The sequence below is a fragment of the Globicephala melas genome, chromosome 8 (assembly GCF_963455315.2).
Source record: "Globicephala melas chromosome 8, mGloMel1.2, whole genome shotgun sequence".
NCBI lineage: Eukaryota > Metazoa > Chordata > Mammalia > Artiodactyla > Delphinidae > Globicephala > Globicephala melas.
The window spans coordinates 107,781,107-107,853,195 of record NC_083321.1 but is presented as its reverse complement, the minus strand read 5'-3'; the positions used below and the strand labels follow the sequence as shown (position 1 = coordinate 107,853,195).

Here is a 72,089-nt window from a genome sequence, read left to right as displayed (position 1 = left end):
ACCTCTGACCAACTTCAGAATTGTTTACCACTGGAGCAAGTGTCCTGATAGGGTTTTCATCTGTCTAACTAGTGGGTTCTTAATTAGCAACATGAACGGTGACATCAGAGGTCCTGAATCAGGATGGAAATACTAATCCCCAACAAGTACAGGCGTAAAAACCTGGGGAGGCCGTGTGCAGCTGGCACCCTTAGGGATGGGCTTCCAACTGACCCCTCAACATTCTGGTGTCCAACCACTTCTTTAGGATTTCTGGAGCCCAATGCTGACTCTACGGGTTCTGCAATCCAGCCTCTGTCGGCCTTTAGTGAGACCCACACTTCCAGGATCCTATAGAGCAGGGTCTGTGTGACCATTCTTTGGCTTCTGTAACAAATGACCACAAGCTGTATGGTTTAAAACAACAGGAATTCATCCTCCTCCAGTCCTGGAGACCAGACATCTGAGATCAAGCTGTTGCAGGACTTAAGTCTCTCCAGAGGCTCCAGGATAGGGTTCTTCTTGCCTTTTCCAGTTTCTGGGGACTCCAGGCGTCCCCAGGTTTGCGGCTGCATGGCTCTCATCTCTGCTTTCATCTTCACGTGGCTTCTCCTCTATGTCTGTGTTTCTCCTCTTGTGTCTCTCATAAGGACTCTCTCAATTGGATTGACAGCCACCCTAACCCAAGATGACCTCACCTTGAGATCCTTAACTACATATACAAAGATGGTTTTCCCAGATATGGTCCTGTTCATGTGTTCTGGGGGGACACATCTTTTGGGGCCAGGATTCAACCCATTACCTGTGTATAAAATAACCCTCATTTGGGGCTTCCCTTGTGGCGCAGTGGTTGAGAGTCCACCTGCTGATGCAGGGGGCGTGGGTTCGTGCCCCGGTCCGGGAAGATCCCACGTGTCGTGGAGCGGCTGGGCCCGTGAGCCATGGCCACTGAGCCTGTGCGTCTGGAGCCTGTGCTCGGCAATGGGAGAGACCACAGCAGTGAGAGGCCCGCGTACCTCAAAAAAACAAACAAACAAACAAAAAAGCCTCATTTTAGGAGATTACCAAGGCCCCGTATAGACTGGCACAGATAGCAGCCATGTGGGTGGGGGTCTGGGCAGAATGAGGACCCTGGAATCACCTGGAAAGGATGAAGCCCTGGCTTCATTAGGTGAGCTCTTCTACCACAGGGCCCGTGGAAACAGCCACTCCACTCTGTCCGCGGAAAGGGACCCAGTGCCGAGTCCAGAAGGGGTTACCTTGCAAAGCTGGCTCTTCGGGGATTTCATCATCAACAGCATGTGGTAGCCAATAACTACAGGCTTGGAGGAATCGCCTTCTGGCACATGATGACAGCACTGTCACTTCAGGCTCATCAAACCTAGCATTGGAATGTTTGAAGGATTAGAGTTTGGGAGACTGTGAAGCTTGGATGTTTAGGAAATTGAGCAGGTTTGTCAAGGTTGTCACGGAAGCTTCTCTCTTAAACTGAAGGCAGGGCTGGGAGAGCTGAACTCCAGGGATCTTTTAAAGGGGCTGCTCTAAAGCACCATCACCTGAGTGGTGGTCCCAGCATGAGCTATGGTTTGAGAAGTGTGATGAGATTAAGCCTTACTTTCCGTGACAGCTGGGAAGGGATTTGTAAAGCACCTTGGCTTTTAAGGCAAAGGTTTGTTGCGGGAAAAAAAGTGTCTCCCAAAAATGGGTTGAAGCTCAAGATGTCTCTCTCCCCTTCTTGTGAGAGTCCAGGGCAGGTGGGTGTCGGGGCCCAGGTTCTGTCCCCCTTGTTTCTCCTCCCTGCTTCCAGGTGAGGGCTCCAACCAGCAGGGTGGGGTGGCCACGTGGGCATAATGCCCTCCGTCCTAGGATGCAGGCTGGCCAAGCCCCTCACCACCTCCACCCTTTACCCTCGGTAACATGAGACACTACGCCCCAGCTGGAAGGGGTGGGAAGGCTGGGAGGTGCAGGGTAGCCGTGAACAGGAAAAAGGGAAATGGGTTCTGATGGGCAGCTGTGCTGCCCTGCTGTGAGGGTCACCTGGACGGCAGCGCAGAGACTCTGGGTCCTATGAAGCTTCGATGTTTTGTGGTTCTGGAAGTCCTATAGGAGATGGTCCACAGCAGGTGAAGCTAATGCTCTCAGTGGAGGTGGTGAAGCCAGAGATCTGCAGTTCAGACTGAAGGTGCCGATGTACATACAGGACAAAACCATCTCGTGTGAATGTAGTTCAGGCACGTTTAACATGTATGTAGTCATGTTAATGCCTAGCATCTTCTATCTTGTGCCTCCCATCAGGGACCACCTCCTCAGTTCCTGGGGTTCCTGTAACTCACGTACAGGGGGATGGAGAGTGGGCTCTGTCCAGTCTGAGCCCTGAGTTACCCTGCACGTGAGTCTGCTCAGGATCGCCGTAACAAATAGCACAGACAGGGCAGCTTGAATAACAGACCTATCTCCCAGTCCTGGATGCTGTCGGAGATCAAGGTGTGTGCACGCTGGCTTCTCCTGAGGCCTCTCTCCTTGGTGCTTAGACAGCCATCTTCTCCCCAGGTCCTCACATGGTCTCCCCCTGTGCCTATCTGTGTCCTAATCTCTTCTTGTAGGACATCAATCCTATTGGATTAGGATCCACCCTACTGACCTCATTTTTACCTTGATCACCTCTTTAAAAACCCCATCTCCAAATACAGCCACATTCTGGGGTCCTGGGGGTTAGGGATTCAGCATGTGAATTTGGGGGGACACGACTGAACCTATACCACCCTCCTTAGGAAACAAGTGTGCCTCTGTCCTTCCTTCCCTCAAGTCACACGAGGTGATGTAATGGCTCAAGGAAAGGCCACTCATGCAGAGTTTGTGTCCCAGCTGGGGATTCCTTCTCTGCTCTCTTTGATGAGGCCGTGGCAGTGCCTGCCCTGTCCTGAGGTGAGCAGTTCTGGGGTTTCCTGCCGTGTCTCCCAGCCTGCTGAGGAGGGGAACCCAGGAGCCAGCAGCCTAGTGGGGATGCCGGGGACTCTCAGGGCCTTGGCAGATGTCTCTCCCAGCAGATACCCTAGTGAAAGTGGGGAAACATTTGGAGGATTACAGGTGGGAGAGAGTCACGGTCTCGTTTATGCTTCAGAAAGACCACATTGGGGTGGGATGCGAAATGCACCATGGGGCAGGGAGCTTTGTCAGGGCCTGATGGAGGAACCAAGCACAAGATCAGGCTTGGGCCAGGGCTGTGGGTGTAGAGGGGAATTAGTGTGGGGACTGGCCACAGACTCTGCAGGAGGACCTGAGAGTCACTGGGGAACAAGGAGAGTGGGAGCCTGGCAGGACCCAGTGTTACCTAACCAAAACGCCAAGACAAGGAGGACAGGTGGCTTGTGCTCTAAAAACCCTGAACTCCCTGAAGGATTTCAGCAAAGCAATTTTAAAGGCCAGGTGAAGGAGAGGGCCACAGGGCCAGTGGTCAGCTGGTGCACAACTCTCTGGTTGATGGTGACATAGCAGGCGGTTAACATTGTAAATTCTTAGACACCAGAAGCTCTGGGGCTATGTGTTCATGATCATCAAGTAGTTAATTTCTTCCACTTGGTGGTGGTTTTAGCATCTGTAAAACAACTCGGGAAGCATGCAGCAGATACTGTTATCCAGGTACTTCAGAGAGGAGCTACAGCAGAGGATATGGGGGAGGGGTCTGTCCTGGGAAGGCCCCGTAGGGTCCTGCTTGGTTACACCCGGTGCCTGGGCTCAGCAACCAGGGAAGGTGGGGCTGGTCCTGGATGTGGGGAGCTGAAGGACCCCAGTCCTCTGAGGGGCCTGTTAGCCCCCAAGGTGAGATGGGGGTGCAGTGGCTGGACAGAGGCATCTGACCTGGGAGAGGGGGTCCAGGCTGGAAATGTCACTGGAATCATCTCAGGGAGACAAAGTCCAGGCGGAAGCAGGTGCCTCACAGCAGACTACGTCCAGGTGACTGCGGTCCTGATAGAAGGAACTCAGAGCCATAAAGGAGTGGCCATCAGGGGCTTCACTCTCCTCTTCCTTTGTAAAACTGCTATGACAGTTTGAAACACCACCAGGAGACTTCTGAGCCCAGTGCTACCATGGCTTCATCAAAGGGGCTCGGGTGGAAGACAGAACCACTGCAGGCCCCACACATGTCCCCACTGGGAATGAATCCCATCAGGTCACCGGGGCTCACAGACTTTAGTGAACCTCTGCCCTCAGGACTGGTCCTCTTCCTTGCTCTCACCTGCTGGTCAAAGGCCCAGGCACCCACATCCCGGCTCCGCCCCCACCCCAGGGACTAAGTAGTATTCCATTGTATATCTGTACAACATCTTCATTTTTCTGTCAATGGACAATTTGATCGTTTCTCTGTCTTGGCTATTGTAAATAGTGATGCCCTGAAAATAGGGGTGCATGTGTCCTTTCTAACTATAATTTTCTCTGGATCTAAGCCCAGGAATGGGATTGCTGTGCACGGGCTTTCTCTAGTTGCGGTGAGCAGGGGCTACTCTTCATTGCGGTGCTCGGGCTTCTTATTGCGGTGGCTTCTCTTGTTGCGGAGCACGGGATGTAGGATCGCGGGCTTCAGTAGTTGTGGCACATGGGCTTAGTTGCTCCATGCCATGTGGGATTTTCCCAGACCAGGGCTCGAATCCGTGTCCCCTGCATTGGCAGGCAGATTCTTAACCACTGCACCACCAGGGAAGTCCTATGTTTTGGTTTTTAAGGAAACTCCATACTGTTCTCCACAGTGGCTGCACAAATTTGCATCCCCAAATTTGGAGGAGGGTTCCCTTTTCCCCACGCCCTATCCAGCATTTATTCTTTGTAGATTTTTGTTGGCGATGGCCATTCTGACCAGTGTGAGGTGATACCTCATTGTAGTTTTGATTTGTACTTCTTTAATAATTAGTGATGTTGGGTATCTTTCCCTGTGCTTATTTTTTTATACACTGTGTGTAAAATTTACCTCTTGCAATTGGCTTCTTGGAAGTCAGCCCTGTTTTGAATTCTTTTCCGATGATTTACCCCAGGGCATTTCTTGAGGACAGGTGATATTTAGAGCCCTGCAGGCCTTGTGAAGATCAAGTGCCCATCAGTGCCGGTTTTAAAGTTGTTGTTATGGGAAATGGCCACAAGGCGGCAGCATGTCTTCAAGCCCAACTCTGGTTACTTGGCAACCAGAGCCTGAGGGAAAGTCCTGTTCCTGAGTTGTCAGTTAGAATGGACTATGCCTGAAGAAACATCCAAAGCTTGTGTCTCATGACTTCTTCCCCCTTCCCCTTTATCCCCGAGACAAATCCCAACTCCTGAAACACCACTCTGCTGAGGATGCCATAATCCATAGATGGAGCGACACTGAGGAAGGAGGCTGGAGGTGGGAACCCCACCACCAGGAGACATGGAGCCCGGGAAACTTTTCAAAGCTCTTCCAGCCCCGAGGCTCCACCATCCTTTGGGTGCACTAGGCTTATTTTCGCTGTGGGAGGGCCCAGCTGGATCTGGAGATTGTGGCTCATGCAGAGGGGAACAGGCACTCCAGGGTCTCACTGGCTGGCACATCCTCCCCAGCTCCCTCAGCCCCATGGCAGTCCAGCTTTGGACACAAGCCTGCTAAGGTTCCAGGGATGTGACACCAGCCTATGTCACCAAGGACTGAGGGGAATAGAGTCAGCATTTCTTTTTTTCTTTCTTTCTTGTTTTTTAATGTTCATTTTGAATTGGAGTATACAGGTAATTTACAATGTTGTGGGGTTTTTTTAAGGTGTACAGTGACTTGATTCACTTATACATAGACATATATGTGTTCTTTTTTGGGTTCTTTTCCCATATTGCTTATTACAGAGCGTTGAGTAGGGCTCCTTGTGTTATACAGTGGGCCCTCATTGATTATTTTATAAATAATAGTGTGCATATGTTAATCTCAACCTGCCAATTTCTCCTTGCCCCCCACCTTTCCCTTTTCGTAACCCTAAATTTCCTACGTCTGTGAGGTTGTCTCTGTTTTGTGAAGTAGTTCATTTCTATCCATTTTTAGATTCTACCTAGAAGTGATATCATATACTTGTCTTTCCCTGTCTCACTTACTTCATTTAGTATGATCATCTCTACTTCCTTCCCTGTGGCTGGAAATGGCAGGATTTCATGCTTTTTATGGCTGAATAATATTCCATTGTGTTTATGTACCACATCTTATTTATCCATTAGGACATCCATCTGTCCTTTTTATTTATCCAGAAGGATATCCATCTGTCCTTCTACCCTTAGGTTGCTTTTGTGTCTTGGCTATTGTACCCAGTGCTGCCATGATTGTGGTGGTGCAGGTGTCTTTTAAAGTTTTGGTTTTCTCCAAATCTATGCTCAGGGGTGGTTTTGATGTGTCAGGTGGTACTTCTATGTTTAGTTTATTAAAGAACCTCCATACTGTTCTCCATATGTAGATGTACCACATATGGAGATGTATATCCATATGTGGATGTACCAATTTACATTCCCACCAACAGTACAAGAGGGTTCCCTTCTCTCCATGCTCTCTCCAGCATCTATCGTAGTTTTGATGATGGCCATTTTGACCAGAGTGAGGTGATACCTCATTGGATTTTGATTTGCCTTTCTCTAATAATTAGTGATGCTGAGCTTTTTTTTTTCATGTAGGCCATCTGTATGTCTTCTTTGGAGTAATGTCCATTTAGATCTTCAGCCCATTTTTCTATTGGGTTGTTTTTTGATATTAAGTTACTTGAGCTGTTTGTATGTTTCAGACATGGAGTCCTTGTGGGTATCTTCATTTGTGAATATTTTTTCCCATTCTGAGGCTTGTCATTTTTCGTTTATGATTTCTTTTGCTGTGCAAACGTTTTCAAGGTTAATTAGGTCCCATTTGTTTATTTTTGGTTTTCTTTCATTATTCTAAAAGGTGTATCATGAAAGAACTTGCTACGATTTATGTCAAAGCATGTTCTACCTATATTTTCCTCAAGAGTTTTTTAAATTTATTTTTTAGAAGATGTTGGGGGTAAGAGTTTATTATTAATTTATTTATTTATTTTTGCTGTGTTGGGTCTTCGTTTCCGTGCGAGGGCTTTCTCCAGTTGCGGCAAGCGGGGGCCACTCTTCATCGTGGTGTGTGGACCTCTCACTATTGTGGCCTCTCCCATTGCGGAGCACAGACTCCAGATGTGCAGGCTCAGTAGTTGTGGCTCACAGGCCTAGTTGCTCCACGGCATGTGGGATCCTCCCGGACCAGGGCTCGAACCCGTGTCCCCTGCATTAGCAGGCAGACTCTCAGCCACTGCACCATCAGGGAAGCCCTCCTCAAGAGTTTTAAAGTATCCGTACTTACATTTAGATCTTTAATCTATTTTGGAGTTTATTTTTGTGTATGGTGTTAAGGAGTATTCTAATTTCATTCTCTTTTTAATTGTTTAAGGAACCTCCACACTGTCCGCCACAGTGGCTTTTACCAATTCACATACATTCCCAGCATCACTGTAGGAGGGTTCCCTTTTCTCCACACCCTTTCCAGCATTTCTTGTTTGTAGGTTTTTTTGACAATGGCCATTCTGACTGGCGTGAGGTGATACCTCATTGTAGTTTTTATTTCCACTTCTCTAATATTTAGCAATGTTGAAAATTTTTCATGTGATTTTTTTTTAAACAGTGTGAGTAAAATTTACCTCTTGCAATTGGCTTCTTGAACATCTGCCCTGTTTTGAACTCTTTTTCAATGACCTATCCCAGGACATTTCCTGAAGGCAGGTGCTTTTTACTTACAGCCCCACAGGCCTTGTGAATATTAAGTGCCCATCAGCACAGGTTTTAAAGTTGGTGTTATGGAATAATGGCCACAAGTGGAAGCATTTCTTCAGGCCCCACATTTCTTTTTTTTTTGGTAATTTAATTTTTATTTTATATTGGAGTAGAGTTGATTTCCAATGTTGTGTTTGTCTTAGATGTACATAACCTTGATTCAGTTATACACAGATGTATATCTATTCTTTTTCAGGTTCTTTTCCCAAATAAGTTATTACAGTGTTTTCAGTAGAGTTCCTTGAGCTATTCGGTAGGTCTTTTTGATTATCTCTTTGATATATATTAGTGTGTGTCTGTTACTCCCAACCTCCTAATTTATCCCTTTCCCTATCTTTCCTTTTTGATAATTAGAAGTTGGTTTTCTAAGTCTGTGAGTCTGTATCTGTTTTGTAAATTAGTTCATTTGTAGGAATGTATAGATTCCACCTGTAAGTGACATCTTAGGATATTTTTCTTTCTCTTTCTGACTTAACTTACTATGATCATGTCTAGGTCCACAGATGACTGCAAATGGCCTTATTTTATTTTTTTTAATGGCTGAGTCATATTCCATGTGTACATGTGTCACTTCTTTATCCATGCATCTGTCGATGAACATGCTGTTTGCTTCCATGTCTTGAATATTGTAAATAGTGCTGCAGTGCACACTTGGGTGCACGTGTCTTTTTGAATTCTGGTTCTCTCCACATATACTTTTAGGGGGTAGCACTGCCGGATCATATGGTAGATCCAATTTTACCTTTTAAAGCCACTTCCATAATGTTCCCTACAGTGTCTGTTACCATTGACATCCCACCAACACCACAAAATGATTTCCTTTCCTCCATGCCCTCTCCACCATTTATTCATTGTCAATATTTGATGATGGCCTTTCAGACTGGTTCAAGGTAATCCCTTGTTGTAGTTTTGATTTGCATGTCTCTGTAAATTGCTACGTTGAACATGTTTTTATGGGCTGTTTTTCTTCATAAACAGTGTGAGTAGAATTTACCTGATGAAATCACCTTCTTGAAAGTCTGCCCTATTTTCAATAACTTTTGAACACTTACCCTGGGACATTTTTTGAGGGCAGGGGTCATTTAGAGTGAAGCAGTCCTTGTGAATATTAAGTGCCCACAAGCAATCGTTTTGAGGTTGCGTTTGTGGGAAAAGGCCACAAGGCAGCAGCATTTCCTTGGGCCCAACTCAAGTTCCCTGGGCAACCAGAGCCTTAGGGGAAATCCTGTTTGGGGTGTGTAAATTAGAGAGGAATGTGCCAGAACAAACACTCAAGTCTTGTGTCTCATTACGGCTTTTTAAATTAGATTCATTTTTATTTTTTATTATTATTTTTTTTGCGGTACGTGGGCCTCTCACTGTTGTGGCCTCTCCCGTTGTGGAGCACAGGCTCCGGACGCGCAGGCTCAGCAGCCATGGCTCACGGGCCCAGTCGCTCCGCGGCATGTGGGATCCTCCCAGACCGGGACACGAACCCACGTCCCCTGCATCGGCAGGCGGACTCTCAACCACTGAGCCACCAAGGAAGCCCCATTTTTATTTTTTATTGGCGTAACATTGATAGACAATGTTGTGTATGTTGTCGGGATACAGATTCATTTTCAGTTACATGGATAAATATATCTACGCATGTTCGGCTTCTTTTCCCGTATAGGTTAGTAGAGAGTGTTGATAGCCCTTCCTTGGTATACATAGCTGGCTTTTGCTAGCTTCTGACACATTCCACACTAATTCACAATCAGGGGACAAAATTCACCTAAGGCTCTGGTTACCGTAGTAACAAGAGTAGGACAGGAAGAAATGCTGCCGCCTTGTGGCCGGTTCACAAAACATCAACCTGAAAACAATTGCTTAGGGGTACTTAATACTCACAAGGACTGTTGGAATGCAAATGATACCTGGTCTCAAAAAATTTCCAGGGGTAAGTAATCGAAAATAAAGAAAAACAGGGCAGACTTCCAAGAACACAATTTCAACACGCAAGTTCTACTCACACTGTTGGGGAAAAAAAAGGCACACAAAAAGATGCTCATTATGGCAAAGTATTGGAGAAAGGCAAATGTAAACTATGAAGAAATACGATGACCCACCAGTCAAAATGGCCATAAGCAAAAAGTCTACAGAAAATAAATGCTAGAGTGGGGCTTAGGAAAAGGGGACCCTCCTTTGGTGCTGGTGGGATGGAAATGGTAATAGCCACTATGGAGAAGATATGGAAGTGCCTTTAAGGTAACAACAGAGGTACCATATTATCTGACAGTCCCACACCTAAGCGTATATGTGTCGAAAATGAGAATTCAAACACACACAGATACCCAAGTGTGCACTGCAGCACTATTTACAATAGCCGACACATGGAAGCAAACATGTACACATTGAAATAGGACTCAGCCAGAAATAAGAATGAAATAATGCCATTTGCATTAACCTATGGCCCCAGAGATAATCATAGTAAGTGAAGTAAGTCATAAAGAGACAAATATTATATGATATCACTTATAGGTCGAATGGAGAAATTGATATAAATTAACAAGTTAAGAAAAGTGAAACAGACACACAGACTTAGAAAACAAATTATGGTTACCAAAAAGGAAAGGTGTGAAAGAGATAAATTAGGAGGTTTGATTAATTTATATACAGGAATACATATAAAATAGTTCATCAACAACAACTTACTCTACAGCAAGGGAGGTGTACTCTATAATAACCTATATGTGAAAAGAGACCAAGCATGAATATACATATGTATGTGTGTAAGTGAACAAGATTCTGTACACCTACGAAAAACACCACATTTTAAGTCAACTTACTCCAATAAAAAATAAATATTAAATTAAAAAAAAAACTACAAGAAATTATGAGACACAGGAACTTCCCAGGGGGTGCAATGGTTAAGAATCCTCCTGCCATTGCAGGGGACACAGGTTTGAGCCCTGGTTCGGGAAGATCCCACATGCCATGGAGCAACTAAGCCCATGTGCCACAACTACTGAGCTTTCATGCCACAACTACTGAAGCCTGTGCACCTAGAGCCTGTGCTCTGCAACAAGAGAAGTCACTGCAATGAGAAGCCCATGCACTGCAATGAAGAGTAGCCCCCACTCGCCGCAACTAGATAAAGCCCGCGCACAGCAATGAAGACCCAATGCAGCCAAATAAATTTATTTAAAAAAGAGAGAGAAACTGGTTATAGAATGAACAAACAAGTCAAATTAAGTCTCATCACACACTTCTTAGGATGGCCAGTAAACAAACCAAAACAAAAGGTAACAGCAGAAAATAACCAGTGAGGCAAGGACGTGGCTAAATGGAAATGCTTGTGCACTCTTGGTCAGAGGTGATATGGTGTGGCTGTTATAAACACTATGATGGGGATTAAGCTGGCAAAGAGAAAGCTAAGAGAAAGTAAGGAAACAATACCATTTACCATCACATCAAAAAGAATAAAATACCTAGGAATGAGCCTATATAAGGAGGCAAAAGACCTGTACTCTGAAAACTATAAGATTTATGAAAGAAATCGAAGATGAGAGAAACAAATGGAAAGATATACCATGTTCTTGGATTGGAAAAATCAATACTGTTAAAATGACTATACTACCCAAGGCAATCTACAGATTCAATGCAATCCCTATCAAATTGCCAATGGCATTTTTCACAGAAGTAAAACAAAAAATTATAAAATTTATATGGAAACACAAAAGACCCTGAAAAGCCAAAGCAACACCAAGAAAGAAAAATGGCACTGGAGGAATCCGGCTCCCTGACTTCAGACTATACTAGAAAGCTACAGTAATCAAAATAGTATAGGGCTTCCCTGGTGACAGAGTGTTTGAGAGTCCCTCTGCCGATGCAGGGGACACAGGTTCGTGCCCCGGTCTGGGAAGATCCCACATGCCACGGAGCGACTGGGCCCGTGAGCCATGGCCACTGAGCCTGCGTGCCTGGAGCCTGTGCTCCGCAACGGGAGAGGCCACAACAGTGAGAGGCCCGTGTACCGCAAAAAAAATAAATAAATAAAATAAAAGTATGGTATTGGCACAAAAACAGAAATATAGATCAACGGTACAGGATAGAAAGCCCAGAAATAAACCCATGCACATATGGTCAATTAAACTACAACAAAGGAGGCAAGAATATACAATGGACAAAAGACAGTCTCCTCAATAAGTGGTGCTGGGAAAACTGGATAGCTATGTGTAAAAGAATGAACACTCTACCACCACACATAAAAATAAACTCAAAATGGATCAAACACCTAAATTTAAGGTTGGACACTATAAACTCTTAGAGGAAATCATAGGCAGAACACTCTTTGACATAAATCATAGCAATGCTTTTTTGGATCCATATCCTAGAGTAATGAAATGAAAACAAAAATAAACAAATGGAACCTAATTAAACTTAAAACCTTCTGCACAGCAAAGAAAACCATAAATAAGACAAAAAGACAACCCACAGAATGGAAGAAAATATTTACAAATGAAGTGACTGACAAGGGATTAATCTGCAAAATATAAAAATAGTGCATGCAGCTCTATGTCAAAGAAAAAAAAACAAAAACAAACCCAATCAAAAAATGGGCAGAAGATCTAAATAGACATTTCTCCAAAGAAGACATACATCTGGCCAAAAAGCACATGAAAAGATGCCTCAACATCAGTAATTGCAAGAGAAATGCAAATCAAAAGCACAATGAGGTATCATCTCACACCAATCAGAATGTCCATCTTCAAAAAGTCTACAAACATGGGCTTCCCTGGTGGCGCAGTGGTTGAGAGTCCGCCTGCCGATGCAGGGGACGCGGGTTCGTGCCCCGGTCCGGGAGGATCCTGCGTGCTGCGGAGCGGCTGGGCCCGTGGGCCATGGCCGCTGAGTCTGCGCGTCCGGAGCCTGTGCTCCGCAATGGGAGAGGCCGCAGCAGTGAGAGGCCCGCGTACAGCTAAAAAAAAAAAAAAAAAAAAAGTCTACAAACAATAAATGCTGAAGAGGGTGTGGAGAAAAGGGAACCCTCTTGCACTGTTGGTGGGAATGTAAATTGGTACAACCACAATGGAGAACAGTATGGAGGTTCCTTAAAAAAACAAAAATAAAACTACCACATGATCCAGCAATCCCACTCCTGGGCATATATCCTAAGAAAAACATAATCCAAAAAGATACATACACCCCAATGTTCACTGAAGAACTATTTACAATAGCTGAGACATGGAAGAAACATAAATATCCATTGACAGAGAAATGGATAAAGAAGATGTGGTATGTATATACAGTGGAATATTACTCAGCTAGAAAAAAGAATGAAATAATGCCATTTGAAACAACATGGGTGGACCTAGAGTTTATCATACTAAGTGAAGTAAGTCAGACAGAGAAAGACAAATATCATGTGATATCACTTATATGTGGACTCTAATTTTAAAATGATACAAATGAACTTATTTACAAAACAGAAACAGACTTACAGATGTAGAAGACAAAGTTATGGTTACCAAAGGGGAAACGTGGGGGTGGGGAGAGGGATAATTCAGCAGTTTGGTAGTAACATACACACACTACTGTTTATAAAGTATATAACCAACAAGGACCTATTGTATAGCACAGGGAACTCTACTCAATATTCTGTGATAATGTATATAAAAAAAGAATCTAAAAAAGAATGAATATATGTGTATGTATAATTGAATCACTTTTCTGTATACCTGAAACTAACACAACATTGTAAATCAACTGTATTTCAATAAAATTTTTTAAAAAATAATGGGGTGAAATGAGAATCAACTGAGGAATTAGGCAAAAACAGAAATACAGGGAAAGACAGAGAAAGTCACATGATGGAGAGACATGCATGTTCTCCAAATTGTACACAAAAATATACAACGCTTAAAAACATCTTTGTTGTAGAGACAAAGAGAGGGTTAAAAAAATGTTTACTTGGAGGGAGAACCAGTAAGAGATCATTTTCCAAAATCTGGCTAAAAATTGCCATAACTTTATAGATACGGATGAGAGGATGAATAAAGTGATGACCAAGGCCAAGCACAGCCCCGTTCTCCGATCCCATGAAACGGCTGAAGGATACTGTGAAACTTCTTGCTGTTTACTAATACCAAGTGCATTTTCTACTTTTTCTATTCTATCCCAGCCCTCTTGTGGTGAAATGACAACACTGCAACCAACTGCATTCCACTTAAGGCAACCAACTTTTCCTTCTCAAATTAGTAATAAAGAAAGCACGTAACCCTGCTTTTTGCTAAGCTTCGTTGTAAGTGCTTTACATATATTAATTTATTTAAGGTAGGAACTATTATCCCCAACTTGTAGGTACTCTAACTTGCTTATGGTCACACAGCAGTTAAGTGGCTCTGAGGATTTTAAAAGGGGTCTTATTTAAACCATTTTGGGTTGCATTAGGTAAACAGTAGCACTTTAAATAAGCATCTGTTACAGATTTAATTAATAAATTAAATGGTTTAATAAATCAACCCATTCCCTATTTTGCAGCATGAACTATTTGCTCTGCAGCCATCAAAAATTCGTCTTTCATGTGACTGGGAAAATGTTATACTTTTTTGGTGTAGAGATTAATTTAAAACCTTCTTTATTTTTAGGATTTAAATAGTTACCAAAAAGTCCCCTCACTTATAAGCTATACAGAGAAAAGCAGGACCTCCTCTCTTCCTCTCCTTCTTTCTCTCTCTCTGACACAAACACAAACACACACACACACACACACACACACAGGCACACACTCTCAGAACTGAGTATTGTCTGAGACAGTGAGGTTTATTTTTATTGTTTTCAAGTTTACTATTTGTTTATAAATTTTTCCAGTGCTCACTTCTAACCCTAAATCCATTCCAATATTAATAAGAAAAAGTCCACCCATAGTATTATTCACTCTAGTGGGAATGTAAAATCTCTGACTTTCAGCCCATTAAGTTAAATAGGCTCCCAGGACAGGCAGGTTCTCCAGCCAACGAGTTCAGCTGTGGACATGTGAAGCCATGCGTGTCACAGTTAGGCTTAGGTAAGAGACCGAGGGTGTGCACAGGCATCACTGGGAACAGGAGATGAATCCCCGACAGGATCTGTGCTGCCAGGTGGAAACCTACACGCACACATGAGCCAGGCTGGGACCCTCTGGGATGGCAAGGTGGTGTGTGGGCAGGGCCCCTGCCAGGCATCCTCAGTGTCTGGGGGTAAGACACAGATGGCCCGGCAGGAGAATGATGGGAAGCTGGGAGCGGGGCCTCTTGACAACTGTGCAGGGACACAGGGCAGGGGTACTTCCGAAGTAGGTTTTGTTTCATGGAGCAGGGGATCCCATATAACTTATAGGAAGATATTTCCAAGGATGGCAGTCTCTAAAAGATCATCAAAATACCAGGAATGGAAGGGTCACGTACTTTCCAGAGTTCTTAGCACAAGCATGGTTTCAAGGCTGTAACAGGAGGAATGAAAGCACTGCAGCAGCAGCTCCGGGGAGGGAGGCCCGTCACCCCTCTCCTCATCCAGAGGCTCCTGTCTCTCCCCTCCAACCCATGCCGGAGGCCTCAGACTGGGGACACTCAGCTGCAGACATGGCAGGGGAGTGGAGCAGAGCGCTGGCCGGCCTGTGTGAGAGGGAGATGCGGGTCCCAGCCAGCGCTCAGCGGTATTTGGTACCGCATCTGCCGGTCCTGAGCCGGGAGCTGATCCACAGGGCGAGGCAGAGTCAGCGGGTGAGGTTGTGCCTCCCCAGCTGGCAGCCATGTGTTTCTAAACTGACCGGGGAAGCTGTCTCTGAGCAGAACTGGGAGGCCAGCTGCCTCACTCCCCACAGCCCAGTGGCTTTTGTCCTCCACCCCCTCCTGCCAGGAAAGGGCCTGAAGTTTATATGACCACTCACCAGACTGTCTGCATTTTAATCCTTCTCCCCAGTGCAGAATCGACGGCTTTGTTATGATGCTGGGCATCAGTGTGCTCCACGGGGGCAGAGCAGGCTCCACACACCCGTGGCCACCACCACGAACACCGGCGACGCCTGATGAGAAATAAGTGTGGCCCTCCACCTGGGACCCAAAGAATTCAAGAAGAACCTGCTGGGCTTCCCTGGTGGCGCAGCGGTTGAGAGTCTGCCTGCCGATGCAGGGGACACGGGTTCGTGCCCCGGTCCGGGAAGATCCCACGTGCCGCGGAGCGGCTGGGCCCGTGAGCCATGGCCGCTGAGCCTGCGCGTCCGGAGCCTGTGCTCCGCAACGGGAGAGGCCACAGCAGTGAGAGGCCCGTGTACCGCAAAAAAAAAAAAAAAAAAAAAAAAGAACCTGCCAAACCAATCATACAGAGAGCAAGAAGTGTGTTTTCTTACCCTAGTGAGCAGCAGAGGATAAAGGAATGATGGGAAAGGAGGAAAAGTAACATTGAAACAGGCAGGAAGGGAATATGAATTTATGACCCAAATAATAATATTTCTGCTCTATGTATTCTGGAAAGTTATATCTTCCTACCATATAAAGGAATTGGGTGGTTTTCTTTTCAGCAAAAAAACTCCATCAAATCAATAATACCTGATAAGTGTGTTATATAAAAATACGGTCCCAGCGTCTGTAAAGTGTTCTCTTCCTCGTTTCAATCAGTGGCATCACCATCACCATCGCAGTCAGGGTCGTCCCTTCCTGTCAGCCCCCCCACACCCCATCAACACCAGTTCCACCCATTTCCCCACCGCCTCAGAGGCACTGCACCTCAGTGTCCCTCCCTTACCCCCACCTCTCTGCCCCACCCTCTGGCCCAGATGCCCTCGGGGGGGATGGGACACACTCAGCTCCCCGGGCGCCCCCAGGGCTGGCAAGGGGTGCAGGAGTCCCAGGCCACGGCGGTCCAGTGGGCGGGAGTTCCCCAACAGCCCACCTCTAGGGGCACACACCCACCGGGGGGCGGGGGGAGACGTGGAGTCTGAGCCGGCGTCAGATCCTGCCCCCCACCCGCATGTCCCCTATGCGGCTCAGCACTCCCTTGCCCCCCCCACCCTGCTCACATCCTCTGGACGCCAGCCGTGCAACCACAGTGGTCCAGACCTCAAGGCCCAGCGTCACAAAGGGTTGGCTCTGACACCCAGTGAGCACGTGACCTGGGGCACGTTCCTGAGCATCTAAGCTGTGAAATGAGACTAACGACAGCACTGAATGGGGGGCGGCAGTGTGGGTAGCCAGCACAACAAGCTTTGTAAACAGAGGGCCCGCAGCAGTCAGTGCCAGCAGGAGGCTTCTCCTCACCTTTTCCTCCCCGCGTCGCCTGCATCATCAGGAAACCCAGCTCCCGTCAGCGTGGACACGGCCCCGTGTTGTCCTGAAGCCAAAACCCCAGCAAATCCTAAGGAGACCCAGCACCTGTCGGCAGAGACGCTGACCCCGGGCGTGCCAGCCGCGGCCCTGACGGTGCCTGAGACACAAGGCCTCTCAGCTGCGCTCATAGCCGAGTCCGCGGGGAATGCGCACGCGCCGTGGGTCAGAGACGGCTCAGCGCCACCCTGTGGTCAGCGCGGGAAGTGCAGGCCACGCCTTCCTCACGGGTCACCGGCGACAGCTCCCCCTGCTGGCGGAACTGCTGAACCCATTAACCTGTGGAAATTCAGACTGAAATGGAGACAGTATCCCATAACTTCTCCAGAAAGAGTTAATGAACAATTAACCATTTGGTGTGACATGCATGAAGATGCAAAGTTTACAACTTACACCAAATTCACCAAAAAATTACTCATAGGGACTTCCCTGGTGGCTCAGTGGTTAAGAATCCGCCTGCCAATGCAGGGAACACGGGTTCAAGCCCTGGTCTGGGAAGATCCTACATGCCGTAGAGCAACTAAGCCCATGCACCACAACTACTGAGCCTGCGCTCTAGAGCCTGTGAGCCACAACTACTGAGCCTGCGTGCCACAGCTACTGAAGCCCGCACGCCTAGAGCCCGTGAGCCACAACAAGAGAAGCCACTGCAATGAGAAGTCTGTGCACCACAAATAAAGAGTAAGGCCCCACTTGCCACAACTAGAGAAAGCCCACCCACAGTAACAAAGACCCAATGCAGCCAAAAATAATAAATAAAAGTAAATAAATAAAAAATTAAAAACATTATTCATAGACAAATTTTAAATGCAAAATGATTCAAAATTATAGGAGAAAACATAGAAAGAAAAACACATGAGCTTGGGTTTGGTCATGTAGATCATGAGTGCTGAGTTTTCCTTTAATACAGTCGCACATCTTAATTTTTTTTAAGATTTTTTTATGTGGACCATTTTTAAAGTCTTTATTGAATTTGTTACAGTATTTCAAAAATATGGAATTTGCATGTCATCCTTGCATAGGGCCATGCTCACCTTCTTGGTATCGTTCCAGTTTTAGTATATGTGCTGCCGAAGCAAGCACCACGAGCACTGAGTTTTAACACACAACACAAAAAAGGGCAGTCCACAAAGAAAAATAGGTAATATTGTGAACTTTATAAAATAAAGATTTCTACTCTGTGAAAGACCTTATTCAGGAAATCAAACAACAAGTCACAAACTGGGAGAAAAATATTTGCAAACACATATCCATTAAAGGATTTGCCTCAAATATACAAAGACCTCTAACACCAGTAACCCCATTAAAATTAGGGAAAGAACTAAACAGACACCTGGCCAAAAAATATATACAGATAGTACACACAAATATACTCAACATCATATACCATCAGTAATTACAAATTAATACAGCAATGATATATCACTATTCACCTATTAGAACTGTCACCTGAAAACTGGGTTCCCCTCTTGATGGGTGCCAAAGCCAAAAGACAACCGAGCCGAAGATGGGGAGAACGAAGGATTTATTACTTGCAGCAAGTGAGGAGAACACCGGGGATCTTTCCCAAAGCAGTGTCTCCCTGAAGAGGAAAATTGCGGAAGTTTTAAACCAAGGATAAATGCATATTCATGAAGGGGCTTGGGCAGTCTACAGCGTCCAAGCTTCAGTTGCTTGAAGTCAGGAGGGTCAGGAGGGTCAGAAAAGGTCAATGTCATCCATTAGGTTCCAGCTGACCTGGTGGTTGAGCACTTTGGGATAATCTTTACATCAAAAGAGAACTGGGAGTCTTTACAACTGATATATTATCTTTGCTATTGTTATTTCGCTTGCCTGATTAACAGTCATTCGTTTCTACATTCTCTTGTTCCCTTAAGATATTAATTACTGAGTCCTGTTCAACAGCAAGCACTGTGGCCAGGCTAAGATCACAGAATGGTTTAGGCCAAAACTGGCTTCTCTTCTGTCAAGAAAGTCATGACTGGTTTTCTTTCTCTGGGGACACCCTACCCTATCTGCTTAAAAGATCCTCCCCTTGAGATATTTCACCCCTCAATCTTGAGGGGTATGATTTTTTTATATATTCTTACAATGTCAATTACTTAGCCATAAAGACAGATTGAACTTCTTATCCACACCAAATATTGGATGGCACTCAAAAACATTAAGTAAAAGTGTCAGACATAAATGTGTACATTTTGATTTGCATCATTTTTATGAATTTCAAGAACTGGACAAACTGATGTATGTTTATACAAATCAAGACAGAGCCTGCATATGGTGGAGTAAAAAGGTAGGTTCCTCCCTAGTTTATGAAATGCTTTACCCACAGCCCTTAGTTCACTCTTTGACCAAGGTGTGAAAATACCTGAAGCAGTTAGTCTGCAGCCTCCAGTGGTTTTGTTGTAAATGATAGCTGCATAATAGTCCCTTCAGAGTAGAAATGCAGTTTGGACAGAGAATTAGTAAAACATGAGTACTCGGGTGAAGATGGAAAGGGGCGAGCAGTAGGGTTCATGTCAGTCCCTCGTATTTTGTTTTAGGTACATTTTGTGTCTTTAATTTCACATTAGACTTTTGTAATGAGTCATTTAATGAAGCTATTTTGGAGTCATGAAGCCTTTTGTAAGCTTCTGCATACCAACTGAAGTAGGCATCCTTTCTGTCTCTACGCTTTGGGATTCCCTTTTTCTCAAGTGCACTTCTTAAGTGAACGATCACATTTCCCGTAATTGTCATTGTAATTCTAGGTTGTTTTTAGTAAAATCTCGCCATTTTGTTAGATATTTGGAACTTTCGAGAGTATAGTTGTTAAACATAAGGTAACCAGTTATGCTGGGAAATGGCACACTCAACTCTTCAGACATAAGAGATTCCACTTCTTTCAGTCAGGCTTTTGGGTTTCTTGGAGCCAAACCAATCAGCTTCCAGTATATCCAAGATCTCCATGAGCAACTAGCCTTTACTTAATATCCACCCAAGGCCTCCCACTTGACCCAGTCTAGCTCAAATTGGACCCAATTTGATCCTGGACCCAGTCCATCTCCATCCGTAACCACCAATAATTCCCATGGAACTGTGGACTGAGGGTAAGGATTGACCAGCAGACCTCAGAGAAAGGGGGCTGCAGGCTGATTCCACATGAATGGAGCACTGCAGATGTCACCACGGTTCCTAAGGTGGAATTCAGGGAAGGATTCCAGACAAATGGGGAAATGCAGACAAAACGGTTACCAGCGCTCAGTATGGTATCCAGGGTCAGTGCTCAGGGCTGGGGTTTTCCCCTGGGAACTGTGGTCTAAAGCCAATTAGATCGGGAGCTCAAACACAAATACAGCAGAACTCAACCAAGAACTTGCCAAGGGCTCTCGAAATGGCAAGAAAGACAGTGAACTCCGAACAAGGCTTGTGGGGCATGATGATGCCTGTGTTACTCCTTGTCTCTGAATGTGGTCAGAAAACCACTTCGGAGATTGTCGCTGCCACGAATCTGTTAGAAAGCAAAATCCAACCGAGTAAATCTGAAGATGTATTTGGCTTTGTTAGGTGATACATGAACTGGCCAGCATCCCATCTAGAATCTAAAAGAGTGCTCCCAGGGGTTGTACAAAATGAAAAAAATTTATGTAAACAAGGGTGAGACAAGGAAGCGATTAGAAAAAGAAAAGAAAAGATTATTTTTAAGGGCAGGGTAACTTCTTCAGGCAGAAGGGCAGGGCAGGTGTTTCATCATGCAGATTGTTTCTTCCTCCTCTAAGGGCTGGAGAGGACCTACCTGGCAGCTCGCCTCACTGGTGCTGACCAGAATATTCCAGACTAGTTGATTAAGTATACATTTCTGATGAGGGTTGAAAATGCACTTAGGTATGGCATTAGGGCTTTAGTGCTAATGATGCAATGTAAGGCCTGTGATTTGTTGGTGTTTTTACCACTATCTACTTGCAAGCTGTATGAAACACAATTATCTTTCAGTGATTGGAATCTCATCACCCTTGGGTAATGCACATAGTGTAGCATTTTTACAAGTGTAGACTTGTAAAAAACAAAGTCTCATACCAGTTACTTGCAAGCTGTGTTCAGCACAGCACTGTTTCAATGACAAGAAATGATACTCATTTATGATATGTGTACTGAAATGTTAAGAAAATTTAAATTACTTGTGTTAAGAAAACTTCTTAGAAGCCAGTTACAATCTGCGTTAGGCAGTGTTCTCTCAGTGAAGTGTTTAGTAAGCCTTCTTTGAAGAAGTTTGTTACAAGCAAATTGCAAGCTGGGTACAGCAAAGTATGCTTTCAGTGAATGGAAGTGATACTATTCTGTAATGTACGTTGTGAAGCGTTTAACAAGACTTGTAAGGAAATGTTTCTTACAAACTCCTGGCAAATGGCATTGAACACAGAATTCTTCCAGTGCAGGGATGTGATACCTCTTCTGTCATGCATGGAGTGATGTGCTTCACGAGACTTGTAATAAGGTGTTTCTTTAAGGCCTCTTTCAAGGTGCATTTACAAGAGGGTTCTGTGAGTGGAATTGATAACCATCCTGTAAGGTAGGTCATGAAAACCCATTCTGTGAGCATGTACTGATGTGTTTAGTGAGGTATTAAAGACATTTCTTATAAGCTACTTGCAAGCTGTGTTCAGCCCAGCATTCTTTCTGTGCAATGAATTGACACTTGTGGAATGCATTTATTTTAGTGTATAAGCAAACCTGCAATAAAGATTTTTCTGACAGGTACTTATAAATTGTGTTTAGCACAGCATTGTTTCAGTGAATGGAAATGACACTCATCTATGATACATGTACTGGACATGTGATTCACTGAACTTGTGTTAGGGAAACTTCTCACAGGCCAGTTACAGCCTGGATTCAGCAGTGTTCTCTCAGTGAATGGATGAGATATGCTTTCTGTTGTTCATGCAGTCCAGTGCTTAATAAAACTTCACTAGAGAAGTTTCTTATAAGCAAGTTGCAAACTGCATACAGCAAAGGGTGCTTTAAGTCAATGGGAAGGATACTATTCAGTGTCCATATAGTAAAGCATTTAACAAGACGTGTAATAAAATGTTTCTTACCAACTCCTTGTGAATGGCATTGACTACAGAGTTCTTGCAGAGCACGAGAATGATATATCTTCCGAAGTGCATGTAGTGATGGGCTTACCAAGAATTCTAATAAAATGTTTTTTTTAAGTCTATATTCAAGGTGCATTCACATCTGTGTCCTTTCGACAAGCGGCGATGATATCCACCCTGTATGGGAGGAGTGAATACCCATTCTGTGAGCATACATTTAACAAGGCATGGAAGACATTCCTCATACTTGCCAGTTGCATTCAGCTTACTGTTTTTTCTCCAAAAGGAATTGATACCCACTTTGTAGTGCATTTATTGTAATGTATAAGCAGACCTGTGATAACGATTTTCTCACAAGTATTTTCAGATTGTGGTCAGCACAACCTTGTTTCAGTGAATGAAAATGATACTATTTATGTGATATGTGCACTGAAATGTTCATAAAACTTGTGTTAAGGAAACTTATGTTTTTTTAACTAATTAATTTAATTTTGGCTGTGTTGAGTCTGTTGCTATGTGCGGGCTTTCTCTAATAGCGGTGCGCGGGCTCTAGGAGCATGGGCTTCGGTAGTTGTGGCATGTGGGCTCAGTAGTTGTGGCTCTCAGTCTCTAGAGTGCAGGCTCAGTAGTTGTGGCGCACAGGCTTAGTTGCTCCATGGCATGTGGGATCTTCCTGGCCCAGGGATCGATCTCGTGTCCCCTGCGTTGTCAGGCAGATTCTTAACAACTGTGCGAACAAGGAAGCCCCAAGGAACCATCTTAAAGGTCAGTTTCATGTTCTCTCAGTGAAGGGAAGAGATACACCCTCTGCTGTTGATGGACTCAAGTATTTAATAAGACTTCAGTAAGAGCTTCTTACAAGTAAGTTGCAAGCTGTGTATATCAGAGGGTGCTTTCAGTCCACGAAAGTAATACTTACTCTGTGATACATGGAGCGAGTGAACTGTTTACCAAGATTCGTAATTATGTGTTTCTCAAAGTCTACTTAGAAGGCAGGGACCCAGTGAAACCAGGTGAGTGATGATGGTGCCATAATTAAGGTAGTGACAGCAGACATGACACAGAGTTGAAGGAATCAAGATAGTAGGATGTGTGGGGTTAAGATCCGGCTGTTAGAATCATGTAAAGTGTCGTGGAGAGGAAGGAAATTGAGACAGAGAGTATGGGTGAATCGGGTATTTTGTACATGGGGGAAAGGAGGAAGGCTAATTAAATCTGTGAGTGGTCTGTTGAGCACGTTACTAGAGATTTCAATTGAGTTACACACAGAGGCAGAAAGCAAGAAGAGAGAGATGGTCTGCACATTAAGACTTGGCAGTTTGTTGCAATGTTGGCAGTCAGCTCCCTCAATCTGCAGGATTCAAAATATCTTATAAATTGATAGTAGTGACATTGGGAGAAATTCCTGCTTATTTTTTTAACAGAAAAATGACTGCTGGGGGAATTAAATTATTTAGCACAAAATTATGACCTAAATCAGGCAAAACCAATTGGAGATTTTATCAGATTCAAATCCTGAGAAGAATAGAGACAGAAATAAGGATTACATCTTCAGATAGATTTTCTTTGTATACATGTTTTCCTACTTTCTGATTAATCAAGCTGTGATCTCTTCCATACAGTGTCCAATGATGCAGCCTGGATTAAAATGTGATTCAAACACTGTGAATAAGCATCAGCGTTTTTCTTTTCTTACTTATGAACTTGGCTTAAAGAAGAAGATTTTCAATTTTTTTGGGGCGGAGACTGTGAAATGAATTAACCATTTTTTTAAATTCTGTTTTTATAATGCTTGATTTTATGACATCTTAAGAAGTGTGCTGGTTGAGGAGGGACTGCCCCTTCTGAGGCTAGCCGCTTCTTAACAGGGCTCAGAAGCACTTATTTCATGCACAAACCAGCAGATTCAGAGTCTACAGCTCTAATAACCACCTTATCTAACTCTCACACATCAAGCCAATATTTCCCCTGCCATACTTCATCTCAGGGCCAGGTTCCAGGCAACTAGGGACCACCCCAGAGGCCAAAAGCACTGGCATTGTTCAGACTAGGCAATCCTAAATCATTTACTCTGCCCTGCCTTACCTTTCCTTGGAAACCCAACAAAGTCTCTGGCTCAGGCTCCCCCCTTGCTCCTGACTCCTGCCCCTTGTTAAAACCTGGTGCTTCCCCTGTGGCCCTGTGGTCCCTCTGGGACCTGTGAGAAGAGTAAACTCCTTCCTTCTAAGCCTGTTCTCACCTTTTGCGTTGGCCACACTGACTTTACCCCACCACATCCAACATTTACATTCCTAGAACATGAAGAAAGAGTTAGCGTGGGGAACATGGATTTTGGCAGATGTAAATAATTAATAATTGAGATGGGAAGTGAAAATGGACCAGAAGAACATCCCAGTGGGATGTGTGTCTGTCATAGGGAAATGAGTAATTAAACTATTAAGATAATTTTTCTCCATCATTTCTCTATAGTTCTATAGATTATTATTTTGCCATTTTACTAAGGTTTGAGGGACACATTTTTGTGAGTAAAACAGTTGAATATGAAAGACCATTTTCATGAAATTTGGCTGCCTGAAACATTATCAAAGTAAGAATTATCTGAAGGCAAGTTGATGCATAATTAATAAGAGGATAAAAAAATGAAAGAGTCTACATTTCAAAGTTTGTGTTAATTCACAGATATAAGAGTTGGAGCTAAATTACAGCCTATCATTTAACAATGATTCCAGAATACAGGGATGCTAATTAATGACAAGTTTCTGAACTCATTTATTCATTACACATTTACTCAACCAATCAATATTACGTGTCTATTATGTGTCAATCACTCTATCTATGGGCTGAGGGTATAGTAGTAAACAAGAGACCAAATATTTTATCCCTAAAGAGCTTACATTACTGTGGGGTGGGAGAGGCGAAAACCTAGTTACAGGTAAGTACTCTAAGAGGTGTATGATAAAGTTTTCACTGAAGAATAAGTGACTCGTATTCTGGGCTCAAAATTAAATTTTAGACTTCCATTTTTGGCAATATGCTGGAGTGGATTATCTCAAAAGTTTTTAGTGACAGTATTATAGAATACCAGAATAAAATATTTATATATCCTCTACCATCTAAAGGCATAGTTCAGTTTACAAGAAAATAGTTCAGTTTACAATTCTCAGGTGCTAAAAGGTGAACAGGGAATTGAAATGCAAAAGAAATGAAATCCATGCAGTAGAGGGTGTGGAAAGTGGCTCTTTGTAATCCAGTAATTTAGGCATTTACATCAGGTAGATAGAGGATGGAACCTTGCTTCTTTTGAAATTGGATGATAGAATTAAGATCCAGAAATAAAACTGAGAGCACAAAAAGCTCTCTTCTCAGATGAAAGCTGTAGTACAACAAAACAAAACAAACACAGAAACAAAACAAACAAGAAAACTCTGCCAACTCATACACACAAACATAAAATGAAATTGTCTATCTTGACTTAGACTCTGAGTTGGGATAATCATCATCCATATTTATCAGTTTATACATTGGAGTTTTAGATTGAATTTTTACCATCCATGAGATTAGGAGCCCTCAGTGAAGGTACTAATAAGAAAATTTTTCTGTTCGTGGCAATACCACTAGGGATTCCTTATCACAACCAAATCCAAATGTCTCTGGATGGACAAGGCCTCTATCCAGGTCATAAACTATTCCTACAGAGTAAGCTCGGCTGAGTATGAGTTCAAAGTCAAAATTCCAAAAAATAACACCTGGGAACAATCCACAATTAATGAGATTCAGTAGCAAAAAAAAAAAAATCCCCAATATTAGAATCTACTACTCCCAAACTTGAGACAATAGAAGAGTTATACACTAAATTAAATGTTTGCTATTACTAAGAACATGAAAGACTTAAGCACATAAAAATTTAGAGGCTCTAAAAGGTGAAAAACCAGCTTTGAAAGAGAACCAACTCAAAACTTCTATAAATAAAAATTTTATTGATTCAAAATAAACAGAACTCGCAATGAATAAGCTTAACATGCAAATTATACACACTGAGGAAAAATAATTAGCAAATATAGATCTGAAAAATATCTTTAATGCCGCATAGAGAAAGTAAAGAGAAGGAAAGTAAGAAACAGTGAAGGTAGAGTGAGGATTGCACTATGCCTCGAGAAGGTATTTCAGAAAAAAAGAAATAGAGAACAGGGAAGAAATAAAATTAAAACAGACTATAACAGAGAGTTTTTAAAAATTGATAAATGTATCCTCAGTTTGAAGAGTCATGAGTCCTGACCAAGATAAAAATAAATGCATATCTTGGTATGTTTTATAGAAATCACAAAACTCAACAAAACAATATTTACAAGCATAAAGAAAAGAGAGATTACTTAGAAATTAATGACCATGAGAATTATATCTGACTTTCTCATCTGAAAGAGTCAAAACTATAAGACAATGAGAAAATATCTCCTAAGTGGTAAGTTAAAATAACTGTTCTATAGAATCATATGTTTACTGTACCATGATGGAGAAAGGGTGAAATAAAGTTGTTTACAGACACAGATTGAGAGGGAAAAAAGCCCCTTGTTGAAAGTAGGTATATTGCTAAATGATATACCTTACAAAATAAGAAAATGACCCTGGAAAGTAAGGGTGAAATACCAAAAGTAATGGTCAGTGCAGAAACCGATGTGCATACTGGTCGATCTAACCAAGACTTGACAACATAAAATAACGGTGATGCTGCTGACGGCCATGACAACGACCATGGTGATGGTGGTAAGTCATCCCGGAAGGGCAACGGTAAGAAAGAAGCACCGCAATCCTGGATGGCAAAGGCCGGACAGGAATAATAACAGTTAAAACTGTTAAAGTGCTGTTCAAGAATTGATAAAAGATATTGTCTAACTATAGACATGGTTTAGTCTAGAAATACAAAAATCCAACAAAAATTTTAAGGCTGGAGAAAGACTGAAAGAAAAATAAATGATATACCTTGTCAACACTTAAATATCAGATTAAGTAAACTCGAAGACAAAAAAGGAAAAAAAACCCACCACATACTGTCATCAATGCAGTGGTTAAGAATCCACCTGCCAGTGCAGAGGACACGGGTTCGATCCATGGTCTGTGAAGATCCCACATGCCACAGAGCAACTAAGTCCATGTGACACAACTACTGAGCCTGTGCTCTAGAGCCCGTGCCTAGAATCTGTGCTCTGCAAAGAGAAGTCACCGCAATGAGAAGCCCACGCACCACAACTGAAAAGTAGCCCCACTGGCCGCAACTACAGAAAGCCCACGCACAGCAACAAAGACCCAATGCAGTCAAAAATAAAAAATAAATAAATTAAAAAAAAACAGAACAACAAACTGATAGGTTTGCTGTGGTGAACACATAGGACCCTGAACTCAAGATGTAGGAAATGTACATTATTTTAAAGTAATAACTAAAACATTTACATATTTGACCATATATTAGTTAATAAAGCTAATCTAAGCAAATATTAAAGCAAATATCATATACACTATATTCTTTGATCAGAAATTAAATTAGAACTCAGTATAAATTAAGAACACCAAATAACTTGCAAATTTTAAAACATACTTCAAAGTAACTCATAAGCCCACCAAAAATGTCACATTGGATAACATATATTTAAAATTCTATGTTTCCAAATAAAATTATGTTGAAATATTTATAATTTTAGGTTTATTAAAAAAAAAAAACCTGAGGGCTGAATCCATAACACCATTGAAGGAAAATGTTATAGCCTTAAAAGACTTATGTTAGAAGAAAGGTTACAACTTAGGAACTTAATCATTCAAATCATAAAGTGTGTCAAACAGCACATCTAGAAATGTACCCGGAAAGAAGTGCAAAAAATAAGAGCAGAAATTAATGAACTAGAAAATACGAATGAGATGTAGGATCCGCATTATCAAAAACTGTTTCTATACAAAAAGAGAAATAAAATATTTAAAATGCTCTGTAAATAATTAAAGAGAGAAAAGTCTATGATAAAATTATTGTGTGTGTGTGTGTGTATAAATATAATCAGTGGAAGTTCTCCAAAGAAAGACATACTAGGATACATGTATACACACACACAGACACATAAGTTTGTATGTGTATATGTGTGTAAATATATAAATTGCATATACATAAAGATACTTATTTCAGGAATTTGTTCATGAAGTAGTGGCCAATCCAAAATTTGCAGAGCAGGCAATATGATCAATATGCCTTAGGAAAATGCAAATTAAAGCCATAACGAGATACCAGTATTAACCCATTAAGATATGTAAAATAAATAAGACCAACAACAAAAAATAGCAGTGAGGTAAAGCAAAACAATCCCTTATACATTGTGGTGGTAATACAAAATGGTTTAATCACTAGGGCTTGGCAAGTATTTTTATAAAGTTAAACACCTACTCTTGGTGCCAGAAATTCGACACCTAGGTACTTAAGAGAAATGAAAACATATATTAAATAAAAAGACTTAAACAAAAATGTTCATAGCAATTATATTCATAATAATTCCAAAGTAAAGAAAATCCAGATGTCATCAACAGGAAAATGGATAAACAAATTATGGTAGGTTTACAGAATGGAGTACTACTCTGCAGTAAAAAGAAACAAACTACTAGTAACTTCTGATACAACGTTAATGAATCACAAAATATTATAATGAGTAAAAAACTCACATAAAATATGCATACTGTATGATTCTGTTTATATGAAGTGCTCAAATAGGCAAAATTAATGTTTCAATTAGGCATCCCTTTTGTATCAGTTTTGGTTCATTCTTGAGACAGATATCACACAGTAATTTAAAGAGGGAAGCTTTATTTTCTACTTTTTAAAAATATTTATTTTATTTTTAAAATGATTTTATTTATTTATTTTTGGCTGTGTTGGGTCTTCAATGCTGCCATGGGCTTTCTCTAGTTTTGGTGAGCGGGGCTACTCTTTGTTGCATTGCACGGGCTTCTCATTGTGGTGGCTTCTCTTGTTGTGAAGCCTGGGCTCTAGGCACGTGGGCTTCAGTAGTTGTGGCACACGGGCTCAGTAGCTGTGGCTCACGGGCTCTAGAGTGCAGGCTCAGTAGTTGTGGCACACGGGCTTAGCTGCTCCGCGGCATGTGGGATCTTCCCGGACCAGGGCTCGAATCTGTGTCCCCTGCATTGGCAGGCAGATTCTTAACCACTGGGCCACCACGGGAGTCCCGAGGGAAGCTTTAATATAAAGAATCATTTTTAGGGATAAAAGTAAATCCTAAGCAGCACAAACACCTCTAAAGACAACAGATAGCAAAGTATAGGGAGCAGTCCCTGCTCTAGTGTTGAAGCCTAGCACCCTAGAAATAAACACACGTGGAGAGGGTTCACTCCTGCACGGCTGAGACCCACGCCTTGAGGGAAACGCTGCAGCTCCCACCCATGGCGGGTGAAGATCAGTGAGATGCCTCAGGTCAGGGCTGGCAAGCAGGGATCCGCTCTCTTGTGCTCAGTGTAACTCAGTGGGAAGCCACCCAGTCGAGCTCCTGGGAGACTTGCAGCAGTGCCAGCTGAACTCGGGGGAAGCTGACCTCTGGCATGATGGCAAAACTCGCTGGGAAGCCGCCCATGAGGATGGTGTTAACAAGTCACTCTAGTCATCCACTCTCTGTGACACCTCTAACACCTGGGGAGCCATCTGGGGACGTCATGAAATTCACTGGAAGCTGCCCAGAAAATTACCCCTAAAACTCACTACAAACGAGCACGACTGGGTGTCCAGCATGTCCCCCATCACTGTACACTACGGGAGCAAGCTGGGGAAAGCACGGCAGGGCCAGAGTGGGAAGACCCTCCTCCTCCAGTGTCCCTCCAGCTCCCATGACTGATAAAGTTTCACACTGTGCAAGATGGCAACAGAGAAAAGCATGCAAAATCCAGCTCTGGTATTGCACCTCAGGGCAAGAAAGGGTGGGTTTGGAGCAGAGATGCAACAAATTCATACCTGACACTTTCCACCCCTGTGGCACTCGGCTTACTACGAATTTCCTATGCATGTTGTTCTGGTTCAGGGAATCAGTACTGGTCTCTGGCACCGGTGGATCTGAGACTCAGTGATAACATGAGCTGAACATCTTGGAGGGAGGAAGTCCATGTTTTTGACCCCTCATAACTGCCATGCCCGCCACCATGGGCACTTTGTTCAAAACTTTCTTGAAGGATGAAAGGGGAATGAGGCTGACTGACATCCACAAAGAACATCATTGTTTTCCACCTGATTACTAAGAATCTACTTAGACTTGGATGTCCTTTGGTACACATTTCTATGGGACACAAGGTCATCACAGTCTGTGCCATTCTGAGAGGTTCATCCACATAGCTATTCCCTAGAATTCCTGTCACGTATCTTCTAATCCCATTCCTCCCAAGTCCTGAATATTCACCCAAACCGTTAGCAGTCGCCAATGAAACCGTGAGATCTGTACTTCTGTCCATCTCTCCCTCCAGATAGAGTGAACCACCAACATACTGCTAAACGTTTTGCTCACTGGGACTATTTTCCCAGGGATCCCCGACTCACATTGTAAATCTCCAGCTCTTCCCTTTCAGCTGCACCAGCGTATCACACAGACCGGTGCAGATCAGGTCAGGGCAGTGTGTCATAATGAACTTGCATGGTGTCCTCTTCACAGTTTGACACAGAAGACGCAATGCAGCACGATGGCTGTAGAAGGGGGTGGATAGTCCCAACCTGCCTGGAGAGACAAAGTAAATTATTGATATTTAAAATTTTAGTCTTGCACTGATTATTTTACTTTACCTTTATTTTGTCCTCATTTTATATCTCTCCATCGTCCAAGAATGATATCTTAAGATTTCTTAAATTTGCTTGTATATTATGCTACATAATCTTTACAGTTTTACAGATTTTGCTTATATTTCTTGGCATTTTTTGTCCATAATAAAAACTCCAATTTTTATTTTTGTTCTCATACTTCGTAATTACGGTCTTTTCCAACTTAAGGTCTTCTTTATAGGCATGCTTCTCCAAAAAACATCATTGTGAACAGCATATATTATTTCAGATACCACAATTTGTATTTTTTGAGGGTAACTGGCTACATAATTTGCAAAGTCCAGTGCGACATAAAAAAAAGGAGGTTCTTGTTCAAAAGCAAAAAATAAGGTGATTTCAAAGGTATTAAAATATAAAGCTATCAACATTTTTCCTTTTTGCTCTGTTTTCTCTTTCTTTCTCAACTGGAAATAGTTTTAAACATTTGCTATCTCTAGGGTCATTATAAGTAAAAAGTTATAATTAAAAATTGTTACCATGAATTGTATCATTCATCTTTATATTATGCAGTGAGAACATTCAATGCAAATATAAGGTCATTTAACTCAGATGCATAATCGCTAAACTTCCACAATTCGTATTTCATAGCTTCTAGGTACGAAGGTATTTCATTCCTATCAGAAGAGAAGAAATCCTGTACGGATCGAACTCTGCTGATTTTATTTCAGGTCTTGACACGTGCACTTTCTAACAAAAGCTTTCTGCCTTCCGATACTTGGTCAGTAAGGAAAAGGACCCCTGGGCTGTTCTCCTTCCTTCCGTCATAATTTTCAGTGTTAAGTGGGTGGTTAATTCAGGGAAGTAACAGAGAAAGGGTTTCTTGGGTACAGATGTGTCATGGAATGCCATTTTCTTCTGTTTAAAGCAAATTCTGGTTTGAGTGCAAAGGATGCCCTCTCAGGATTGTTGGTTTCCTCAGGTATTGTGTCACAGACCTCACACATTTGACTCCTGCACCTTGGAGTCCTGCAGAGGTCCCAGGAATCTTGGGACCACCAGAATCCCATGGCCATGGAGCATCACAGACTCTCGGTGATGGTGGCCATGCACACTGCACATGTCTCCTAGCTCATGCATGGATATGCTTGATTGTCCCATCAGACTTCACATACAAAACCTAAGTTCAGGGATCAAATAATTAAGCATTTTAAGAGAACAACAAGAGCACATTGCACCAAGCACTGGACCCTGTGCATAGGTCATGTGCCCGGGGAGTGCACCCTGTTGGAGAGGCACACAGCCTCTCATTGTGCTGCTGTACTGTTTGAATTGGGTGGCACTCGGAGAAAAAGGTGGCTTCTGCCACTAGGATTTTTCATCCACAAATTTCCTTCACTGACGTAAAACTCACTAAAATCCAAACCGTACAATGAGTGTTCATTCTATGACAAAATATAAAGAAGATAGCATTATATACTAAGATTATATTTAAGGCAGTAATTTTGCGTTCTCAACCTATTTTACAAGTATATGGCCTTGAATCTTTAAAAGATATACTGTTCTGTAAACCTGAAGGACCCTTGTGTTTAAAAAGCTATTTGTTCTAGTTAATGATGACTTTTTAAATGACAGGTGTTTAATTTTAATATTTACCAGAAATTTAATTTAAATGTTAGTGACATTTCAGTAAAATTCCTGTTCTTTCTACTGAACATGAAAAATAAAGTTGTTTTTATTTTCTTTAAAGACTACCTATTGGCAAATCTTAGATAATAAATTCCCAAGTTCTACTGTTTTCCAAACATATTTCTTTTTTTTCTAGCCTGTAATGATTGCTTTCTTGGTACTTCCCTCCTCTTTGATTAATTTCATGAAAGTTGTTGCTGTTGTAGTGTCAAGAAATAAATTCCCAGTGATTCTACAGAATAAGATACTATGGAATAGTATCTTATTCCATAAGATAGAGGAATTTGGGAGCCACTTCTCCTGAATCATCTGAGGTTTCATTTCTCTACTTCTATTTTATATTAACGTTTTCCATATTCTCACTTGATTTAAACCCTGTCTGTAATCTGAGTATCATGAAGGGCATAAAATTAAAGAAAATAATTTCATATTCATAAATTCACTTACTATCTAGTAAGAGCTTACCATACGATGGAGAGCAGCTACTCCTTATTTAAAGGAATACTTAATTAAATCATTATCCTGTAGCAAAAGTCAGATGTTAAAAAGAAAATGAAAATAGAAAAAAGAAAGGGATAAAATAAAGACAGAAAACTTACAATGGAGAGAATTAATCAAATATAATTTCTGTTTCAGAAACAAGTTTGTTTTTACCAGTCATTACTTTTTCTATATTATTCTTTCTTGTAGCATGGAATAGATATGAGTTCTTGAAATATTGATATAATTTTCTGAATATATTAAAGTATATTAATAAAAGTTGAGGGCTGAGCTTTAGCTTTTTTCCTATGACTTTTAAATTTAATAATTCCAATTGACTTGATGAAACACAAATAAATCAGTTGAGCTGAACCTCAACTGCAATATGTATATAAATATTTTTGCATTCAGATTGTGAAAGGACCAGAAACTGAAGTGACCAGAGTTGAGTTTTCTATTCTCTGAGGGATTGCTTAGAATAAACAAGGTATGTAATGAACTTCTGTAAAACATGTTGGAGACACAGTGACCTGGGTGTCCTGCAACTCAAACGCATAGATTAATAAAACAAAAGAGTCATTTTTGCAGTAAGCTATATGATAATATCAATCATCTTTACATGATCCAAGCAGTATATACAATTATTATTCTATATTCTGAATATTATGATGCTTTTGACCATTTTCAATGCACATATAGTCTCAGCACAGGATAACATTGGAACGTTCTAAAGAAAAGTGTTAATTTGCAGGCGGCCCAGGGGCCTGTCACTGTAATTCACAGAGAGAATTAGCTCTTCTCCATGTGCAGGAGATGAAGAAAGGAGAGAAAAAATGGTTAGTTGCTGTCATTTGAACACCGCCATTGAGTGTTGGAAAGAGTCATCCAGTATCCTCTTGTGGGCAGAGTAAACTATTTCAATGGAGAAATTCAGATCCATATCATTTAAGTATGTATGCCTTTTGACCTAAAAATTAAATTTCCAATAATTTGTTATTGAAAAATATCACAGTCTTGCACAGTTTTCTTTCATATTGAATACCCATTATAGTATTGCTTATATTGTGAAAAATCTTCAGTGGGAGATTGAATAAATAAATCCTCATGGTGGGAAATTTGGGGGCCACAAACATATTGGTTGTGGATTAATATATAATATACATATAATTATATAAAATATATTAACACATTAAAACATACAGCAAGTAATAAATAATAGATTATAATAATACACTTAATATTTATAACAAAGGAAATATATATGTGATGTAAATCACTAAATGGGAAGATGATTATAAAATATTTTACTATGTTTCAGAATGAGTAGAGATGTGTCATATTTATGTATACCAGAATAATAAAGTGAAATAGAGAAAAAGATTTATGCATTATCCATCACAAGGTTAAGGGCAAGTCTCTATATTTTAATGGGGCCACAGATGCTTTTTAATTTCTTTTTTATTTTCCAAATTTTTATAACAAATTTATGAGGAATCAGTCCAGTAAATGTTCTTTGTATAAAGGAGGAAAAATACTATGCCATAAACAAATTCTGGAATGTAAATTACCAGAAGGAATTCTAGCTTCACTATGAACCCTCAAATGGGTCAGGAATTTGTGTTAACTTCTCCATACAATGGTTAAAGTTTGATTATTAAATACAACATTTTCCTGTTAATGCACACAGTGCTCTCTGCATAGGTGAGACAAGATAAAATTTGAGATGTGTTGCTAGTAAGAAAAAAAATAAGTAAATGGATTGTTTGTGGGACAAATTTTTAACAATATTTAAGGCAAAGCTTAACTTGACTTTACACTGTATTTCCTGCTCATCTGTGTATCCTCCACAATTTTGTGCTCCAAAGTCAGAATGCCAGCAGCTGCAACTCGATTTCTGCTTTCAATACTTACAGCTCTGTTAAATTCCTTTAACATCTTTTACCCTTCAGTTACTCATATAAAATTTAGTGATATCAGCACTATTTAAAATGCTTAAAAAGAGGTTAAGTTATTTCCCTAAGGTCACACAGCAGATTATTAGAGCCATCAATCCAATGGACGTGGGGGGAAGTTGGGACTGTGGTGTAGGGGCTGGTGGTTTTCAGCACCTACGTTGACAGCATCTACCTTGGAGAATGAGTCACGTGGTACTTCAATATATGTTTTTTGCTTTAATTTTGGAGATGCACAGCAAAAACTGCACTCGTGGAATTAATAGTAGACAATTATATACCTGCTTAAATGTGAGTAAATATACTTGAATAGAAACAATGGAAAGAGAATAAATGGAAAACCATGTTGTGCATATATGACAAGTAATCAAAAGTCCACATGTGAGAGAAATGTACACGTCCTCTGAAACTCAGGCTCTAAACAAATATTTCAAACTACTTGTATAATGAAATGTGATGTCCAGGCTTGGGTTCTGGAACCAAAAAAGGACATTCACGGAAGAAGTCTGAAATCTGGATGAAGTCTTGAGTTTAGCTAACAGTAATATACTACTGTTAATCTCTTAGAGTGGGCAAACGTACCATGGTTATGTACATGTTAACATTAGCAGAAATTGGATGAAGAGTATATGGAAAGCCTCTGTATTAACTTTGCAACATCTTATAAACCTATAATATTTTTATTTAATTAGTACTTCATAAATCAGCTAGCCATGCCTTCATCTAATACCATATTGTCATCTGATTTTATCTACCTATATATTTAATTTTTTTTCTTTGTTTAGTTTTCATGTCTTTTGTATTGTGGTAAATTGTATATATCATAAAGTTTACCCTTTTAACTATTTTTAAGTGTACTATTCAGTGGCGTTAAGTATATTTACACCGTTGTCCAATCACCACCATTATCCATCCCTGGAACTTTTTCATCATCCCAAGCTGAAACTCTGTACCCATTAATACGTCTAGTTTTGATTTAATTTCAAAGAGTAGGGGAACTGTGTCTAACTCACTCTACCCACTCACCTTTTACCTAGGTAGATTCTTAAAATGTGTTTATAGTCATTGATGTTTCTTTGTGGCAATGAGAGTGACTCTATTTAAATAAAGCTACAGAAACACCTATGCTTCTAATTCTAAGCAAACAAAAGAAAATTCAATTCATCCTTGATTTAAAAAATAATAAAATAGAAGTGACCATTGTTATTTTCCCCCAAAGAGTAATTATTCTGTATAAAGGAGTTATAGGAAATTTACTGTATGGTTTGACTACCCTATGCTTGCTGTATCTGAGCCTGGTGTATTTTGGGGCTATTTTTTTTCTTTTATTCATTTCTGTAGAAGCAGTTTATCTTAGAATATCTTGATTCCATTTGTTAGATCTGCCACAGATTAACTAGCTGTGTGATACTTTGAAAGTCTACTGAATCTAAGGAATTTTAGTTTCTTTAAATCTAAAATAAGGGAATAGAACTCAATTACTAAGTGTATTTCTAACTATAAAACTATATTAAAGACTTTTCATGACTGGTTATTCATTTATTTTGCTTTTTCCCATTTTGTCATAAATAGAAACTTTAAATACTTTGGGAATTTTGAAACATATTTTCAAATCTTTCACACTCTTCCCATCATAAAGGTGGAATCTAATTCCCCATCCCTTAAAGATGGATTGGCTTTAGTGATTCATTTCTAACAAATAGAGTGGGGTAGAAACTTCACTGTATAACTTCTGAGCCTGGGTCATAAAAGGCAAAACAGCATCTGCCTGGTTCTTAAGGGACATAAGTTACTTGCCTTAGAACACAGTCTAAGGTTGTTGTTGTGAGGGAAACAAACAGCCACATGGAAAGGGTGCTGGTTGGTGCTTTGGCCACAGTCCCTGCTGTGGTCTTGGCCAGGAGCCACCAGCAACCGCCGGACATTTGAGTGAAGGAAGCTTCATTTCACTCTAGCCCCGCAGAGTCTAGCAGTGTAGAGAGACGCCAACCCTGCTGAGCCCTGCCCAAGGTACAAACTCACAGGCAAAACATGTCACCACATTTGGAGATAGGTTTTTATATAACAATAGATAATTGGAAACATGAGTGATAATCAAGATTACATATTATATATTGTTAATATTGTGCAAAAACAATAAAGTGAGGGTGAAAATGTATAAAGATATGGGAAGAGTTATAAGAAAGAAGTGATATACAGAAAAAGTTATTCTAAATTATGTTAAAGCTACAACAGGGTACTGCTTATCGGATACTAGCTCAGTTTCACAACTGTAAAAACGATGACAATAGTGAACAAAGAGCGGTCAATAAGTCCAAGAACTGAAGAGTGTAAGACAATTTTTTCTTGAAAAATAAAGTTTTTTTCCCTCCATTTGTTGAATAGCTTACTGAAACAGAGGTTTTTAGCTTAAATTTAAAAAAAATAATAGAATTAAACTGTTTGACTAGTCAGTGGAAAGTCCTCAGATACTGAAGTAAATTGTAAACCACCGAATAAGTTACATTCAAAATGAAATGTCTCCAAAATTTTGTAAGATAACTACTGCAATGTATAAGAGTACCTCTAATTTATAATAAACTTCTAAAAACAAATTTTAAAATGAGATGAAAGTCATCTAATTTTAGCCCCAAATCTGTAGGTATCTGTCATAAGACTGTGTTACTGCTAGCATGAAAGTTTGTACTAAACATTATCAGAGCAATTAGAAGAAGAAAAAAAATAGCCTGATTCTGCCATTCAAATATCTTTAAAAATATTTTGCGAGGTCTCTCTTTATATATTTTCTCCTCTTTCCTATTGTCCTTGTTATGGTTTCTCAAGGATTTGGGCACTGTGTTATCTATACACTGGACTACTTATAGTATCAAGGATCTGTCTTGAGCAAACCAATTATCCCTATAGCCAATTTACAAGACTAGCAACATAAGCAATGGTAATTGGGTTGCTGTTAGCTCCAGATATGTGGATTATCTCATCATTCACTGAAGGAGATTACAGGCTACTTCATGCAGAAAAATACAAACAACTGCAACTCTCCTGAAATCACTTACCAACCTAGGGCTCATCTTCCTAAGAAAGGCAGCTAAGAGCCCTCGGTAAATGTTATCCTGTGACACAGGAAATGTTGGCCAATAAACTTAAGACACATCATCATGCCATAGATCATCAACCCTCATGAAACTTAAACCACACAAAATCTCGACCAGACGTCTGCCTTTAACTTTTTGTGAGATATGTTGGTGTTTGGGGTTAACATTTGAGTTTATTTATAACATATTTTAGTTGTAATAAGTGCTAATAATATGCATCCTTTACAGGCATAATGACTATTTTTCAGTAACATCTATATAACAATCATATGTGGTTCTCTAATAGGTAGGGTGACCCAAACCCTGGTTCAAAGTATGAAGGCTCTGGTGGTAAAGCCATGTGTGAGACACAGGACACAGCAGTTCTTACAGGATTATAGTTTAGCACAGAAGAAATAAACAAGTAAGTTAATTATATGTAACAATAAAAGCAACAAAGAATATTAGACAGATCAATTGGACAAGTATTGAGGGGGCAGCAACTTCTCAGAGAGCAGAGGGATGGAACGGTGTGAAGGACACTGCTTTGCAAGGATTGGGAGATATTATTTCAAGCACCAAGGGGGATGTATGGAAAAATGAGCCTGTTATTTGAGAATCAGAAAGAAATCCAGGGCGCTGAGATACTCAGTAAACTGTGTGTGTAGTTGGGGAGCATCTCTACTTCTTCCTTCAAGCTTACTTTAACCAGAGGCTTTGCCAGTGGCTGTAGAGCAAGAGTTTTATTTTCGTTAAGATGCAGACCACCAGACACCGGAGAAACATGAGTGAGTATGATGGAGACAACACAGGTCTAGCAAACAATGTTGAGCTACGTAATGGGAAAGGCGAGTCCTACCTGAGCTCTAATGGACACATTTTATTGCCTACTTGTACTTTCCTTTCATAAGCATGTAAATCATTGAACGTAGAAACTGACAACAGTTTCAACTGCCTTCTTTGTAGCAAGCTTGTCCAGCCGAATATCTCTACTCATTCACCTGAGCTTCCCTTCTTTCTCTGCGGCCACCCTTTATTCCTCCCTAAACACCAACACCCTGAGGAGAGGGAAGGTCCTACAGAGCTCTGACTTTCTTATGGAAAAAAATATTCCTCAATATTCTTTAGCAGATCATGAGATTATTTAGCAGCAGGTGACAACCATGCTGAGTGTGAGATGGCAGGAATCACAGTAGCTACAGCTGCTACTCTCCAGTCAGCAGCATTCCGTTTATTACAAGGACAAGGACAGCCCACAAAGGAGCACGTACCACAGAGCAACTGATGCCTTCTTTCAGTGGGAGCCTCCACAATGGACACACAGTGGTGAGATTTGGGGGTAACTATACCACAGATCATCATCATGACAGATACAATCTCTGAAACTGTCTAGTGACAGATCGCTTGTTAATAAACAGGACAACTGAGACTTGAGTGCTGATGCTGAGTCAGAGATCAAATCTGTCAATCTGTTCATCCTGCAATGTTTGTCCTTCATAGAGTTACTACCAGTTTTCCTTAAATAAAAGTGAAAACAAATGCACATGCCACAGTTGAAGCAGATATTAACAGAGGAGTTTTCTTTTCAATAAACCCTAGGATCAGGAAGTACCCTCTAAGCTCTAAAATGTCCTAACACGTGTACTCTCGGCCAACGTATATGTTAGACATGTAAGAAAAAAATGTCCTTTAAAATAACTTATCTTTAGCGTACCGACCCTATAATTACCGTGGATAACTCTACTAAGTGGTCTGAGACGGTATTCCCAGCCAGGAGGTGAATAGCGGAAGTGGATTTTTGATGAGGTTTAACTGGTTTTTGAGCCTGCAGAGTTATCTGAACTGATAAGCAACTTCAACACTGTAATAAATCAACTATATTTCGATAAAAAAAATTTTAAATAAGCAATTTTAAGTCCCAAATAACCACCAACTTCCACAAGGTCATTGAGTGAATTTCCTCAAAAACTTGGGGAATTGGATCTGGCTGTAAACGCACAACGCACTGTGGAGAGACCCCCTGTGGCCTCACGGAGTTGACTGTGGTCAGGGGCACAAATGCATGAACACCTGCTGGCTTCTGCTGGAAAATCGGGCTTTGTTCAGCTCGACTGAATATGTATATAGAAGAAAGTGGGACAAAGAAGTGGAGAAAAAAGAAATCGCCTCGAGAGAGGTCTAGAGAGGAGCCATGGACTGATAAGATGAGGACATCAGCAGAAAGGCAAGCATCAAGATGGTCACAGACGGTGCAGAGTGCCCTTGAACCCAACTTCCTCCCTCTGGTACATCCACACGCACTCGTCCGCAGCAGCATCATACATACGTGTCTTCTCTAACGCTCACACGTCTTTCACTGCACAAACAGGACCCTTTTTGTGTATATTGTAATAAAAAGTTCATGATAATTTAATGTGAATCAACTAGATGATATACATTTTATTTTCAACTGTGAAATAAGACTAAATCTGAAATCCCCAAATTTGATTAAATTCATTCACGAAAATAGTGCATGTGTACCTGTCTTGGCTATTGACCACAATGCTGACAGAGGTAATCACACCTTCTTCGTTTGTATTCTATTTCAGAGATCATTTGCTGCTGGTCTTAACTGCTGCATGAAGCAGACATATTACCTAGCAAAAATTGCTGAATATATGATTATCCTACGATGTAAGCCTAATCCCAATTGGGCTGGATGGGTGCCCATATTTGGAAAATTGCAAGGAGTCTTGAAAATAGCTTGTAAGTACACATCTCCAATTACTGTCACTTCCCCCCTGCAAGCAATGGGGATGGGAGGCTGAAAACATCACAGCCATGAGCAGAGGTTAGATTTTGATAACTCTGAAAGACGGTGCAGAGCGCATGGTTTTGTGGTTGAATATAATTGAAACATTTATTGATTATCTGTGATCAGTGTCTACTAGAACAAGACCTGTGACAGTCTCCAAGGCCAGAAATGAAAAGAGGCACAAGACAGACTTTTCTTCCTTTGGAAGAGTTGGTAAAAATTGCAAACAACCCTTAGAAGTCAATCAGTCAGATGATGAGCTAGTCAGTTTAGAACAGCGATACACAGGGAATCTTTACTTGGGCTTTCCTATTTTTTCCCAACGAAGTATTAATAATGACCTAGGAATGAGTCTTTTTTAACAAAGCGCGCACACACACACACACACACACACACACACACACACTACTAAGAAAGAAGGAAATGGATTTCAGAAGAGTTGAACTCCTCATGTAAGAGCTAAGATTGGAATCCACCTGTGACAGGCTCTAACAACCCTGTCCTTTATTTCTACTGCACTATCTCTACATAATGCTCATCATATCTCCCAGTTTTAAGTACCGACAGTGGCCAAACACCTTCTACTTATGACTACTAACCTATACACGAGTTTTACAAAGTGGTGATGGTTAATTCTGTGTCAGCTTGAATAGACGAAGGGGTGCCCAGGTAGCTGGGTGAAATATCCTTTCTAGGTGTGTCTGTGAGGGTGTTTCTGGAAGAGGCTAGCACTTGGGTTGGGAGACTGACAAAAGCGCCCCCCTTGCTAACGCAGGTAATAGAGCAAAAAGGCAGAGGACCAGTGAATTTGACCTCTCTTTGAGCTGGGTCATCCACGCTCTACTGCCCTCGCACATCAGCATTCCTTGTTCTTGGGTCTTTGGACTAGACTGGGACTTTCTCTATCACCCACCAGTCCTCAGGCCTTTGCACTGCGACTGGACTTACACCACTGGCTCTCCTGGGGCTCTAGCCTGCAAAGGCAGACCCTGGGGCTTCTCAGCCTCTGTAATCCTCTGAGCCAATCCTTCACAATAAACCTTTTAAAAATATTTATTTATTTATTTGGCTGTGCTGGGTCTCAGTGTGGTGTGCGGGATCTTTAGTTGCAGCATGTGGGATCTAGTTCCCTGAACAGGGATTGAACCGGGACCCCCTGCATTGGGAGCGTGGAGTCTTAACCACTGGACCTCCAGAGAAGTATGTTGATGGAAAATTCTATTTGAGCCAACTTGAGGATTATAACCCAGGAATAGCCTCTCAGAAAGGTCTGAGAACTGTGTCGCTCATTAGAGGTCAAAACACAGTTATACAACTTTTTTGAGACAGAGGGCTATACATTAAATGACGTATTATTGACAGTTTACACAATCCACATCTAAGCATCATCGTGGCCCCTTACAAGACCAGAAGGAGTGTTTCTATTTTTTTATATTTATTTTTATTTATTTATTTATTTATTATTTATTATTCATTTATTTTGGCTGTGCCAGGTCTTAGTTGCAGCACGCGGACCCTTAGTTGTGGCATGCATGTGGGATCTAGTTCCCCGACCAGGGTTCAAACCCGGGCCCCCTGCATTGAGACTGTGTAGTCTTACCTGCTGGACCACCAGGGAAGTCCTAAGAGTGTTATGTTTAAGGAGTTGTCTTGTTGATGCTGGGAGAATGTTGCTCTTTACAGCTGAGCAGATGTTTCTGCTGATGGGGAGGTTTGGTGGACATATAATGCAGATGCATGATGCACGATGCAGGAAGAGAGGGGGCCAAAGTGTAGAGAAGATTTTTATGTTTAAATTTTTCTTGTATTGCCATAAAATATGAATTTTATTTCACAAATACATCTCTCTGTGTATCCCGTTGGCTCTGTTTTCTGCAGAAATCTGACTAATGAGGAGGTGGACAGTATTATTCTCATCTACATACAAGCTGATATTAAAAGATTTTAAGTAACGTGAATGATGTTAGAAAGGCTGGCACTAGCTTGGCTGTCCCATTGACTGTGTCTTGCCTCTCAGGAAACTTGCATTTAATATGTGAAGAGTTCTAATTTTTCTAAAAAATTAAAAATGATAGCATCTTTACAAAGTAGAATATAATTTTACAATAGAAACATGAATGAAAACGGTCAGTGAAATTACTTGAACGTTCTGTTATTCATTTGGAATCACATTTCTATGAACCCTTCAGAATGAATTAAAACAGAGCATAGCTCAGGAGGGGGAGCTCATTAACCCTTGGCTGAGGAAGTCTTGAGCAGCTGCAAAGAGGCCGGAGTCTGCAGCTCCCTAGCTGTTATTCCTGCTCTGCCACACCCGCCAAGGATGAACCAGTTCAAGGCCATCAGGAGGATGAGTTAGCATTCGGGGCCTCTGAATGAAAAGGGTCCACCTTCAAAGTGGTGACACAACTGCCCATCAATTCACAGAGGCTGTCAGAGCAGAATCACATCAGGAGCCACTTAACCGAGTGACCGCCTCTTTGTTCTCCGGGATGATGACGGAGTGGAGGAGAGCAACTCATATCTGCATCAGCAGCTTCACTTCGGCAAGTGTTAACAACTGAGGAGAAGGTCTCAGCATAAATGTAGTTTAAAAACTCTGTCAAAATAAGACCTGGCCTTTTCATTAGCATATTTTTCTTTACTCAGCTATTTAAATTGAATGAGAGTGCAATGCTCTGAATGTCAAAGTGCCAGCATTTATCTGGTTGGCCAGGAATGCCTGAAAGTCTTTGATGGTGAGCAACAGGAAAGGGCTCGATGGGGACTCTGGGAATAAGACCTACAAGAGCATCAGAGGCCAGACACAAAGGAGGCATAGTTATGTCTTTCCAGTGCCTCTTCTTCCCCTTTTCTGAAGAGAGCAGGAATCAGGCAGGAATCGGAAGTAACCTAGCCATCAGTCACCCTGGTTAGCCATTTGACAAATTTATAACAGTGAATGATTAGCAATCATGGTGCAGGTAATCCAGCAGGGCTGCAAGATGTTTGCACAAATAACCTCGCGAGACACCACCTCACAGGCCTTCTTATTTTTGTTACCTTTAAATTTTCACGTTTGAGAAAAGAGTAGATTTGAACAAATGAAAGGCTGAATAAGAAAGATAAACATTATAATATTGTTAATTCTACTACTGGAAATTTATAACTTTGCTACAATAACAAAAATAATGACAGATTTTTTTCTGAAATAAGATTGATTTTCTTGTTCTTAAGTGTACATTTTGTTAGTTTTGTTTATTGTGGAATGGGCTGTTCTATACGCATGCATATTTGTTATGCAAATGTAATTTTCTTAGATGTTGCATTCTCCACCTTACTTTTTAAACTAAGTACTATATTTTTATGATCCACCCATGTCATGCTTCGTATACATTTAATCTGTTGCTTACACCCACTGCTAATATTCCTTGATGAGGATACACCACATTTAACTTTCTACTGTGCTCCCCATGGACAACCACATCGCCTAAAAAGCCTGCCTGCAGGATATGATGCTGCAACAACATCCAGTTCTACGTGAGACATCCCGAGGAGTATAAGTTACAATCCGTATGTTTGCCCGAATGTTCTCCAGAGTGACCCCGTGTCTACCTTCCCATTGCTTCAATGTTTCTAGATTCTCACCCTTATTTCCATTCCACAGTTGTTGATTTTGTTTAGGTAATGAATTCCAGATGCAACAACCTCCAAGCTGGTTTTCCAATATCTTATCTCTTCCTACTAACTCCTATACCAGTGCCAGAGAGATCATTCAAGATGTATGTGATTGTGGTAACTTCTCTGGCTCCCTCTCTTTCTGTGGGTCTTCTCTGGCCTCAGAATGGATTATAAATCTTTGTGTGTAACTCACTTAGAACTTTCCCTCCTCCTCACTGCTTGTGCTTCACCACCCACAGCCTCTGCCGAACAGACATAAAGGACTAGTAACCAAGTCACTGTACACCTCCTGTGTTCACTATGCAGAGAATATTTATTTAGTGATACTATATGCAAGGCAATATACAGTCAGTCTACAGTCAGGAGAGCTAGCTGCAGATGGTCTATTCTCTCACAGAATTTCCATTTCCATTTGGGAAACTGGCAATAAACAAGTAACCAATCAAATAAAGTAAGACAGATAAAAGAATTTCAGTGTGCAAGGCTATCTATATACATCTTTGCATTCCTTTCTTAACATTTTGTATATGCAGGGACTTCTTCCTGGAAATTCCATCCCTCTTTCCTTCTTTATATTCCCATTGCAAATTTTATCTGTTTTTCCACTATTCTATTGAAATTGCTATTAGTATTTGTTTTCCCCATTGCAAACTGCCTAAGTAAGAGACTAGAAAAGGAACTATTATTTTCACTGTATATTCAATGTCTAGCAGATACATCATAGAAAAGTTACTCAAGAAATATTTGCTAAAGTAATTAGTACATAAAATTATCAAGAAATAATTTCCTAAGTTATTATCTATTATATGATTAGCACTCTGCATATATTATAGGGAATGCATAAAAATGAGGAGTTGTCTTCTTTAGGAAGGTTATAATTTGCTTGTTGTTGGGGAAGCTAGTAAAGGAGTGTTCTTCCGCCTATGGAGGCGGCTCTAGGCCTCTCTCTAGCTGGGCAGGGGCCCTGAAAGCTGGCTGCATGCTGAATGGCTGAGGCTCTACAGGCCAGCAGGGTTGGCACCAGCTCATGTTGTAAATCGTTACATAAGATAGGGAGTGAGTCTGGGGGCTTCTTGAACCCTTTGGCCAGCCCCCGAGGTTCAGAGAACACTCCAAGACTTAAGAGTTAAGACCAAGGCTTTTCTGACAATAACCAGAGATGCAAATTTGCAGGTAGGCTGACTGCGGTCAGCCTGCGGTCTAGTACTAAAAGTGTAGCCAGTAGCCAGCTGAAGTCTGATCCGTGGGCTGGGCACACGGCCTGGGCCTTTGCCCAGCTGGGGCTCCAGATTTCTGCTCCAGGGACTTCCCAGCGCTGCATGGATCTGGATGTAGGTGCTTCTCCAGTTCGGTGATGTATTAACTTCTGTCCTTACTATTCTTCCTACATTAGTTATACTATTCTTAATTAATATAATGTGTTCTTATGTTAATTCAATAAACTATTGAAGTTTTGCTTAACATAGTGTGGACTGGTTATTTTGCCAGCGAATCCTTTGAACATAAAACACAAGTAAAACTTTTGACAAAATACCATGTGATCCTGCAGTCCCACTACGGGGCATATATCTGGAAAAAAAAAAATGGCCCAAAAGGATACATGCACCCCAATGTTCACTGCAGCGCTTTTTGCAATAGCCAAGACATGGAAGCACCTAAATGTCCATTGACAGGGACTGCATAAAGAAGATGTGGTATATCTATACAATGGAATATTACTCAACCATTAAAATGAATGAAATAATGCCATTTGCAGCAACATGGATGGACCTAGAGATTCTCATAGTGACTGAAGTAAGTCAGACTGAGAAAGGGAAATATCATATGATATCCCTTATATGCAGAATCGAAAAAGAAATGATACAAATGAAACTATTTAGAAAACAGACACAGACTTAGAGAATGAACTTATGGTTAACAGGGGGGAAGGAAGGAGGGAAGGGATATTCAGGGAGTTTTTGATCCACATGTACACACTGCTATATTTAAAGTGGATAACCAACAAGGACCTACTGTACAGCATAGGGACTCTGCTCAATGTTATGTGACAGCCTGGATGGGAGGGGAGATTGGGAGAGAAGGCATACATGCATATGTATGGCTGAGTCCCTTTGCTGTGAACCTCAAAAGGTGACAACATTGTTAATCGGCTATACTCCAATATAAAAGAAAAAGTTGAAAAAATAAAAAATTTTAAAAAGCCAAAAAAAAAAAGAGTGGAGCATGAAGAAATGCTGCCGCCTTGTGGCCGTTTTCCATAAAAACAATTTTAAAACCTGTGGTGATGGGCACTTAATATTCACAAGGCCTGTGGGGCTGTAAAGAAAAACTACCTGCCCTCAAGAAACATCCTGGGGTAGGTCACTGAAAAGGAATTTGAAAGAAGGCAGACGTTCAAGAAGACAATTTCAAGAGGTACGGTGTACTCACACTGTTTACAAAAAAAACACTTGAAAAGACGTCAACATAGTTAAATATTGAAGAAATGCAAATCAAAAAACAAGGAGGTATCACCTCACACCGGAAAGAACGGCCATTGTCAAAAAGCCTACAGGGACTTTCCTGGTGGCGCTGTGGTTGAGAATCCGCCTGGCAATGCTGGGGTCACAGGTTCGAGCCCTGCTCTGGGAAGATCCCACATGCCGTGAAGCAACTAAGCCCATGCATCACAACTACTGAGCCTGCGCTCTAGAGCCCACGAGCCACAGTTACTGAGCCCACGTGCCACAACTACTGAAGCCCGTGCACCTAGAGCCCATGCTCTGCAACAATAGAAGCCACTGCAATGAGGAGCCCGTGCACCACAACAAAGAGGAGTCACCGCTCATCGCAACTAGAGAAAGCCCGCACAAAGCAACGAAGACCCAACGCAGCCAAAAATAAATAAAAAATAAAATTTATATATATATAAAAAAAGAAAAGCCTACAGACCAGAAATGCTGGAGAGGGTGTGGAGAAAAGGGAACCCACTTGCACTGCTGGTGGGAATTTAAACTGCTGCAGCCACTACAGAGAACAGTGTGCAGGCTCCTTAAAAAACTAAAACGGGGGACTTCCTTGGTGGCGCAGTGGTTAAGAATCGAGCAGCCAATGCAGGGGACATGGGAACGAGCCGTGGTCTGGGAAGATCCCACATGCCACAGAGCAAATAAGCCCGTGCGCCACAACTACTAAGCCCACGCTCTAGAGCCTGTGCTCTGCAACAAGAGAAGCCATCGCAATGAGAAACCCAAGCAGCACAACGAAGAGTAGCCCCCACTCGCCACAACTAGAGAAAGCCCGCATGCAGCCATGAAGACACAATGCAGCAAAAAATAAAACTAAGTAGAATAACTATATTAAAAATTAAAACGAGAACGAAAGTAGAATACTCTCTAACACCATACACAAAAATAAACCCCAACCAGATGAAAGATCTACACCTAAGGACGGATACTCTAAAACACATGAGGAAAATATAGGGAGAACACGCTCTGACATAAATCTCAGCAAGTTCTTTTCCGATCCATCTCTTAGAGTAATGAACAAGAAAACAAAAATAAACAAATGGGACCTAATGCAACTTAAAGCGTTTGCACAGCAAAGGAAACCCGAAACAAAACAAAAAGACAACCCTCAGAACGGGAACAAATATTTGCAAACGAAGACGCCCACAAGGAATTAATCTCCAAAACATACAAACAGCTCCTGCAGATCAATATCAAAAGAACAAAAAAAACAATCAAAAATAAGCAGAAGATCTAAACGGACGTCTCTCCAAAGAAGACATACTGATGGCCATTAAGCACATGAAAAGATGCTCAGCATCACTAATTATGAGAGACATGCAAATCAAAACGACAATGAGGTATCACCTCTCACAGGTCATCATCAAAAAATCTGCAACAAGAAATGCTGGAGAGGCTGTGGAGCAAAGGGAACCCTCCTACACTGTCAGTGGGAATGCAAATCGAAACATCCACTATGGAGAACAGTATGGAGGTTCCTTAAGAAATGAAACATAGAACTACCATGTGACCCAGCAGTCTCACCCTCGGGGGAAGATCTCGAGGGAACCAAAAATTTAAAAGACACGTGAACGCCAACGATCATGGCAGCACTCTGCACGATAGCCAAGACATGGAAGCAAACTAAGCATATGAGGACAGGTGCATGGATAAAGAAGATAGGGTCTGGGAACACAGTGGAATATTACTCAGCCATGAATAAGGATGAAATAATGGCATTTCCAGCCATGGGAAAGGAGGTAGAGATGATCATACAAAGTGAAGTGAGACAGGGAAACACAAATATCATATGACATCACTTACAGGTGGAATCTAAAAATGGATACAAATGAACTTCTTTACAAAACAGAAACAGCCTCACAGGCTTAGAAAGGAAACTTAGGGTTAGGAAAAGGGAAGCGTGGGGGGGCAGGGAGAAATTAGCAGGTTGAGATTAACACATGCACACTACTATTTATAAAATAATCAATGAGAACCCAGGGTGTAGCACAAGGAATCCTACTCAACACTCCAATAACCTACTTGGGAAGAGAACTGGAAAAAGAATACGTACACATCTACGTATAAGTGAATCAAGTTGCTGTCCAGCTAGGAAAAAAAAACCCAAAACAACCCAGCAACATGGGAGATCACCTACACTCCAATAAAAAATAAAAATTAAAAAAAGAAAAGAAAAGAAATTCCCCATCCATCTCCTCAGGCCTCTGTGACCCAGGCTGCTGTCACATCCCTGGAGCCGGAGCAGGTTGGGGTCCCGAAGGTGGACTGCCGTGGGAAGGAGGAAACTGAGGAGGATGTGCCAGCCAATAAGCACCCCCGCCTTGGACCTGGAGTGCCTCTTCCCCTCTGCACGGGCCCACCGTCTCCAGCTCCCTGCTGGCCCTCCTACACAGAAACCAAGCCTAGTGCACCCAAAGGATGGTGGAGCCTCTGGGCTGGAAGAGCTTTGAAAATTCCCTTGGGCGCTCCGTCTCCTGGTGGTGGGGTTCCCACCTCCAGCCTCCCTCCTCACGGTCGCCCCACCTAAGGATGACAGCACCTCAGCAGATTGGTGTTGCAGGAGTTGGGATCTGTCAGGGCATGGCGGGTGGGCGGTAAAGGGGAAGGGGGAAGAAGTCCTGAGACACAAGCCTTGGGTGTTTCTTAGGGCACATTCCACTCTGACAACCCAGGAACAGGACTTTCCCTCAGGCTCTGGTTGCCAAGTAACCAGAGTTGGGCTTGAAGACATGCTGCCGCCTCGTGGCCATTTCCCGTAACAACAACTTGAAAATTGGTGCTGAGTGGCACTTAATCTTCACAAGGCCTGTGGGGCTGTAAATGACACCTGCCCTCAAGAAATGCCCTGGGGTAAATCATCAGAAAACAATTCAAAACTGGGCCGGTTTTCAAGAAGGTAATTTCGAGACGTAAATTTAACTCACCCTGTATATTAAAAAAAAAAGCACATGGAAAGGGACTCAACATCTTTCATTATTAAAGAAATGCAAATCAAAACTACAATGGGGTATCACCTCACAACCGTCAGAATGGCCAAGCTCAAAAAAAAAAATCTCCAAAGAAAAAATGCTGGGGAGGCCTTGGGGAAAACGGAATCATCCTCTGCTGTCGGTGGGGATGTAAACTGGTGCAGCCACTATGGAGAAGAGTATGGAGGTTCCTTAAAAAAGTAAACATCGTGTTACCATGTGACCCAGCAATCCCACTCCCGGGCTTAGCTCCAAAGACAATCCTAATTTGAAATGACACGGGCACCCCTGTTTTTCAGGGCAGCGCTGCTGACAATAGCCAAGACATAGAATCAAACGTAATGTTCATCCACAGGAAAATGAAGAGTATGTAGCACACATATAGAATGGAATACTACGCAGCCATAAAAAGGAACGAACTGATGCCATCTGCTGCAGCAATGATGGACACAGATCATACTCAGTGAAGTGACTCAGAGAGAGAAAGACAAATACCACTAGATATCACTTACAGGTGGAATCTGTAAGTTCAGACGCATGAACTAATTTACAAAACAGAAACAGACTCACAGACTTAGAAAACAAACTTATGATTATCAACAAGGAAAGTGACAGAAAAGTGATAAACTAGGAGGCTGACATTAAGAGATACACACTAGAATATATCAAAGACATAACCAACCAGAACCTACTGAAGAGCACAGGGAACTCTACTGAACACAGTCTTATAACTTACATGGGAAAAGGACCCAAAGTATAATACATATAAGACTGCATATAACTGAATCAAGTTCCTGTACATCTAAGATAAATGCAACACTGGACATCAACATTACTACAATATAAAATATAAATTAAATTATAAGAAAAATAGAAAAGAAAAAGAAGAGTGGGGCGTGGAGAAATGCTGCCGCCTTGTGGCCGTTTTCCATAACAACAACTTTAAAACCTGTGCTGATGGGCTCTGAATATTCACAAGGCCTACGGGGTTGGAAAGAAAAAAACACCTGCCCTCAAGAAACATCTGGGGGTAGGTCTTCGAAAAAGAATTAAAAACAGGGCAGGGCTTCCCTGGTGGGGCAGTGGTTGAGAGTCCACTCGCCGATGCAGGGGACGCGGGATAGAGCCCTGGTCTGGCAAGATCCCACATGCCACAGAGCAACTAAGCCCGTGCGCCACAACTACTGAGCCCACGCTCTAGAGCCTGTGCTCTGCAACAAGAGAAGCCATCGCAATGAGAAACCCAAGCAGCACAACGAAGAGTAGCCCCCACTCGCCACAACTAGAGAAAGCCCGCATGCAGCCATGAAGACACAATGCAGCAAAAAATAAAACTAAGTAGAATAACTATATTAAAAATTAAAACAAGAACGAAAGTAGAATACTCTCTAACACCATACACAAAAATAAACCCCAACCAGATGAAAGATCTACACCTAAGGACGGATACTCTAAAACACATGAGGAAAATATAGGGAGAACACGCTCTGACATAAATCTCAGCAAGTTCTTTTCCGATCCATCTCTTAGAGTAATGAACAAGAAAACAAAAATAAACAAATGGGACCTAATGCAACTTAAAGCGTTTGCACAGCAAAGGAAACCCGAAACAAAACAAAAAGACAACCCTCAGAACGGGAACAAATATTTGCAAACGAAGACGCCCACAAGGAATTAATCTCCAAAACATACAAACAGCTCCTGCAGATCAATATCAAAAGAACAAAAAAAACAATCAAAAATAAGCAGAAGATCTAAACGGACGTCTCTCCAAAGAAGACATACTGATGGCCATTAAGCACATGAAAAGATGCTCAGCATCACTAATTATGAGAGACATGCAAATCAAAACGACAATGAGGTATCACCTCTCACAGGTCATCATCAAAAAATCTGCAACAAGAAATGCTGGAGAGGCTGTGGAGCAAAGGGAACCCTCCTACACTGTCAGTGGGAATGCAAATCGAAACATCCACTATGGAGAACAGTATGGAGGTTCCTTAAGAAATGAAACATAGAACTACCATGTGACCCAGCAGTCTCACCCTCGGGGGAAGATCTCGAGGGAACCAAAAATTTAAAAGACACGTGAACGCCAACGATCATGGCAGCACTCTGCACGATAGCCAAGACATGGAAGCAAACTAAGCATATGAGGACAGGTGCATGGATAAAGAAGATAGGGTCTGGGAACACAATGGAATATTACTCAGCCATGAATACGGATGAAATCATTGCATTTTCAGCCATGGGGAAGGAGGTAGAGATGATCATACAAAGTGAAGTAAGTGAGACAGGGAAACACAAGTATCACATGATATCACTTACAGGTAGAATCTGAAAAAAGCTGAATTAATGGGAATGTAGAGTAGAATGGTGATTGCCAGAGGCTAGGAGTGGGGGAGATGTTGGTCAAAGGTACAAACTTCCACTTCTAAGATGAATAAATTCTGGGCATTTAACATGCAGCATTGTGACTTCAGTCAACAATATTGTATTACATACTTGAAATTTGCTAAGAGAATAAGTATTAAAAGTTCTCATCACAATAAAAAGAAGAACGTGAGGTGATGGAGGTGTTGTGATAATCATTTAGAAATACATACATGTATCAAATTATCACTTTGTACACTTAAACAATGTTGTAGGTCAACTGTATCTCCATAAAGCTAGAAAAAGGACACAAGGTATGCAAAGGAACCGGAAAGTATGGCCCAGTCAGAGCAAAAAAATAACCAACAAAAAGTTCCCTGAAAAAGATCTGATGGCAGGCTCAGAGAAGGCCTGAGAAGACCTTAGAGTTACACATCAAGTTGATACTTTGCTCAGAGACAGCTTACAACACTAAAAACAAAGAAACAAACAAAAAAACACTGACAAAATCCAGCAGAACTTGAGAAAGGAGGAGAATCTGATTCCAGAATTACCACATAATCAAATTCAAATGTCCAATTTCAAAAAAAAAATCACAAAGCGTATGAAGAAAAGTAATGTAAAGCCCATTCAAAGGAAAAAATAAATCAACTCCAACTCCTGGAGAGAGGCCTGATGGCCCATATAGTAGACTTTGCTGTTTTAAAGTGCTCAGAGATCTAAAGGAAGGTGTGAAGAAAGCTGACAATGAACCATAGATGAATAAAAGAGAAATATCAGTAAAGATATGTATAACCTGAAAAGGAATCCTGGAACTGAAAAGTACAATAATTGAAAGGGAAAAAAAATCACTACAAGATTTCAAAGGCAGATTTAACTAGGCATATGAAAGAATCAGTGAACTTGAAGACAGAATAATAAAAATTACTGAGTTTGAGGAACAGAAAGATAAAAGATCAAAGAAAAGTGAAAAGAACCTAAGAGAACTGTGGGATACCATCAAGCCAACCAAAATATGCACTGTGGTTTTCCAAGAAGAGAGAGACAAAGAGGCAGAGAGACACTTGAAACATTATGGCTGGAAACATATCATATTTGCTGAAAGCCTGTGTATATAAACATACAAGAATTTCCAAGAACTCCTAGCTAATTGAACTGAGAGACCCACACCAAGTCACATTGCATAATTAAACTTTCAAGAGACAAAAAGAGAATTTTGAAAGCAACAAGAGAGAAGCAAATCATCACAAAGAAATGATTTTCAATAAGATTGTTAGCAGATTTCTCATCAAAAACTTTGGAGGCCAGGTGGCAGCAGGCTGATATATTTACATTGCTAAAGGAAAAAAAAGTCAGTCAAGGATCTTATATATTATATGCAAAAGCTTAAATGCAAAAGTGAGGGAGAAATTAAGCCCTCCCCAGATAAACAAAAGTTTATAGTTAGTACTCACTCAACCATACTCTGCACTACATGCTTGAGGGAGTCCTGCATGTTGAAGTGGATCCCTAGACAGCAACTCACACACGCGGGAAGAAATAAAGGTCAGTAAAGTCAAATGCATGGGCCATTGTACAAGCTGTTAGTTTTGTAACAGTGGTTTGTAACTGAACTTGTATTTTGTGCCTGATTTAAGAGACTAATACGTTTTGAAAAAGACAATTATTCATCCAAATAGTAGTATTATTGTAACTATTGTTGTAACTCCACATTCTGTTTTATATATTACTCGAGAGACTAATGCATTTTAAAAGAATTATTAATTTATCTTTTGGGGCATAAAATGTAAAAAGGTGTAATTTTGATATCAACAAGTAAAAGGAGTGGGGACAGATCTGTAAAGGAGCAGAGTTTTTTTATGTTATTGAGGTTAAAGTGCTATAAATTCTAATTAGAGTATTATAACTTAAGGGTCCTAACAGTAATCCCTATGGTAACCAGAAAGAAATAGTTATACACAAAAGAAATATACATGAAATATACACAAAAGGAAATGAGAAAGGAATTTAAACATTTCACTCAAAGAAATCAACTAAACACAAAAGAAAACTGGAATGCAGGAAGGGAGGGACAAAAAAAGCTATAAGTAAGGCATACAGAAAACAGATAGCAATAAGATAGAAGCAAGTCTCTCCTTATCAGGAATTAATTTAAACGTCGGTGAACTAACTCTCCAGTCAAAAGACAGAGATGGGCAGAATGGATTTAAAAACATGACCTAAGTGCTTGCTGTACAAGAGACTCACTTTAGATCATGTTAGAAGACATAAATAGATTAAAAGCAAAGTATGGAAAAAATATTCTATACAAATAGCACCCAAAAGAGATTGGGGGGGTGGCTATACTAATATCAGACAAAATAGATTTTAAGTCAAATAACACCCATGGTCATAGCAGCACTATTCCCAAGAGCCAAAACATGGAAGCAACCCATGTGTCTACTGATGGATGAATGAATAACAAAATGTGGTCTCTACATACAATGGGATATTCTTTCTGCCTTGAAAAAGAAGGAAATTATGCTACAACATGGATGAAACGTGAGCCTATTATGCTGAGTGAAATAAGCCAGTCACAAAAAGACAGATACTGTATGATTCCACTTCTGTGAGGTACTTAAGAACAGTCAAATTCATAGAGACAGAAAGTAGAACAGTGGTGGCCAGGGGCTGGAGACGGTGAGGAAGTGGGACTTGATGGATGCACACAGTGTTTCGGTTTTACAAATGAGAAGAGTTGAGAAGATGGATGATGGTGATGGTTGTACAGCATTATGAATGTATCTAACACCACTGAACCGTACACTTAAAAGGGTTAAGATGGCAGCAAATATTGTTATGTGTGTTTTACTGCAATAGGAGAAGTTGCAGGGGCAGTTTTGTCTCTCCCCTACTCAGCTGTCTTGCAACTTTCTGTGTGTATTCAGGCAGGCACAGAAGTGAGTCGAAGCCTGCAGAGAGCAAGGGTCCAGCCCATACTCCAGGCTCCTAAGCAAGAGAGTACTTCCCTTTCCTGGTTGAATCACGTTGACCTTTCGTTCCTCTTCTCCAGAAAAACCACATTAAACTATCAAAAATATGAAACTAATGTGAATGAAAAATATTGCTGCCATATCAGTAAACAAAGGATGTTGCAGCCACCAAGCCATCACATTATGTAGCCCCGATGGTGAGCCTTTAGGGAACTCAGGCTAGAAACAGGGTGCCCCCTATCAAGCTCTCAGCCGCTGCAGTAAGCCCCCCACCACAGTGCACCCCAAGGAGACTCAGGATGAGAAAGCACAGATGCTGGCCCAACAGCTGAGGTGCGTATTAAAGGAATGAGTTCAGTGACTCCAGACTCCTGCACCTTCCCATACACAGAAAAGTGATAAATTGTTTAACTGTAGGTATGTGGTTTTCTTTCATTAACAGCAGTCTTTTGATGTTCCAACTACCTGGTCTTTGTTGCAAAAACTCCTACATATCCTGGCTTCCCCCTTGCTTCTTTGGAGCAGTTTCAGAGGTATCTGAGATGCTGTGTGCTGGGTTTAAGTCCTCAGTTTTGTCCGCCAGATAAAAATAACTCTCAATTTTTAGGTTGTGCATTTTTTTCAGTGGACACTAAGAAGACGTAATTATTGGCAGTGGAAAACACAAAAGAGGGTCAGCTATGGAAATAACTCTGAGCAATTTATTCACCATGAGCAAATAACCTCCATTGGATTAAAGCTCCCTGTCAATCCAGCCCATCCTTCAGTGTCTGCAGAGGAAGGACAAAGGGAACTTGAGGAGAACACACGCTTCGTCGGAGATCTTGACTCATCGTCACCAATTTAACAGATCACACTAGAAAGACAATCTGCGGAATGTTAGACTAATTGGCTAAACTAGGTTTTATCTATTAATATACATCAATATTCTTACCAAATACATACTAAAGTAGTGGAAAATTACCAAGCACCAAAGAACATTTTCAATGTTGTAAGAGAGGCTGAAAAAGCATTGAGACCTCAGTCTGAATCTGACAAAATAAATTTAAAGGGGTAATGTGGAAATTTAAAAAGCATCTCTATTAGTCAGTGCTCTCCAGAGAAAAAGAACCAATAGGATACATATAGCCAGAAAGAGATTTTTTTTAGGTGGTATTGGCTCACATGGTGACGGAAGCTGAGAAGTCCCACAGGGACACCCTGTACACCCTGCCGTCTGAAAACTGGAGGCCCTGGAAAGCCGGTGGTGCGGTTCCACTCCAAACCCGAAGGCCCAGAGGCAGCCAATGGTGTTAAGTCCCAGTCTGGGTCCAAAGGCCTGAGAGCCAGGAGAACCAAACCCAATGGCAGGAAGCAGAAGCCCAAGCTCAGAAAGCAAGCGCCCCCCTCCCCCGCTCTTGCTCTATCCAGGCCCTCAGGGGACTGGGTAAAGCCCTCAGGGATGAAGGTGACCTTCCTTCCTGCGTCTGCAGATTCAAATGCTAATCTCTTCTGTAAACACCCTGACAGACACACCCAGAAATAGTTTTTACCAGTTTTCTGGGCGTCCCTTAGCCGAGTCAAGTTACCACGTAAAATTAACCGTCCCAGCACCCAAGTCTTCAGTTGGGATCCACCCACCCTCCGCTGCCCACACCGCCCTGTCGGTCCAGCCCCGCTGCTCTGCCCTCCTCCCTCTCTCCGCTGAGCCCCTGTCTGTTTTCCTGACACCTGCACCCACCTCATCCTCACTCCATTTCCCTCCTTCCTCCCTGTCTCTTTTCTCCTCAGCCCCCCAACCCCAATCTGGACATTCAAAGGCTGGAATAAGGACGCCCCGCACCCAGGAAGGCACACTTGCCAGTGGGAACATACAACACGCCCTGGTAGGCACGGAACAGGGGGTGTCACGGGAGCGGGGCCAGCCGGGGTCCAGGGGCCACTCTGAGGGGCGACCGTACAGGGGACACTGGGAAGTGGCAGGGCCTGGCTGCGGGGGGAGGAGGAGGAGAATGGGGGGTCTCGGGAGAGGACTGGGGTCCGCAGAACCCCAGGATGGTCCGGGAGGATCGACCCCAGGATGATGGGGGCCCGGGAGAGAGCCCGCCCCCCCGCGGAGACCTGACAGGTGTGGGGTAGGGAGGGGAGACGATGAGGGGCTTTAGCAGGAGACCCAGGCAGCTGGCCGTCCACACGCGCCAAAGTTCCGAAGGCTCGGTGGGGATTTGGTACCGGCGGCTGCGCGGAGCGACCCCCGAGGGTCGGAGGGCGAGGCCGGGCTCGCGCCAGCAGGAGCGGGGCCGGGAGGTAACGTCCGCAGCGGACCCCACCACCACCACCACCCTACCCGGGCCCTCAGTACAGGGGAGGGTGGTGCCCAGAAAGGCAGGTTTGAAGCGGGGAAAAAAAGAAACTTAATCCCTGAGAGCGACTCTTCCCGTACCTGGTTCCCAGTGGGCGGGCTGGAGGCTGAGCCAGGGAGCGCGGCCTGCTCGAGGGGCGGGGCCTCGACGGAAGGGTGGTGTCCGCTCGAGGGGTGGTACACCAAGAGGCGGGGCCTGCTTGAGGGGCGGGGCTGAGCCTCCCAACCTGCCTCTCTTCCCCTCAGAGGAATTCCAGCCTCCGGTCCCACCCATCTGGAGTGGGTCCCAACCATTTATACTCAGGTTGAATGTTTTAACCAACGTTAGGTACCGTCTTAGAGTTGTGAGAGCCACTTACATTAAATGCTGAGTTTTCTTCTTAACAAGGTGAAACAGTTTAAGTTAAAAGTCCATTTTGCGAGGCTTGGAGACTAAGAGTTCCTCCTTGAACAAACTACTCAGGCTCCTTGAGCTCTTTTTCAACAAGGCCTGACACTGGGCTTCCCGTTCCTCTCTGCACCGTCGCATTTTAACAGGAATCCTCCAAAATAAGTTTATCCAGACTTCCTCAGCTTCACTCGCATGGGCTCCTCAACCATGACCATCCCCCACGTGATGTCTGATCACCCTGGCCCACCTTCAGCAAGAATCCTGTTAGATATGGGAACATATGTATATGTATAACTGATTCACTTTGTTATAAAGCCTGCCCTTCTGGGGGCTGCTCTCAGCCTGCATGGTCCAGCTGGTTTGTGGTTTCCCGGGTGATGGTACAGGATCCCTGTGGAGCCTGTGAGAAGATGCTGAGCTGGGCGGGAGGGGAGACGCCACCCAGGACCTGCCTGGAGCGTCTGGCTCTGCCTGGACACCTTGATGGTGCAGCGGGTGGCTACTCCCATCCTGAAGCAACCCCCACACTTCCTGACCTGCTCTGGCCCTGCTCCTGTCTTGGCTGGGCCCCTGACAACTGATAAGCCTCCCACTGCCCTGCACCCTTGACCAGCTCTCGTTCTACAACAAATGAAGCCCAACCGTGTGATTTTTGGCATTGGGTATTATATCACTTTTTCAGTAGACTCCATTCCACAGTAGGCGACCTGGTTTCCCTGAACATGTGGAAAGGAGGCTGGGGTGCGTGTGAAACAGGGCCAGCTGTCCGGAGGGGTTCCAAGGAGCTTTCTGTGTACTGGGAAAATATCCACGAAACCATCTGGAGTCAGTGTTACACTGAGGACGACCCCATAGCCTGGCTCTGCCCGTGCCCCTCACGGAGAGGAAAGCTGGCCCCTCCTCTCCTTGGCGTCAGGATTTGCTCACCGGGACAGAATTGCAGGGTCAGGGAGGACCAGACCTTAGTGCCCAGTGTGACCAGTTTGAATTCTACACCTCCTAGGAAGTCCTGCTTGGTTGGCCCTTAAATACACACGTACTCATGCACATGCACACACTTACACTCATGTGCACAAGGCACATATACTCACACGTGTACGTACACACTTATACACGCATGCACACAGGCACATACACTCACGTGCACATACACACTTATACACATAGGCACACACTCGTGCGTGTGCGCACACACTTACACTCTTGCACACACACACAGGCACACCCTGACCTCATGCTTAAGTCAGCTAGTGCATGCTGTTCCACTGAGCAAGTCTCACTGGCATGGTCCTGCCCTGGTACCCGACCTCCTGGGTGGGCTGGGCCTGACCTCACGGGCACACCATCTACTCCAGGCCTAGGGTGGAGTGGACATCCTTCCCTGCGGTCTAGTCTGAGTCCCCAGCGGTAGCCCCTGCCCGTGGCCTCGGGTGCTGGTTTCGGCTGGGGGTGGGAGGGAGAGAACAGGGTGTCACTGTGTCCCTATCCATCCTCAGGCTGCCCAGCTTCAGAGGCTCTGTTCTGATGGAGTCACTAGGGGCCACAGGGCAGAGGCAGGGCTGGAAGAAAGGATGGGTCCACTTCTGCCCTCATGGTGCCACTCACTTCCCTTCCTAGGGTATCAGAGGATAAGTTACTTCCTAAATTCTTAGGACAGATTTGGAGCTAGTAGAGCGGTTATTGTAATGCTTTACTCAGAGAGCTCAGTCCAAAATCACCGCCACACCACAAAATGCATCTTCGTTATAAGGCATCTGTTGTTTCTTGCTGCCATTGGATTATCTATTTTTTATTTTGCTATGTGCCTAAGACTATTTATTCTAAGGACCACGCATGCAGCTCAACAAACGTGTCCTATCTGTAAAATGAGACTTTCAGCCCTGCTGGACGAGCAGCCCCCAGGAGGGACGAGTCTCAGGGTGCGGGCAGGGATGTGGGGATCCCGACCTCAACCCCAGCCCGGCAGGAACGCTTCAGCCCACCAGGACCGCCGAGGCCTCGCAGGGCGAGTCCAGCCCGAGTCCCCCTCCTGCCTGGAGCAGCTCTGACCCTCAGAGGATGGGGTGCAGAGGGGGCCCTGGCGGCCCGCCGTCCCCCTGCTGCCGGCTCAGGTCCCCGGGGGACGCAGGGCCACGGTGACGGGTCCCTGGACTCTGGGCCGGGAGGGAGGCTGGGGCTGTGGGAGACCAGGGCTGGGAAGAGGCGGGGAATCCTCCCTGAGGCCTGATCCTGAGACCCCTTCTCACCCTGTGGGCTGTGCCCAGGGGTCCAGGCACAGCCAGGAGGGGGTGGTGCACAGAGATGGTGTGGGCTCCGGCAGGGACAGCCAGGGACAGAGGGGGAATTAGGAACCAGCATTTACTAAGAGCCACTGTGCTGCGAAGGCATCTAGAGAATCCCGTGAGGTGAGCTGGGAGCGAAGATGAGTTGGAAACTGACTCTATGGCTTTGTGGCCACGGCAGGTGCAAATGGTGGGAAATGAAACCACAAATGAGCTTGTTTTTACTAAACAGTCTCTACGTCCATGGATTGGCCTTGACCGGTCTCCTCTCAGGCTCCAACTCCTTCCTACGGCTCCTTTCCTCTAAATGCCGGCCCACCTCTCTGGGACATTTCTTCCTCTTGAGGAGCCATCCTAGGGACCCCCCCTTTGATCTCAGTCTCAGCTGCCATATTAATCAGGTATCTTTTCACTTGCTAATTTCTTGCCAACTCAGATCATCCAGGACATTCCCCAGCACAAGGGCTCAGTAAATTAAGGAAACGATTAGAGCAAAGGGCAGGTCTTGAAATTTAGGTGGTTTAGCCAAGGTTCCTGCTTTAGTGTGAAAGAACTCCCAGCACTTGCTAAGTGTGTGTGTGTGTGTGTGTGTGTGTATGTATACCTGTGCGTATGTGTGTATGTACATCTGTGCATATGTGTATGTGTGTGTACACCTGTGCCTATGTATGTATGTACATCTGTGCCCGTGTGTGTATGTACATCTGTGCCTATGTGCGTATGTGTGTGTACATCTGTGCATATGTGTGTATGTACATCTGTGCATGTGTGTGTGTACATCTGTGCATATGTGTGTACACCTGTCCATATGTGTGTATGTACACCTGTGCATGTGTGTGTACACCTGTGCATATGTGTGTGTGTGCGTACACCTGTGCATATGTGTGTATGTGTGTGCCTGTGTGCATATGACTGTGGTAGCAGCAGAACTGGACTGTGACACTGCAGCTGTGTTCATGGCAGGGAGATGCTCTCAGGGCAGCCCTCCTGGGTAGGTCAGGAGAGTTGCAGCCCCGCTTTCTAAGCCGTTAAGGGTCTTTTCCCTGGAGAAGAGTCAGGGCCCTTCACAGTCGCATCAGCAAGTACAGCGGATGCCGGGCCAAGGGGACCCTTCAGAAATGGCACCAAAAACGCTGTCCTCAAGGGTGACTTGAAGCCCTGTTGTTTCAGTTACACCGTCGGAGGTGTGTTTTGCTTGGGGCTTGTTAAGTGCTGTTGTGCTTTAGTGGGAGAGTCACAAACACAGGCAGATCCACACTTGCTCATCCAGTGATGTTTTTGAAGGTAAGGGAGACTTTTTAAAAACCATATTTTTATGATTTCCATCACTTGGGCTGAAAGGAGACAAGGAATGGCGTGGTTGTTAGGGGTGGCGGGGGGAGGGCATTTCAGGGGAGGGAGGGAGCTGGTCCCCACGGCTTTTCTGGGCCATTTCCTGAAGGGACAGAGCAGCTGACCAGGCAGGCACACGGCCTCTGCCAGGAGGTGACGGGCCTCTGCCCAGAGCATATGTGGCTGAGCCATCCCCAGGCCACGTGGAGACCCCCGGCAGCCCGGTGCCCTCTTGCCCCCATTTTCCTTGTAGGGGCGGGGGAGGGCTTGCCTCCTGAGCTGTGACAGCATGTTCAGGCGGGCTTTGCAGCTGGGCTCTGCATGGACCCTGCCCTGGGCCGCTCAGCTTTCTCTCGTGGTTCCCCTTTCAGGAGGAAACCCTCTCTCACTACAATCTCGGGAGGAAAGTGTGTCCTTTAGGGGAGCTTTGGCGGGAAGAGGCTGGGGAATCGTGATCCGGCACGTTGAACAGAGGCCGGCGTGGGGAGGAGGACGCTCACATGTGGGGAAGATGCCCGATGGGGCTGAAGCCTCGTGCGTGGCTCATCACTCTGTTTCTTCATGTCTTTGTCCATGAAAACACATCGTCTTCAGCAAGGGCAGCTCCTGGAGAGATCTCTGACCTGCATCCCACAGGAGGCAATACCTTTGTGCAGCAAAACAAGCCACCACCTCGTAGCCAGTCGGGGGCCCACTGACAATCCCTCCATAGGACCCCCAACGGCAGCTCCACAGCATCTCAGACGCTGCACGTTTGCTTCCTGAGTTCACGCCTGACCCCGCTCTAAACTTCCTCCTTCATTTTTTCCTTTTTCTTTGTTTATTTACCCACTTATTTTACATTGTACTTTGTCTTACGTGGCTCTGTTTGTCTTTATGATAAGTTTTAAATTCTTTCTGGAACTGGTCAAAGTATAAACACATAGGGGCTTCCCTGGTGGCGCAGTGGTTGAGAATCTGCCTGCTAATACAGCGACACGGGTTCGAGCCCTGGTCTGGGAGGATCCCACATGCCGCGGAGCAACTAGGCCCGTGAGCCACAACTACTGAGCCTGCACGTCTGGAGCCTGCGCTCCGCAACAAGAGAGGCCGCGATAGTGAGAGGCCCGCACACCGCGATGAAGAGTGGCCCCCGCTTGCCACAACTAGAGAAAACCCTCGCACAGAAACAAAGACGCAACACAGCAAAAATAAATTAATTAATAAACTCCTACCCCCAACATCTATAAATAAATAAATAAATAAATAAAATAGTTGGGTGGGAAGATATCACTAAAAAAAAAAGAAAGTATAAACACATAAATTCTTAAATAATAGATTATTATACCCACCAGACAAGTTTGTCACAAATACTGCTTACCTCTGGGCTTAATCCCTTTCTGGAACTGGTCAAAGTATAAACACATAAATTCATAAATAATAGATTATTATACCCACCAGACAAGTTTGTCACAATACTGCTTGCCTCTAGGCTTAATCCCTACAGCTGAGGGGCAAGGAGACACCCGCCACGTGCAGAAGAGTGCGTCTGGTGCTTTTCTCCTATTGTCTTACTTATTCGTCATAGCCACCCCGTAAAATTATTTTCTCTACATGACAGATGAGAGAATTGAGACCGGGAGAGGTTAAATTGAGATAGTATGATCTCATTGAGAAACGTTGATGTCAAACAGACACAGTCAGCATGTGGCTTTGCCACTTATCAGCTTGGTGGTTTCATGGGACTTTTTTAACCTCCATAAACCTCACTTTCTTACATGCAAAATAGGAATGAAGACGTTGACTTCAGAGAGTTCTGTATATCGTAGAGTAGGTTTCATGAAGATGTGAAAGTTCTACTGGTGCCTGAAATATAAATGGGAACCATGAATGCCAAGCCTCCCTCCCCACTTACATAGGACCTGCCCCCTCTGGAGGACATGGTCAGGACCTGAACCACCCGTGTGTCCTCACCAACACCACCAGTCTCTCCACCACGGCACCAGCAGCCTAGCCGACAGAAATGTGCACATTCATGCCGCGTTGAGACATCTGGACTTTTGGGGCACAGCTGACGGGCCTGAGGAACTGGAGACGCGCATTTGAAGAGGTAGAACACCCCCCTGGGATTTCCAATCTCAGTCTGTGGATTATCTGCCAGAGGGGCTCCAAGGTGTGAAAAGAATGCTAGAAGCACCTGCTTCTTCGGGGTCAGTGGAAAGGACCACACTGACGTCACTGGGGCCAGAGTGGGTGCAGGTGTCTTCATCCTCCACGTGGTCCACAGCTTGTGTCTGGAAAGGCAGCTCTCCTGATGGAGGAGGACCCAGCAGGGGCAGCGGAGCCTTTACGCCCCCTCCTTCAGGGGACAAGTCTGTCTGGGGAATGACGTGGTGAAGGCCAGGTGACCGAGAGGCTTTCCTGCAAAGCTAAGGAACACGATTTCAGGGTAAATTGCTTCCCATGATTGTATTTCATTTCCGAGCCATTAGGATAATGTCGTTATTCTTTCCATATCACTGGCACCTCTGCCTTTTGTGCATGTTCTGCTGGTTCCTTTGCTCTCCTTAAAAGAACAGCAGAAAGCCATGTGCCAAGGTCAGCCCAGCTCTCCTGCGGAGGCAGACGCATCCTCTCCACGTCACACACCCTGGGACAGTCGCCCACCCACCAGCTCTGGGGTGTGGGGATGCACCTGCACCCATGGGCCCCTGGGGCTACAAGAGGGGGCAGGAGCCCAGGTTCCGCTCTGTCAGTCAGCAGGTCCTACAGACCCAGTGCTGCCCATCTCTGCTGCTCGCCAGGTGAGTCGGCCTGGAGAAGTGACTGCAGGCCCTCTGAGCCCCGGTTTCCTGTCTCTCAGGCGGGTGATGTCATTTGGGACAGGCCGACTGGCATAAGGGCCAGAGCACATGCTTTGTCATGATCGGATCAGGTCCTGACGACCTCACCCAGGAGGGAAGGATCGTGTGCAAGGGGCTGGGACCTGGCCTTCATGTTCACATCTTAGAAGCCAATGTAGTTTCATATATTTATGAAACTTAACACTTATAATAACACTGTGAAGCCGATATTTTTATGCCTACTGCTTTTTCTGCTTTTAAGGTTGCTGTAAAGAGCCAACGAGATATTATGGTGAATGTAGGTTAAATTAATCACAGACATAGCTGATATATTCATGATACCTAACATAATAGCTCACTAGAGGAGGTATATTTATACCTACCGCTGTGTCTACTCTTACAGTTGTCATGAGGATAAAATAATGTGTCGTAGGCGGTAGTCCCTTACAGACTCTAAAGCACAGCACACGTGTCCTTGTTGAAGCCCCGAGGCTAAGAGAGTAGAATTTGGAGTTTGTCTGGTGGTGAATCCCAGCTCTGCCCCTTATTAGCTGTGTGATACTGGGCCTTTAACATAGCTGTAAACTTCAGTAAACATAGTATTATTTCACAAATTTGTACTAAAGTTTAAGTAAGCTAATACAGGTAATATACTTTGCTTAGTGTCTGGAACATAGTGAATAATATTTAAGTGTTTGTTGCCACTGTTATTTTATTACTGCTTTTGTTTGTTTTTTTATTGGAGTATAGTCACTTTACAAGGTTGTGTTAGTTTCTGCCATACAATGAAGTGAATCAGCTCTATGTATACCTATATCTCCTCCCTCTTGGACCTCGCTCCCACCCCCTCCGTCCCACCCATCTAGGTCGTCACAGAGCACCAGGTGAGCTCCCTGTGCTATACAGCAGGTTCCCACTAGCTCTCTGTTTTACACATGGTAGCGTATTTATGTCAAACCTAATCTCCCAATTCGTCCCACGGTTGTTATTGCTGCTGTTATTATTACTGTTGTTTTTATCACTATAGATCTGAACAGAGCAATTCACAGGTGGCCTCACGCCCAGTAAGTTATAACTCACCCACCTTCAGTGTAGGGCTTTATTTTGATCCCTTCTGTTATATTAACAAAACATTGACACGTTGGCGCTGGGTGGAAGCCACTCTGCGAGCGCGGTGTTCAGTGTCGGGGCTGACTCTTAACCTCCTCGCCAGCCTGTATTTTCCATGTTTGAAACAGCATTCCGGTGGGTATGCTGTGGTACATCGTTGTGGTCTTTTTTTTTTTGCCATACATCGGCCTCTCACTGTTGTGGCCTCTCCCGTTGCGGAGCACAGCCTCCGGACGCGCAGGCTCAGCGGCCACGGCTCACGGGCCCAGCTGCTCCGCGGCATGTGGGATCTTCCCAGACCGGGGCACGAACCCGTGTCCCCTGCATCGGCAGGCGGACTCTCAACCACTGCGCCACCAGGGAAGCCCCATCGTCGTGGTCTTGATTTGCATTTTCTTAATGAAAAATGATGTAGAGCATCTTTTCAAATGCTTATTGGCCATTAGCATGCTTCTGGGGTAGATGTCTATTTAAAGCCTTTGTTCATTTTTTAATTGGATTGTCTTTTCATTGTTGAAAGACTTCTTTATATATTCTGGACACTAGACCCTTATCAGATATGTGATTTGCAAATATTTTTCCCATTCTCTGGGTTGACTTTTTACTTTCTTGATGGTATATCAGGCCCATATGTTGAAAAAACTCTTCTTTTCTTATTGAATGGGCTTCGCAACACTGTCAAAAATCAGCTGACCATTGGTTACTTAAGGGTGTAATTTAATTTCCACATATTTGTGAATTTACCAAATTTGATTCTATTATTGAGTTGTTTCATCCCATTGTGGTTGGAGAACATACTTTATATTATTTCAATCCTTTTACATTTATTGAGACTTGTTTTATGACCAAACACATTGTCTATCATGGAAAATTCTCTGTGCATCTGATAAGAATGTGTATTTTGTCTTTTGTGTGGAATGTTCTGTATATGTCTGTTAATTGTAACTGGTTTATACTATTGTCCAAGGCTTCCATTTCCTTTGTGATGTGCTGTCTAGTTTTCTTTTTTAATCCAGTATCGACAGTGGGGTATTGAAGCCTCCAGCTATTTTGCTAAATTGTATGTTTCCCCTTTCAGTTCTCTGAGTTATTGCTTCATGCACTTTGGGGCTCTGTCATAAGGTTTATATATATATATATATATATATATATATATATATATATGAGACTAGGTTTATCTTCTTGATGAGTTGACTCGTAATTATAAATCATCCTCATCTAATGACGGTTTTTGTCTATTCTGACATTGGTATAGCCAACACTGCCCTCCTTTGGTTACTTTTTGCATGTTATATCTGCCTATTATACTCTGCCTTTTCGCTGCAGTGTTCAATATATTTACATTTAATGTACTTATTTATAGAAAGGATTTATGTCTCCAATAGTGCTGTTTGTTTTCTATATGTCCTTTGGGTTTCTTTTGGTTGTTTGTTCCTCAGCTCCTCCATCACTGCCTTTTATGTGTGTTAAATAGGTATTTTCTAGTAACATTTTAACTCCCTGGTCATTTCTTTTACTATACAATTTTGAGTTATTTTCTTAGTGGTTACCCAGGAGATTGCCCTTAACATCTTAATTTATAACAATCGTGTTCAGATTGATACCAGTTTAATTTTGATAGCAAACAAAAACTTTGTTTCATACAAATCCATCCCCCATGTGTGATGTTATTGTTGCAAACTACGTCTTTATATATTTTGTGTCATGTATTTTTAAGTATTATTTCATGTAATTGTCTTTTTTATATCATGAAGGAAAATACATTTATACTGTCTTTTACATTTACCTGTATAGTTATCTCTACCAGTGCTGTTTATTCAGTCATGGGAATTTTAGTTATTGTCTAGTGACCTTTTATTTCAGCCTGAAGGTTCCCCTGCCCTATCTTCTTTGGTCATACATTTCAGGCTTTTTGTATTCTTGATCTTTTCCTGCTGTTTAGAGCCAGCTCTAACCAAGCTTTCTTTGTTTATTGCTGTCTTGGGCAGGGGGAAAGCGGGCAGGTGTCCACGAGGGTTCTCCTCTCAGATCTGCATGGTGAATGGGGTCTGGTAACCCTCAGGTCGTGTTTGTGAAGCTCGGAGACACAGCTGAAGCTCAGTCTCAGGAATCAACCCTAGTTACAGTGGTTATTGATACTTCTTCCTTTTTTCTCAGTATTGATTTTATTACTTATTGTATCAGTGAATGTTTTAGTTACTGTTTTAAGACAAATCTAATACCTTTTTGTTGGGAGGGGGAGTGGAACATCAAGATACATGATAAATCTCGCACGACATTAATAACAAGTCATCAATCCAGAGTCAGTCCCGATGCCACGTCCCCTAAGTGCTGTGGCCTCTGTTTGCAGACGCTGAAAAGACACTCACTAGCATGGTGCCTGCCCAGGCCTTTTTGCAAAGTGGAGACAACGCACGTTGTAAAGCAGTCCCAAGAGCGTCAACCTCAGACCTGAAAACAGGTTTACAGCAGATTAAATACAGAAAAGAGCCTCGTGGAAAAAGAAACCCAGCACTAAATCTGGGTCAGGTCCCAGCCTCACAGAGAAGCCTGGAGACCACGGCCGGAGAGGAAGCCTCCACCCCTGGGGTCGGTGTCTTCAGCTGGGAGCAGAGCCCTTCTGCCCTCTGCTGAGATTCTCTGCTGAGATCAACACTCAGGCTACAAAGAGGGAGGAGACGGGGGCAGATGGTCCGACCTTTCTAAAAGGTGGGCCTGAAACTGAAATCTCTACACACCCTGGGAAAGTTAATGTCAACCAAACGCAGAAAAGCGAAATTGAGGAGAACAGCAAGGGGTTGTTGTTATGCAGAACTGAAAATAAGGTTATGACAGAGATGAAAGTAACATGTTACTGAGGAGAGAAATAGTCTGTTGATTTAGAGAAGAGGGAGAGGAAGAGGGAAGAGGAAGCAAGAGGCGGAAAGGAGGCCGGGCGCTTATTGGAAACAACCATTCTCGCTGGATGTTGATTCGCTCTCGTTCCCATGAGGATCATTTATTTGCCCCATTTCTGCCGGGGTGAACTCAGCCCCCACTTTCACCGCCTCAGCTCCTTCCTTCCCCTGGAGACTCAGCCCCGTGGTGAACATCATACAGCTCAGGGCTCCTAAATGAGCCCCACTTTCCTGATTAGTTTTGGAGAATCAGTTGAATCCTAGCCCTTAGCTTCACAGTTGTGTGTGTGTGTGTGTGTGTGTGTGTGTGTGTCTAATTCTACAAAGAGGTGAGGAAATTTGAATAGTTAAAAATAAAAAAATGGGAAGAGACAAGGCATCCACTCTATTAAAAACAATTTTGTGTTAAATAGTCCAGCGGAAATGGACTGAAAAAAGAGTCTTGGAAAAGGGGTGACTGTTTTCAGCCTGATTCTGATCCAACCAGGTCCTTGGAAAATGCAGAATAGATGCCTCTCTTGACTCTTTTCACCTCTAATTATTGTCCTACAGAGCATCTCCTGCTCTAATTATCTGAGTGTTTACCTCTATTCACGAAGCTCATTCCTTTGCTTCCTAAAAACTTTTCTATAAAATAAAATAAAGTGAACAGGCCCTAAGGACAGACATCATCAGTTTGTCTCCAGGTCTAGAAATCCTTGTTTCTATCCTCCATCTCAAGTCCAAGTCTCCAGCTGGAATCTTCCCAGGTAACAGTTGAGGTAGCATCAGCAGCACAGGTGTGACAGCCGTGGAGAAGGGGCTGGAGGGCGGTGTCTGTAGGTGGAGGTGTGCAGGGGGCAGGTGGCACACAGCCGGGGCTCCTCCCCTCCACACCTCCACCTCACCAGTCCTGAGTCTCCTGCACGCCTCCCACTTCCATCCACACCACCTGCCTCCCCACTCCACAATGCCAGATGCCACGTGGGGTCCCCGCGTCCTTTCCTCTGCACCTTTATCACAGCAGCACTGAAGGCCACCCTCCCCCAAATGACCTTCGCCACCCAAATCCCACATCCCGCCTCTCATCACTCCCACCCACTCCCACCTCCTCCACCTACCATGTCAACACCCACCTCCTCCCCCATCAACCCCCATCACACCCACTCTGGCTCACACCTCCTGAGCCAGGTGGAGAGTTAAAGCAACTTGTGTGATGGAGGATGGGAGAGGAGGGGGTGAGAGACAAGGTCGGCTGAGGGGCCTGGTGGAGGGCAGGGGGTGGAAGAGAGAAGATGGAGAGGTGTTGGTGTGGGGGGAGGGGCCGGGGTTGAAGGTCTGGTTTGGTGCGATGGGCGTGGTAGAGGCAGGAGGTGGGGCACAGGATGGGTAGATAAAGGTCCTCTAGGGCAGGAGGCTGGAGTCCGTGCTGGTGCGACGATGGTGGTGGAGGACAGGAGGAGGGACCGGCTGGGATGACGTCACCAGGGACGGGAGGAAGGAGGAAGCAGGCTGGTGGGACGGGTTGTGGAGGAGGGTGAGAGGCAGATCAAGGTCCAGTATGGAGGGTGGCGGGGGGAGCCTGCCTGGTGGCCATCTTGACCTCCCACATCACTAGACCGACTTCCGCTGCATCCGTCTGGACCTGAGGGTCTGCTCGGGGCGTGCGGTCCCCTCTCCCTCTCCTCCTCTCCCGTCGCTGTCCTCCCTCCTTCCCTCCCTCCACGCCCCTCGGTCTCCCCTGCCCTCTGTCTCCTTGCTGACACCCCACATCCCCTTCTGTGGACACACAGGGAGCGGGTCGTGGGCTGCAGGTCCCCAGATGCATCTTGTGTTTGAGGCAAGCAAGGTCAACGCTCCAAGGGTAAGAGGAGGCGCGGGAAGCATGTCAGTGGTTTTCTGTCAAGACCACTGGAGTCTCCGTGCCGGCAGATTTGTGTCTTTGTGGGATGATCACTGATTGTATCTGAGGGGGCGGAAGGGGGAGAGAGCTCAGACCATCGATGTCCACGAGGGCAGCATGGGGGATGAGCCGCACGACTGGACGCTGGCTTTTTCCAGGCTGCCATTTCGTCCTTGTCACTTTCATGCTCATTTGGGGACCAGAAGGGAATATAAGGGCCAATATAAATTATTTTTCTTCACACCTTATACCAACACCTGCTGCTGCTGCAGCTTTGACCTCCCAGGCCCTCGGCTCCAGCTGGATTCATGGAGATGTCTTTCATCTCCAGCACCTGGCTCTCCAATCGCCCCAAGTTTTCCAGAGACAGGGAGCCCCCCAGGGCTGAGCCGTGACACCCAGAGGTCCTGACCGGTGAACTCGGTCACTCAGGCTGAATTTCACATCCACGTAGAGTCAGGTTCAGGGCTCCTCGGTCCACTGAAGGGACACGCAGACACAGAGAGGCCACAGGGTGACAGTTTCAACCCACAAAGGCCCGCGCCAGCCCTGGGGCTCTGATGGGTGAGCACGGCCACCCTGCTACACTCTCCCAAATTGTGGCGCCCAAGTGGCAGTTTTATGTAAGGAAACCATTTGTTTTTAAAGCTAATGGCCCATATCTGGCCTCAACGTCATCTTATTTTTTTAAAAAAGAATCATGCTCTAGGAGTTAAGCTCAGATGCCATCGCATCCACTTTCAGTCAGGTGAGCTCGGTAACTCAGAGAATCTATATTTATTATATGAAAATCACCTACTGAATAATTACACATTTAACTCAGCCTGCTCCCTTGTTTATAAAAACATTTTCTATGATTGCTTCCAGACGGCAGTGGAATAACACAATTATCACCAATAACGGACAGAGTTAGATTTGGTGTTTGGACGGAGCCTCCCACGTCAAACACTACTCTGTGCGGTCCCCACATGCTGTCCTTCCTGGGACTGGCATCCACCTCTCCCCTGCGCTGTCCAGGACCCTGGTGACCGGCAGCTCCCGTCTTCCCACCTCTCCCTCTCTGTGTCCTCCCCTGCAGAGTCCAAATCTCATTTCTTTGGGTTTGTTCGGAACTAACACACAAGGCTCCGCTCCAACGGCCCCCACCAGCCTGTTTTCCTGTACAGTTTTATATGTCATAAAAGAAAAGGATTCCTAATTCCACAACCAAACCTACACCATAAATCTGAGGCTTTCCACCCCCTAACGTGCTTATTCACTGTAATGACCTTGTTTTGCTTACTCTTGTCATAGACCAACGTGGAATATTTGCATCTCCAGCCCCACTCCTTCACATCCTCCAGAGTCAAAAAGAAACAGCTATTAAAACACAAAATCTATTAATATATTAATTCAGCTTAGCTGGCAAAGCCTGTGAGCATCTAGCCTGGCACAGGACCACCAGATGCGACGGACCAGATCCTACAGCTTCCATGTCCTCAGGGGCCACCCTCTCTACAGGCTCTTCCTTGAAGCTCAGGAGACTCAGAGACGCTGTCAAAAAGTACATAAAACAGGAAAACTTGCGCGCCTGGGTCCTCACGCAGAGCTAGGTCTGTGTGATGGG

The 72,089-nt window shown here is 43.4% G+C and overlaps 1 long non-coding RNA gene and 1 other non-coding gene across 2 annotated transcripts; both read right to left on the bottom strand.

Annotated features, from left to right (window-relative positions):
* Nucleotides 1-15,007: 15,007 nt before the first annotated feature.
* LOC132597640 (uncharacterized) lies at nt 15,008-57,944 on the bottom strand. Its single transcript, XR_009564687.1, has 5 exons — nt 57,849-57,944; nt 30,747-30,921; nt 17,040-17,384; nt 15,674-15,808; nt 15,008-15,226 (listed from the first exon to the last, which is right to left on the bottom strand). It is a non-coding gene; the product is annotated as an uncharacterized lncRNA (long non-coding RNA).
* LOC115844927 (U6 spliceosomal RNA) lies at nt 18,083-18,188 on the bottom strand. The gene has a single exon (XR_004036265.1). It is a non-coding gene; the product is annotated as a U6 spliceosomal RNA (small nuclear RNA).
* Nucleotides 57,945-72,089: the final 14,145 nt, after the last annotated feature.